This window comes from Adiantum capillus-veneris, chromosome 6 (genome assembly GCF_014529385.1).
Source record: "Adiantum capillus-veneris isolate H3 chromosome 6, ASM1452938v2, whole genome shotgun sequence".
Classification (NCBI taxonomy): Eukaryota; Viridiplantae; Streptophyta; class Polypodiopsida; order Polypodiales; family Pteridaceae; genus Adiantum; species Adiantum capillus-veneris.
In genome coordinates this window covers 103,204,218-103,276,306 of record NC_140936.1, presented here as the reverse complement: position 1 = coordinate 103,276,306, position 72,089 = coordinate 103,204,218, and the positions used below count along the sequence as shown (strand labels likewise).

At 43.5% G+C, this 72,089-nt stretch overlaps 1 protein-coding gene and 3 pseudogenes across 1 annotated transcript; 2 read left to right on the top strand and 2 right to left on the bottom strand.

The window, feature by feature from the left end:
- Positions 1 to 46,150: 46,150 nt before the first annotated feature.
- LOC147456005 (uncharacterized) lies at positions 46,151 to 47,710 on the bottom strand (annotated as a pseudogene).
- A 3,680-nt stretch (positions 47,711 to 51,390) lies between these two features.
- LOC147456004 (uncharacterized) lies at positions 51,391 to 51,633 on the top strand. Its single transcript, XM_086515376.1, has one exon. The coding sequence runs from the start codon at positions 51,391 to 51,393 to the stop codon at positions 51,631 to 51,633; it is 243 nt and encodes an 80-aa protein (XP_086371502.1).
- Positions 51,634 to 53,435: 1,802 nt separating this feature from the next.
- On the bottom strand, positions 53,436 to 68,369 carry LOC147456003 (uncharacterized; annotated as a pseudogene).
- Positions 68,370 to 70,583: 2,214 nt separating this feature from the next.
- Positions 70,584 to 72,089, top strand: part of LOC147456002 (subtilisin-like protease SBT1.8 pseudogene) — a 2,596-nt pseudogene continuing 1,090 nt past the window's right edge.

Genomic DNA, 72,089 nt, shown 5'->3' with positions numbered 1-72,089 from the left:
CATGGTGGACTCTAGTGTGCATCACACAGGGAGGTATGACAATTTAGTTTTACCGCGCAATTGTGAGCAGGTGAGTGACATGTACCTTTTTTCTTCTTATTTACTTGTTGTAGCGTTAGTTATACCAATGTTACTCACTTTGAGCTTCTATTTTATAGGTCATCTATATCCCAGCAATCCATCAACCAAAACTTTGGTTCGTAATTTCCGTAACACCTCGGGGGAGAACCATTTTTTCCACTAATGAAGTGGAGACTATGTTTGACCCTCTTCCACCTCTAAGTTTGGATGACGTGGAAACAGAGGAGAGGGAGCTCGATGAATCAAGTCCGGCGGCAACAAGTCTTAGCGAGGATGATTGTCATGATGATGAAGATGATGAGATGGAGGATGACGAACTCGAAGATGATGAAGTTGGCAATGCATCCACAAATGACAATTCCGTTTCTCTCTATATTGATTTAGGAGCCATGGGCTTAGAATTGGATGATGCTTCATGTAGAGATCTTTTGGAAGATGATTCATAAACATTTTGGAGTTATGAAGTTTTTTGATCATGTAATCCATTCACCTCTCTGTCCCTCCTCTTCCTCTCTTTAGATTTGAGAATATGCTCAATTATGTCAATCAATTGACAATGATTATTTTAGTTGTAAACAAGGGTAATCTTAGGCTGGGTGCAGACGAGGCTGGAGGAAGAAAGGCTTTCTGGAGGTCTAACGCCGCCTCGTCTAAACGGTGTTGGAGGAAGAAGAGTTATAAACAGAGAGAGGTGGAGAGAGACCAGCAGCTCTTCCGAGGGGGGGTGCCGGAAGAAAAATGGTGGGCCCGGAGGAAGATGATATCTATTGCAGCAAATAGGATTTTGCCATGCAACTTAGACACCCCTGTGGGAAGCAATTCCGCCGTAGCATCTGAACCGGGCCTTATATCCCCTGCCTGCTTCTCCCCCCTCTTTCTCTTTCTCTCTCTCTCTCTTTCTTTCTCTTCTTTTTTATATTTGAAAATTAAATACAATACTCTTTAATTTTTATTGAGAGGAGAAAAACACCAAAATTTGAATTGGTTGGGGGAGGGGGAGTTAATCCAAAATTTGAAAGTTTAGGTGCTAAATTTGGGCAGCGGATATAACGACGATAATAAGCATGGTAATAATAGCAGTAATAACAGAAGATAAATTCATGGTAATACTTTAAACACAACCCCCCCCCCCCCCCCCCCCCCCCCCCCCCCTCCCTCCTCTCTCTTGTTTCTCTCATTGAATTTACACCTCTCTACAACATGCGGTAAAACAGTGCGGTAAACACTTGGAGATTTTCATAGTGCTTGACATGTGTCCTACTTGCCTCTTGGGCAAGGGGTGCCCTTTGTGAGAGAGAGAGAGTGGTCAAGAAACCACCCCCCCTTCTTGCATGGCTCGCCCCCTCCTTGTAGGGATTCAATTTGACTTTTGTGACACCTCAAGCCCCTAAACCTTGGGCCTAGTTCTCATCACCAACTTGGCCCTTAAGCCCCTCAAGCTTGGGCTAGGTTACCACTTCAAATACATCCCTAACATCTCAAGCATGACAAGCACCTCAAGCATCTCAATCATCAAGCACTTCAAGCATCTCAGTCATCAGGGATGACAAGCACCTCAAGCTTGGGCCGGCGGGTTCCCACCTCAAGCACAGCTCTAGCTTACCTAGGGTCAAAGGACTTTTAGCCCTAACTATTGGAATTCTTCAATGAAGCTAACCCTAAGGTCTTTAAGCTCCATTGGTTAGCCTTGATCTTTGATAGAACATCACTCATTTGGGCCCTTTAAAATTGGCTCCGTGTTGAGATAGATCTATAAGCACATGTCTATATCCTAACCCTTGTTCCCATTTATTCTCCCACATTAAATGATCAGTTGAACATGAGAAAATCATTTGGGTTGGTTAGATGTTAGATTTTATGACAGTACCTCTCTCTTGAAATCATAGTCGTCCTCGACTAATGAGGTAGAAGAGATAAATCCTTAGTCATTAGTCAATCTTGCTTAGCGGGTAGAGGATCCCTTTTTTCCCTACGACATCTTTCCAAGATGGATGACTAGTCCTTTTTGTGCTTAGGAGACATAGCTGTCGCAAGCATGTTTGCTCTTTAGTCCATTTTATTCTCCCAAGTAGAGTTACAAATTCTGCTTGGTGTTTGAGAGACGTCGTCATCACAAACATGATTCTAAGCATGCCTACTATTTAAATTTTTGCACAATGGAAATAAAGAACTAGTCTTATAAGACAAAAACATTGGTCATAAAAAAGGTATTTGTATATTTTCTTACTCTGATGTAGCATTGTAAGCATTGACAAGGTTCATACTATCCTTAACATTTATCCCTTGCATCCATCTAGCATCTTCAAAAGGATAATTTCTGAACTTCATAAGATATCATCGGATAATCTTACCATGTCATAGTACCTTGTCTTCATGCCGAAGGATAGCTTCGGGTTGTAGCATCTCTTCTTGGTCTTCAAATTCGGGAGGGTCTTCAATAATTGGTTCACTTGGTGGCTCTCCTTTGTAGGGCTTAAGCAGGCTCACATAACAAGCATTGTGTATGAGCCAATGGTTGGGAAACTTGAGTTGATAAGCCATCTCAGTGATGCGCTTCAAGATTTGGAAAGGACCATAGCATCTTTTGCTAGCTTAGCATAATACTTTTGATGGCCCGTAGGATTTTTTTTCGTCGTTTGCCTCAATCGAGCCTTAGGAAACTTAAGCAGGACCCAATCATTTTCTTTGAATGTTAAGGCCCTCTGTGCTTGTCAGCAGCAGCTTTTTGCCTTTGTTGAGAGATGGATATAGCCTCATAAATCTTTTGAAAATATTCTTGTAGGTCACGGCTATACTCATCGACAACAAAGATCTTCCCATGTACTTTGAGTAGCAAGGGACTTTTAGGTCTTCCCTCAATGATTTCAAAAGGTGCTTTTTTCATAGAAGTATGTACAATATTATTGTAGGCATACTCTACAAGAGGTAAGTACTTTTCCCATTGTGAGCGTTGATCTACTTCGATAACATAAGTCTTTAGTACATCGAGTATCGTAAGATTGGCTATTTCACTTTGGCCATCCGTTTGTGGGTCATAGGCCAAAGATAAATTCAATCCCGTTCCTCGATTTTCAAAGAGATCTGTCCAAAATTATTGGTCATTCTAGGATCTCTATCTGACACAATGGATGTTGGCAATCCATGGTGTTTGAAAATCTATGATATAAAGACAGCTTCCATTTGGTATGCCTTACTAGTCTTTTTGACAGGAATGAAGTGTGCTTGCGTGCTAAACCTGTCGACTATTGTCCATATCCCCGTATTCCCATGGATAGACTTGGGTAATCCAAAGATGAAATCCATGGATATACTCTCCCATGGTGAATTTGGGATATGCAATGGCTAGAGTAATCCAAGTTGCTTCCCTCTATCATACTTGGTCTTTTGGCATACTACAAATTTGAAACTTACTCTTGTATGTCCACTTTCATTGTAGGCCCATAGAAGTACATTTCTACTCCTTGGAGAGTAGGTTGAATGACTCTATGCCCTGCATAGGGAGGAGCATGGGATTCATACATGACTTTCTCACGAAGGGCGTGGGAAACACATAGACTATTTTCATGGATAATATAACCATAGTGTAAGGTGAATGGTTCCTTTTTCTTTCCCAAAGCAAGGGCTGACATTATGTCTCTAAAGTCAGGGTCATTAGCATACTCATCTATCATAGAAGATAGATCATTGTGAGTTGCTATAGACATCGCATTAACTTTTCGTTGTTGTGAAAGTGAATCGGCCACTTGATTATACTTACCAGCAACGTGAGCAATATGAAAATTAAATTTCAAAAGAAAATTTTCCCACCTCATTTGTTTGTCGGAAAGCTTGGTTTGCATCATGAAGTACTTGAGATTTTGGTGGTCGGTTTGTAGAATAAATGGAGTCCCCAATAAATAGTGCTTTCATGTGTCTAGAGCATGTAGAGCAACTAAGTGCTCTTTCTCATAAATGCCTAAGATACGTTCATCTACATTGAGCCTTCAGCTCTCATATGCTATGGCATGCCCTTCTTGAAGCAAGACTGATCCAAGGCAATCACCACAAACATCACATTGGACCTCAAATGGATCTGGAAGCATGATGATAATTTGGATGGGAGGTAAGCTTCTCTTTGAGCTTGTCAAAAGAATTTTGCTCCTTAGCAATCCATAAATACTTAACATTCTTCTTAGTTAAGTCATGTACTGGTCCTACTATTTGAGAAAATTTTGCTATGAAGCGCTATAGTATGCACACATACCAATAAATATTCTTATCTCATGTAGATTCCTTGGATTAGGCCATGCTTTTATTACCTCTAACTTTGATGGATCCATCTGGATACCATCTTGAGAGATAATATGACCTATGTATTGAATCTCTTGGAGGAAAATTTCACTTTTCTTTTGGTTGCGAAAAAGCTTGTTCTCCCTTAATGTTTGAAAAAACACTTGGAGATGTTGCTTATATTCCTCCAAAGACTTGGAGTAGATAATGATATCATCAAAGAACACTCCAGCGAATTTGTGTTAGGGTCTAAATATTTTCTCCATTAGACGATTGAATGTAGCTGGTGCATTAGTTAAGCCAAAAGGCATGACTAGATATTCATAAAGACCAAACGTTGTGTGAAACACGGTCTTAAGGATATATTCATCTACTATCCTTATTTGATGATATCCACTTTTAAGGTAAAATCCTATTGAAGTAGGTGGAACCTTGTAGCTTATCAAACAGATTTTCTACACAAGGCATGGGAAATCTATTTTTGATGGTGATATGGTTTAGTGCTAGATAGTCCACACCCATATGGTATGTATCATCTATCATTTGCACTAAAAGGACTGGAGAACAAAAGGGAGAGGAGCTAGGCCTCACCATCCCTTTGTCTACTAATTCTTGTACTTGCCTCATGATCTCCTCTTGTTGAGCTTGGGAAACTCAATAAGGAGGCATGTTAGGTGGTGATCTTTCTGGTAGGAGTTCAATTCGATGGTCATCATCCCCTCATTTTGGAGGTAAGTCTATAGGGATATCATCGATGAACACATCTTGGAATCCTTTTAGAAAATAAAACAAGTCTAACTCTTCTTGATTTTATACCACTTACATTTGATGAAACATTAGGATCTTTTAGGGACTCTTTAACAAAAATAATGTACACACAAACTAAGCTCTTCATTGATTTATCAAAATCAAGAGGATTTACAAGTGGTATAGTACGACCACACTCACTAGAATCTATATACATGTTCTTTCCCCTATAGGTGAAGTAGATTCTCCTTTCAAGGAACTTCATGTTGGCAGCCATGCGATTGAACCATGGTGCTGCTAGGATATCATCCTCGTGTTAGAGATGAGAGATGAAAAAGTCTTATTTAACGACATAGATTTGGACATGGAGCCTCAACTTCCCAATCAAGGGATTAATGGAGGCTCGTTGTCCCTTGAGAGAAGTGTCAGCCGTTACAGCATCTCCCATCACGAAAGCTTGAATGCCCAACCTTGTGGCCAACTCCATTGATATGAAGTTGTGAGTAGAGCTAGGGTCAAACAAGATGAAGGCATCATGCTCCCTTACCTTTCCCCAAGCATAGGAGAGAGGTGCACCTTTGCCATGAGCATCCTCTTTTGGAGCTTCGATGGTGGAAGCCCTAGGAGTCTCATTGAGAGATTTTTTCTGAGGTCAAGAAAGATAGCCATGTCCTTGCTCGCCACACTTAAAAAACTTATGGTCCTTGAAAAAAGCTTCAAGCTCTTCAGGAGAGAGTTTTTATTTGCCTTTGTAAACTCCCTTCTCCTTGAACTGATTGTTGTTGTTGTTGTTGTTTGCCTTGGGAAGAATTTTGGGCATTGGTTTTCCCCTTTGCATCATTTTGTCTTTATTTTTCATGGGCTTGACATTCCGTCTAGCCCCTTGTTGGAAAATGATGCACGAGGAAACCATGGTGTGGTGGATTACTTCAGTAATAGAACCATTTTGTTGGGAGTTGACATACTAGGGGATCTCTTTAGGTAATCTCGCACAAAAATATTGCTTTTGCTTGACAAATTCTATCTTTTGGAAGACAATACCCTTGAGATGTAGGTCCCAAAACTTGTCCACATATTTGTGAATAGACTCATGGGAGAAAAGCTTCAAACTGCACCATTCGGTGAGCACTTTGTCCTTTGCATCTCTTTCAAGGAATTGCTTCACGATGAAAAATCGTAGAGTTTTCCATGTCTTTGGGGCTTTATCATTTCCATGAAGGCTAGCCCACAATTGACGAGCCAATTTTTGGAAGTGAATAGCTACATGATCTAGCTTGGAGGACTCCGTGAAGCCCTCATCTCCAAAGGCCGCATCAAATTTCTGGATGAAGGCCAATACTTTGTCGATGGAACCAAAGGTGCCATCATAGGTGACAAAAGAGATACTCTTTCCTCCCTCTTTGATCTTCTTGAGCTTTTGTGACCTTTGCCATGCATGGTATGTTTTGCGATGTCCTCCCCTCTTGTATTCTCTAGGAGAATAGCCATAGCTTTTTTCAAAAGAGGAGGAAGGTGAAGAAGAAGGAGAAGAGGGTGACCTCTTTCTTGCCCTTTTCTTCCTTTTTTTCTCCTCTTCCCTTTCAAAGTGACGAGAAGAAGGACTATGTGTTGATATTTTTCTCTTAGAAGGAATGGGCAATCGTCTAGACCACCATCTTTGTGGAGCCACATCTTCAGAGGAACTTAAAGTTTCATGGCTTTTTTGTTCTTTGGATTCCTCTTCTTGTATGGGAGAGAGTCTTCTTTTGGGGGTCCCTTCAAGAGACCTCCTAAGCTCTCTCTCTCCTCTCTTGAAGAGGAAGGGTAATCCCATAAGCGCAAAGTTGTTGAGTAACTTTGACTTGCAAAGCAGGGTTGCCCATAGCTTGCTACAACCTAGTAACAAGATAATTTACAAACATGCAGGCATCATCATTAGCACCTTCATGTGCAAAATCAAAGTTATCAATGCTCATTCTACTCTCTTGGTTATTGTCATCCATGTTAACAAAATTTGTGTAGTTACGTAGTGTATGCTTTGGCAATTCAAACCTTAGTTGCTACTCCTCTTATCCTTTGAAAATGGGCACTTAAGTATCTACATCCACAGCTCGAAGTGGTTAATTATAGAGAGTAGTGGAGTGGGTCTAATATTGCAGAATTTCCGAGGGCTAGCTCCTTTTGGACTTCCTATGGCTCAATAATGGTAAATCCATAGCAAGTCTAAAAAGACCAAAGCTCCCAAGGTGTGCATCATATCCCACATAGTGGGCTCAACAAAACCGATAATATATCCCAGTCACACTTACCCTTATATAACTAGCAGAATCAACCATTTATAGGCTACTTAAGGACCTCTCTTCTTAAGCAATAAAAGAGAAACCAAATGCTCTGATACCAATGTAATGGAAATGGCCTATTAACTTTGAGAGTAGCGGAAATTAGAGAAAGTACTTTTGGGAAATTACTTTGAGAGCATAGCGGGTTAACTTAATTGATGGTAGCAACATAAACATAGCATTTATTTAACTTGGCATGAAAAATACTTTTTCAAGAGAGAGAGTTTAGAGAACATGACAATAGTTGAGGACTGGATTTATGTGGAGCCAGTCCCTCCCTCCAATAGGCATTTGTATTATAGTTTCTCCCATCAAGAGAAACTTGTTACAATACAATCTTTGTGTTCCTTGATGCAATGAAGATGGACAGCTTCATGCATTACGAGCATAAAATAAACTTTGTGGAAAGCATTAAATATCCTAAACCTCAGTCCTAAGACCTCGAACACCTTCAAAGGTGGAGAGAGCTAGCAGGGAATGTGGGTAGGGAAGAGGAAGAAGAAACATTTCATAGGAGAAAGAACTAGTTCCTCACTTATCATCACTCTTCTTGCTAGCATACCTAATAGCATAGTAATGAAGATTGAGAAGATGGCAAGCTTAAGCATTGAAGCATGGCTCTTGGTTGGATTTTCATTCCATATTCAAGAGTGTGGTGTAGGCTCTCAACCTCTCTACTTTCTTGGAGAAGGAGATGGAGCTCTTACACTTTGAACTTCACACAACGAGAGTGTGTGTGAGTGTGTGTGGGAGAGTATACCCCTCAAGCAACCCCCTAGCTTGCTTTGGTTGACCCCCCCTTGTAGCTCATGCATGAAGCTCATTGGACCCCTTCTGGCCTAGCCAATCACAAGCAAGGGCATATCAAGCAACAAGGATAGCCTTGGGACAAGTGTCCTCCTTTCCCCTTCGAGAGACAAGACTTGATAAATTCTAAAAAGATTAATTAAATCCACTAAATTATCATTGGACCCCTTGGAAGGCCAACCAATACACTTAGGCACACGATGCCGATAATCTAGCTAGGGGCTTGACGTCTGTCCTACTTGCCTCTTGGGAAATGGGTGACCTTTGGGAGAGAGAGTGGTTAAGAAACCACCCCCCCTTCTTGCATGGCTCTCCCCCTCCTTGTAGGGATTTGGTGTTACTTTTGTGACACCTCAAGCCCCTTAACCTTGGCCCATTTCTCACCACCAGCTTGTCCCTTAAGCCCCTCAAGCTTCGGTTGGGTTCCCACTTCAAGTACAGCCCTAGCATCTCAAGCATGACAAGAAACTCAAGCATCTCAATCATTAAGCACTTCAAGAATCTCAAGCATCTCAATCATCAGGCATGACAAGCACCTCAAGCTTGGGATGGCGGGTTCCCACCTCAAGCACAGCTCTAGGTTACCTAGGGTCAAAGGACTTTTAACACTAACTATTGGACATCTTCAATGAAGCTAACCCTAAAGTCTTTAAGCTCCATTGGTTAGCCTTGCTCTTTGACTGACCATCTCTCATTTTTGCCCCTTTACCATTGGCCCCGTGTTGAGATAGATATGTCTATATCCTAACCCTTGTTCTCGTTTATTCTCCCACATTAAATGATTAGTTTAATATGATGAAATCATTTGGGTTGGCTAGATATTAGATTTTATGACAATGTAGGTTCAAACAAATATGTGGAGTTTGAAATTTCCAAGTTGGTGGTGAACGGAGATGCAAACTTGGTCATCGAGAAATCGCTAGGGCAACGACAAGTAAAGTGGGATTCCTTAAAACATCTTTTGTCATTACAAAGCTTCTAAAGTTATTTGGAGAATTTTAGTTCATGAATTTCAAGAGAGAACATAACCAAAGATGTGGACCAACTAGCTAGTAGCAGTGTGCATGTACATGCTGCAGGATTATACGTGGCCTATCCACTTACCTATGTACGAAATCATTAAAGGAGATAGAAGATTTTTTAGTAAAAGACAGCTTTTTGAGGGTCTAGCCAAGCTGCAAAGGAGAAGGATAGTGCAAAAGGCTCACAAGTTTACATTAGTAATTGATGACCTATGGTCGGGATGGAGTTCCAAGGAGAGTGCTCTACAAAGAGGAGCTTTGGTTGGTGGTCAATAAATGCAATGAGGAAAGAAAACACCAAGGTAAGACCAAGTGCTATTTTGAGTGCTAATAGCAGGTTTTTGGTGGCCATCCATAGTAAGGGATGTGCATTATTAGTGCAAAACCTTCCATACCAATGCCAAACCATGGGTGGAAAATGACTGGTAGTCAAGCCGCAGGGGACCATTATTGCTCAAAGTGCTTTTGAAAAGTGGGGTTTGGATACCATCGGTCCACTCCCTAAGTCTACAAATGGTAAGAAGTACATTGTGGTAGCCATTGACTACCTCACTAGGTGGGTTGAGGCCAAGGCAGATAAGGAGGTAAATGCACAAATCGTGTCTCAGTTTGTCTTTGATTGAATTTGTTTCCATTTTGGAGTTCCTTGGGTTCCCATTTATGATAGAGGCCAAGGATTTAGAAGCAAGCTTATGTGCTCATTGGTAAAAAAGCTAGGCATTCAGCATCATTTTTCTTTGCCCTATCATCCCTAATGCATTGGTCTAGTAGAGGGTGCCAATTAGCACATCATCAAAATTCTGACAAAGTATGTATATAAGCAAGAAGCAGAGTGGAAGGCCAATCTACAGAAGTAATTATGGGTCTACAAGACATCTTACAAAGTGGTGACCAATTTTACTCCTTTTGAGCTAGTCTATGGTAAGAAGGTTGTGCTACGAGTGAATGCATAACTAGGTGATCTGAAGGGTATGTGGCACATCAATGACACTTTGTAGGAGAATTATAGGATTGAATTTTCATCCTATCTTAAAGCATTGCAAATGGACAGAGATACAGCAGTGGACTACTATGTAAGGCAATGAGAGAAACAGGTTGCAAAAGACAATCAAAGTCTGCCATAGAAGAAGATACAGGAAGGAGACTTGGCAATGAACTATGAGATCTACTTGCACCTCACCTTTTAAAATAAGTTCAAGAGAAGTGGACGTCTCCAAATAAGGTGCAGAAGGCCTTTTCAAATGGGACCTATCAACTGGTGAGAGGTAATGGTAAGCTACTTAGACACAGGGTGAATGGTGTGCGGCTCAAGTTGTACTTTGACAAAGGTTTGGTGCCCAATGTGCATCAAATTATAGCCAAGGGTGATGGGAGACCCACCTAAAAGAGACAATGTGCAGATGAAGTGAATCTTTGTATATATCATATACATATTCTTGTGGTTTGTGAGTGTTTTTGGTTATCAATGTGTTCTGGCCATTTTAAAATTCAATCAATATGCTTTTGGTCAAACCTGGATTTTCAATGAAGGGGTGGGGCAATGATGGTGCAACTAAAGTTGTTCGAGCATAGAAGTGGTGCCAAGCAATGCTAAGGCTATAGACAGGTGCATGGCAAAGTGCTCAGGCATAGACAATGGCCCTGAGTAGGCAAGTGGTGATTGAAATGTGTATGGTTGATGTGATTCTTTAAGTTATAAAGGCAGCATAAATAGAAAACTAAGGCGGTAGGTCTAGGTGTCCAGAGTGTGGAGATTATGCCTTGGAGTGTGGTATTCAAGATACTCTATGACATGGTCTAGGCGGTTCCTCAAACAGAGCCATGGTGTGAAAGTTAGAGAAAATATGGAATGCATAGCAGATTCTCGATGGACATGTCAAGTGGGGACAGGTGGCCAAAAGTGAGTGGATAGGGTTGAACTCAAGTTGTGGAGCATTCCGGTATTTTTGGATTGTCCATCAAAGCTCAAAAAGGAAAGATCTAGCTGGTTGAAAATTTGTCGGGGGCCAATTGTGTGGCACTTTGACCCTTTTGGTAGGCATGCCATATGGTGTGTTTTGGCATTTAACATGGTCTTGGAAGGTAGAGTACAACATGCAGAGTCTGCAAGATCTTATGGATTGTCAAACACGGCACAAGGGCATAGTGATCGAGATATGCTAGGTGAAGTTCAGTGTAAGATGTCGGTAGTGTGTTAGCGGGTCGCCCCCCAAATGGACATTTGTAGCATAGCTATCTAGCACTAACATAATGTCAATACTCAGGATAGCTACTTAGATGGGCAAAACTTCAATGAGGAAAGCATTCAGTCATAAGAGCAATAACAGCTGGAAAGCATTCAGTCATAAGAGCAATAACAACTGGAAGAGGAAAGCATTCATTCTCATAAGAGCAATAACAGCTGGAAGAGGAGCTCAATAAAGAGCAGCAAAAGATTGTCAAGTTAGGGGAATCATACGTGGTAGTCAAGAGCACACTCACTCAGCTTTTGTAAATGCAAGACACCCTAGTCCCCCACTTCTACTTCATCACCTCCTACCTCAACATTGTAAGAACTAGAAGATCTCAAGGAAGCTCTAGCTCAAGAAAAAATATGACCGATAGATCATGACTGTAGGCCATAAAGCAATTCATAGCCAAAAGGATGACGAGATCAAGCTACTAAAAGTGCAATTGGCTAAAGCAAAAGAAGAATTGGCAGCACATTCCCTTGAGCTACAACAAAAATATGTAGCCATTAGTGCCATGAGGGCTCAGTCAGCAATAGTGGAAGTCCCAGCACTGACAATTGGAAAATAGCAAGTGAGCATGGATCTTCCCCCTTAAGATCTTCCAAGCACGTCTACAAAGGTAGGGTTTCATGACTTTGACGACACAGAAGACATGAGAGATGCCAGGGCGGAGATTCAAAGATGGGTCTCAAAAGTGCACGACCCGTTACATAAAGAATATATGCAATATGAACTCAAGTTACTTGAGTCAGTGACACTTTTGATGATCACCCCTAATGAAGTCGTCAAAAACCATGGGCATGAAATGATATCTCTTCCACTGATGAAGTAAAAATCCCTTTTATGGAAGAGAAAGATGTTGCTGACATTAGAGCCAAATCACCAAGGGGATTAATGGGGTGCCCATGTAATAGTAGAACTAGCACTAACTATTGCTGAAAATCAACCCCTATATGGAGGAAAAGGTGGTTTGAGAAGCGCCCAATTGATGAAACATACTACGGAAACGTGCCACAACATCTCATGATCGACCCGACTTTTTTCCATATCAATAGATGGCGATCTTGGGATAATTTCTATGCATGGCAGAGCAAAAGACTCGAGGTGCTCCACTACCCAGTTCTCACAAAGCCAATGAATAATGTCCCTCCATCAAAAAAGTACATGGTCCGCAATTTGCAAGGATTCATCAACCAAATGAAGAATGTTCCAGATTTGACATGCCAAATGCTTGTGAAAATTGCCAAAATGGTCATCACATGCATCACTGCATTTGAAGACATAAAAGTAGCGGAACATCCTTGGTAGGTCTTCCTCAAAGGCACCTGAGGCTTGTGATGGGATCTAGAGACAAAGATTCCAAGCCAAAATGTAATCATGGGATTGTATGCCTATGTCATGTTCTTGCCCTCTCACTACATGAAAACATTTGAAGAGGCATTCACGACAGGGTTCTTTGAACTTGATTCATCCATCTTCAACTCCATGACAAAGAATCTTCTGCCCACCATATAGCTTATTAGAGCACATTAATTATACTTTCAGAGAGTTAACAGCAAAGTTCGGGATTGAACCAAGAGTGAAAAACTCAAGTTACTCACTTGCACACTCACAAAGCACACACTAGATTAATAAAGAAGGATACAATCAGATCATTTGAGTAGTTTCCCAAGAAAAGCAAAGACACCATGAAGGCACTACAGAGGAGACCAAGACAATGTACACGAGGACGTGAAAATACTAGGAAGGGGGGAATTTTGGCAACCAAAACAACCAAACTAGCCAAACGGGAGCCCTTCAAGTCAACCCCTTCATTTTTGAGCCCAAATTTTGATATCTATTATTTTTTGCAAAGCTCTTGTAATCAAAGTCTCTGATTTTATTCAGATCATCTTGACTCTATTTTTGCTACACTTGAGATGTAAAGTTTGTAATTGAGTTTGAGCCTAGTAAAATTGACCACCGGCCAAGAGAGCCCTAGGTATAAAACTCATTTTGTAATGTGGGAAAAGGACCCTTATCATTATCAAATTTTTGAGTTTGACGCGTATGACTGAGAGCGGCTACTCTCATGTGTCTTGTAATCCTCATATCTTGAAATATGGTAATCACATTTTGATTTCAAAACTTGCATTGTGTTCCTTTTCCATTACTCTTTCATTCAAGTATATTCTTTGTTGATTCTGTTCTGATTTATGGCTACGTGTTACTATGCTAAATCTGATGTTTGAGTGCGTTAATGACTATTTTTTGACATGCGTACCATAGGAGAGTGTTCCTAGCCATAGGGCAACCTTTCAAGTGTGTTCTATTGTAGTTTCCAAGACCTTGATCATGATGGATCGTGATTTTTGTGCTTCCTCATATTGCAACCAAACTTGGTAGGTTAGTGGCCCTAAGTGTCTTAGACCTCCTCTTAAACTTTTGTAGCATGTGGGATTTGTTTGAGTGTCGAAATGAATTGATAACTGAGTGTGGAGACATAGGAAATAGGCAGGTTGCCAAATTTGCGAGTGATAGATTTGCATGTGCTAGAGATGTTGTTGTTCCATAAGTTCATTTCTTGAGGTTGACACCCTTAATGAGTCTTCATTCCCCATCCGACTCGCTTCCCTGAGTATTGACATTATGTTAGTGCCAGAAAGCTATGCTATAGACGTTCGTCGCGGCGACCCGCTAACAGTTGTGAGTTGAGAGAAATTATATTAACTTGAAAAGGATACAATTTCCCTTAAGCACTACATGTGCCTTGGGAGGGCTATGGTTCCAATAGGAGCTTGGACACAAACACATAGGATACAAAACCAATGGTGAAAAACCTACGCTCTTTAGTGTTTTAAGAAACTCAATGCATGAATCCATTCTACATCCTTGTCCAAACATGCTCTTCTTGCTCCAACACCATGGATGATCTCAGTGCTCATGTGCAAAATATCATCAAAATGGGCTATAGGTAGTTTGGCCTCAAATACCCGAAGGTTCCTAGACTTCCAGACCTTGTTCAGGTAGAAAAATCTAGTAATTTGGGTGCACACCAAAATGGCTTGGCTTAGGAATCCACGCCCTCCCAAGATTGAGTCATCAATAAAGAATATGATCTTCCATGTCCTCTGTACCCATTTGCAACCCTTGGAAGCCAGCCCCCGTGAGGTAGGGCACTTGAAGAAAAGATGAAGGGGGTCTTTAGAGGCTAACTACAATCAGAGTAGGTGTCAAATCCGAGCGCCCTAGCATGCACCTTGATCCTAGTAGGCAAGCCTCCCCATAGCACCTTCCATATGCATACCTTCATGTATTTTGGACCTTTAGTCTCCCAAATGGTCTTAACCCTCTTTTCCCAACACTCTTCTTACAAGAGGATTTTTTAATGTATCTAGAGTGTGCGTAGCATTTTGTTTTGGAATTGGGCACTTATATTTCCTATTTTGATACCAAACTAATCTTAACTGGTATTTCTCTTTAAGATCTCTCTTAAAAGAGACTATCTTTACAGATTCTCAAATATTGAACCAATATTTAAGTTGTATTTCTATTTACAACCTCTCTCAAAGTAGAAACATTTTTAATAGTACTTCATTATTTTCTTAAAGACTATATCAATCTTTAAGATTTTTCTTGAATTATTCGATTCTTTTTGAGATGTATCTCAAAAGCTAAGCTAATCTTTAAGATTTTCCTTAAAGATAAATCGGTCTATTATATTTCTTTGTTTTTTATTGTAGCTCACCTTTTACTTCCCAAGTAGGTGTAGTGGTGTATGCTAACAATAAAACTTCAAGCCATATGGTCCCCTAAGTTTATAGTAGTCACAAAAGATAACTTTTTTCATCAAACTATTTTTTGTTATATATATTTTTTGATTAAAAAAATAGTTCAATTGAACTCTATTTTATACGGATATATTTCTTTATTTTTTATTGTAGCTCACTTTTTACTTCCCAAGTAGGTGTAGTGGTGTATGCTAACAATGAAACTTCAAGCCATATGGTCCCTTATTTTATAGTAGTTACAAAAGATTACTTTTTTCGATCGATCAATTTATATATATATATATATAAATATTTTGATCAAAAAGTATTTCAATTGAACTCTATTTTATACGGATATATGGGTATAATACAGTTATAGAATGTATAAAAGCGTATTATATGTATATTGTTTCATATAAGGGTGTATAAATGCAACAGAGAAAGATCATAAGGGACAAAATATAATTATGTGCTCAAATTATGATCATTCTCATATGTTAGGATGCGATCAAATTTCTTGGTATGAAGTTGATTTACCAAAGAATTGGATTGTAGATATATAGCCTACTTCAATTTTGAACTTGTAAATAGAGCCTTATACATAGGTTTCTTCCAAAATGCTAGTAGAATCCTCTTTTGTGCACAAAACTCCTGCTAAACCTAGAGCCCTATGCATCCGTGATTGTTAGCATCTAGAAAAGGCTCATGGGAAAAAACATTGTATCACCTTCTACCTACTCTATTCAATTTGGTATGATCAAAGGAAAAATTCACCATCTCAAATAAAGAAACAAACTTTATTGCTCCTCATGCTAAAGGCTAATCATGAATCCCTTCAATGTAATTATCAAGACATGAAACACAATAAGCTTGAAGAACAAATTGGTGAGTTATTTAAACTAGTAACTAGTGTGTAGCTACACATTCGAGTCATGGTTGATAATAAGGACTTGTCTACCCAAAAGCGGCTACACATGGGCGCATGGGAGAGTCCTACTTGGACTTGGCTATCTAAGGGCAGCATAACATGGGCGTTTAGGAGCCGAAATATAAGGCATAATGATACTGAACCTCAATATGCTTTGTGCGTGCATGGAAGATGGGGTTCTTGGCAGCTACATCTATATAAGGAGGCATTCTCATGAGTAATTTGGTAGAATGGTGTGCACATTTGACGCACACAACACATCCTTGTGTAAGGATTGTTAGTCCCTTGTATTCCTACTTGCTCCATTTGTTTAAAGCGCCATCTAAGCTCTACCTTGAGAGCGTATGGGTGGATGATGCCATCACTTTGTAATAGTGTGCTAATCTAAAGTTTTTGATTTTTCACTAATCTACTTTGCATCGTATCTCTCTCTACTCTCCCTGCTACTAGATGCTTATTTTATTCCGCATTTCTTACAAGTATTTGCCACCAAACTTTTAGAATACTTGTGAATCTATTTATTACAGCTTCTATTGTAGTTTTTTGACTCATTCTTCCAAATAGAATTTTCTAATATAAGTCCAATTGTGCATGTATTCTAGCAGTAAATAATTTCATCTTGGTTCATATTATCTATATTGTAGAAGGTAATATCTCCAAACTTTCTTATACCTTGCATGAACTAGGGAACATGTGGTGCTTTGGAAAAGCTAGTTGTTGCTTCTTTCATCGGAACATAGGCGTTTATTCTACAAATCATCAATTTCTGATTTTGGGTCATAGTCAATTTCATATTCATAAGGAGGGGGTTAAAGGCATTTATAGGCACGGGAAGATAGATCATATGCAATGTGTTCTCTTTGGGGACAATAGTAGAGTACTTCTTCATACAAGTTGTAAATAACTGTTTGATTATTGACCTGGTGTTTGCATTGGTTGCATCCTAGATAGGCTTCGTCAATTTTTTTTTATCCAATCGTAGTCAATTGATTCTATGTCTACTCCTTCATGAATGAATTTGGGATGTATTTTGATTAGTTGAATGTGGTCGTAACGAACATGCCATGTTTTATAGATCTCATGCTACTTCAGGAGGGAGAAATCTACATGCTTGTTCATCAATAGTGAGAAATTCAAACTTCATGACATTTAAAAGTACCTACTTATCATAGTGACCTGGACTCTAATGTATAGGGGGTTTGATGAATGAGAAGTAAGGAAGATTTGCAGATAATGAGGAAGGAACAATCAAGCAAGTATGCAACGAATAAAGGAGAGATTTTATCCATGGACCACCGGCCACTGGATGGCCATTTTCCGATTGTCTTCCGGCTGTCGTCCGGCCAAGATATTCCGGTTGTCTTTCGGCTGTCGTCAGGCCAAGATATTTCGGCGAAAAGGAATATTTTGGCGAAGGGTAAAAAAAGTCCGGCCCCTAAAGTTGCCCCTGAATTTGCTCAGTACCATCCACGATCACAAATAGAGATCTCATCAGCGTGCAAAGTTGGAATCCACCAAATATATGTACACCATTGGCTTCTCCTCATATGGGGGCCTTACAAACTGTGCAACATATATTGTGGTGGAAAAACTAAGAGAGGTGGGCATTGCAAGTATACCAACACCCCCCCTCAATGAACACCCGAAGATGCTCTATGTTGGCCGTGTGTCAACTCCAAGTTGATGAAGATGTCAAAGTAGTTGGTCTTTCCCTAGAGCTTTGGTGAAGATATCAGCACAATTATCTTCAGTAGGCCAATACTCTAGCTCCACAATTTCATCCTCAATTAGCTCTCGAACATAATGATACTGAACCTCAATATGCTTTGTGAGTGCAGGGAAGACGGGGTTCTTGGAAATCGCCATGCAACTCTGGTTGTCGCATTGAAGTGTTGTTGCTGAATGAAGAGAAACACCTAAGTACATGAGGACTCGCCTTAGCCAAACTGCTTCACAAGCTGCAAAACAAGTAGCTTTATATTCTTCTTCCTTTGAAGAAAGAGCGACGGTTGGCTGCTTCTTGCTGATCCAAGAAAACACTCCAGAACCAAGTTAGAAACAAACTCCAAAAACTGACTTTCTAGAGTCACAATCTCTTGCCCAATCGGAGTCCCAATACCCACTAAGAGTATTTGTGCCAATGCCATAGGCAATGCCATGGCCCAAAGTACCTTTGATGTACTTAAGAACTAGCATACCTGCCTTCCAATGAGATTCTCTTGGTTGGTTGGAAAACCTGCTTAAAACACCTACTGCAAAAGAAGTATCCGGCCTAGTGTTGCATAAGAAAATTAAGCTTCCCACAAGTTTTCTCTACTTTTTAATGTCGATTAAGGGAGAAGAATCTTCCATGGAGAGTTTTGCATTTACCTCCATTGGAGTGCTCACACAGGTTTGCAATCCATCATGCCAAAAGCTTTTAGGATCTCTGTTGCATACTTTTGTTGAGAGATGAAGATGCCTTTTGAGGATTGCCAAACCTCAATCCCCAAAAAATAATGCAACAAACCTAAGTCTGACATTTCGAATTTAGAACTCAAACTCTCACGAGTTTGTTGGATGAGCTCTTTGTGGTCATCTGTGATTATCAAGTCATCAACATACAAGATAATAATGACTTGTTTTCCATTCTCTCTAAGCACATATAGATTCGCTTCAGAAGCACTTCTTCTAAAGCCAAGTTTCTTTAAAAACTTGTCAATTCTGACATACCATGCTCTTGGAGACTGTTACAAGCCACAAGATAATAATGACTTGTTTTCCATTCTCTCTAAGCACATATAGATTCGCTTCAGAAGCACTTCTTCTAAAGCCAAGTTTCTTTAAAAACTTGTCAATTATGACATACCATGCTCTTGGAGACTGTTACAAGCCATATAAAGCCTTCTTCAATCTGCAAACCTTCTGTTTTGAATGGGTCATCTCAAACCCTGGTGGTTGCTCAATATACACCTCCTCCTTGAGAATTCCATTCAAAAATGTAGACACAACATCCATTTGGTAAACAACCCATAAATAGATAGCAGCAAGAGCAAGCACAAGACGAATAGTGGTCATTCGAGCTGTGGGAGCGAAGGTGTAACTAATATCAAACCCTTCGACTTGAGAGAATCCTTGTGCTACTAACCTAGATTTGTACTTTTTCAAAGAGCCATCATCTTTTTGCTTGAGCTTGTACACCCGTTTTGTGCCGATGACTTTCTTCTTTGGAGGCGATCCACTAACTCCCAAGTGTCATTCTTGGTGATGCTGTCATATTCAGACTGCATTGCTACCTTCCACTTTGAATCAGCCATGGCCTCGTCGATGAAGGCTCTCTCCTTCATAGAGCCCACAATTTCTATCATGAGAGCCATGTTGATGATATGTTCGGAGGCTCTCTTTTGCTCCTCTATTCTTTTTTACCGTCGCAAACCCCCCTCCTCTTCATGAGGGTTGTGAACTTGAGGGTTTTGAGCATCAAAAAGCTGTTGAGCCTACTTTGGTAGTGGATTTTCTTGTTATGTTGCAACATGTTGGTTAGATTTATTTGAGTCATCATCAAACAACTCCTCCTCTTGAGTTTTTACCTGAATTTGGTATGGCACATGGTGAGTTATTTCTTCATTTAATGAGAAAGTGGACGAACCTGGTTTCTCCACCGTATGTGGACCTTCTTCAAATACCACATCCCGACTGGTGAGTATTTTGTTTGCCTCTGGATCATAGAGTCTATAAGCCTTAGACTCTTCATTGTATCCAAGAAATACGAACTTCTTGCTTTTGGCTTCTAACTTTGTTCTTTGTGAATCAGGAATATATGCATAACAAAAACACACAAATGTTTTGAAATGCAAGACTGAAGGTTTCTTACTTGAATAGGCTTCTTGAGGTGTTTTCCCTTTCAAAGCCTTTGTGTAGCTCGATTGAGAATGTACACTACTGTACTTACTGCTTCGGCCCAAAAGGAATCTGGCATACCCTTGGCTTTGAGCATACACCTTGCCATTTCTACCACCATCCAATTGAGACGCTCCACAACGCCATTTTGTTGTGGTGTGTAAGCTGTAGTAAGGTGTCGTTTTATGCCATGCTCGTTGCAGTAATTGTTGAATTTATTTGAGATGAATTATCCTCCTCGATCTGTGCGAAGCTTCTTCACCTTCTTTCATGTTTCATTTTCTACAAGCTTTTGCCACATTTTAAACTTTCCAAAAGCTTCAGACTTCTCACGAATGAAATACACCCACATCTTTCTACTAAAGTCGTCGACTAATAGCAAAAAGTAGAAAGATCCACCCAAAGCGTATGTAGACATTTTTCCACAGAGATCTGTGTGTACCAACTCTAGAGGAGACTGAGCTCGATTAATACTCTCTTGTGGAAATTCATTTCTTTTTTGCTTGCCCAATCACAAACTTCATTCATATATGAGATTTGAGGCATGTGTGCCACCATCCCAGATTTTTGCATCTCTTCTAGCACAGCAATGCTTAAGTGACCAAATCTCTCATGCCATAATTGAGTTGTACCTTTTTCTGTAGTGACCATAAGTGCAAAAAGTCGTAGAGGTTGTTGCGCCTTACGCCCTTTCCCACTGTGTTGCCTTTAGAATCCAAGATTTTTGCTCCATTTTTCTTGAAACGGACTTCAAGATCATGACCAATGATTGCAGCAATGGACAATAAATTCTTCTTGACTTGAGGCACATATGACACATCAGAGAGCTCTTTAGTTTCACCTGTAGCTGCTAAAAAAGAAAGTGTCCCAGACCCTTCGGCTGGACATTTGGCATTATTCCCAACAATTACACTTATGGGTTCCTGTAGAGGCTTCCAGGAACTATACCAGTCTTTCTTGCTAGTCATATGTCGGGAAGCACCACTATCTAGAATCCAAGAAACATCAACAAGTGGAGTTTGTGCTGATGAGCATACCTCTTCTATGACGGCCCATAGTTCAAGGTCTGTTTCACCATTGTTGAAGGATTTTCTTTCCTTCCAAGAAGCTTTCATGGTGCCATTCTTCTCGTTTTCTTTCTTCTTTCTGCAGTCTTTAACAGCATGACCCTTCTTGTCACAGTAAAAACAACTACCTGAAATCTTCCTCTCCTTGGGCTTCTTCTTAGAAGCATTTGACCTAGTTCCCTTGCCTTTTGCATTGGCTGTGAAGGCAGCATTACCTCCACCATCCCTGGTTTTGAGTCATAGCTCCTCTTCAAGCAACATTGCACTCAGTTCTTCAAGCATAAGAGGGGTTGGACGAACTTGAGTGTTGAGTGCCGTAACAAGACCATCATATCTCGCTGGAAGTATGCAAATGCAGCGCCGAGCTAAATCTTTTGGATAAATAGCCACATCAACAACAGCTAATTGATCTTGGAGGTCCTTAATCCACTTGATAAAGGCCTCCTCCACTTTCTCTCCATCAACAAGTTTCTCAGTAGCAAGTTGATTTGCCAGATTTTGAATTTTGGTGTGATTGTGCACCTCATATTGGCAAGCCAATATGTTCCAAGCTTCATGTGCTTTAGTGGTATGCTGAATCAAAGTGAGGACAGAATCACTTACACACATGAAAATGGCGCATAATGCATCTGCATTCCTTCTTTTCTAGGCACGTAGAAGAGTAGCATATGGGGAAATTACAACGCTTGGATTTGCCGGATCATTTGTTGCAGTGGGCTCTAGGTCTGCACTATTTGGCCTAAAACAGTATCCAGCAATTCATATGAATCCAGAATTGCGAAAATTTGAATTTCCACAATGTGTAGTTGGTGCCATCAAGCTTTCCTTCGGTGAATGCTGGTGGACGAATGAGAAGCGGAGTAGCACCGACAACAACACTTGAAGAGGCCGACATAATCGATTTTACAAAGTAATACAAGTACTTCTCGTACTTTCTTAGCTACAAGCACCTAGTGCTCTGATACCATGTAAGAAATGCGGAATACAATAAGGATCTTGCAGCAAGGAGAGTAGAGAGAGATACGATGCAAAGTAGATTAGTGGAAAATCAAAAACTTTAGATTAGCACACTATTACAAAGTGATGGCATCATCCACCCATGCGCTCTCAAGGTAGAGCTTAGATGGCGATTTAGACAACTAGAGAAAGTAGGAATAAAAGGGACTAACGATCCTTACACAAGGATGTGTTGTGTGCGTCAAGTGTGCACATCATTCTACCAAATTACTCATGAGAAGGCTTCCTTATATAGATGTAAGGGAGCCTCTAAACGCCCATGTGTAGCTGCCCTTAGATAGCCAAGTTCAAGTAGGACTCTCCCATGCGTCCATGAGTAGCCGCTTTTGGGTAGACAAGTCCTCCTAGAAATCAGCCACCGACCAAGGAAATCCGGCCACCGGCACAGGACGACCATTTTTCGATTGTCTTCCGGCCAAAATATTTCGGCGAAAAGGAATATTTCAGCGAAGGGTAAAAATTTGCCCCTAAATTTTCTCCGTACCATCCACGATCACAAATAGAGATCTCATCAGCGTGCAAAGCTGAAATCCACCAATTATATGTGCACCATTGGCTTCTCCTCATATGGGACCCTTACAAATTGTGCAACATATATTGTGGTGGCAAAACTGAGACAGGTGAGCATTGCAAGTATACCAACAATACTTCTTATCCAAGTTAAAAATTCATATTCTAAGGTCTCTTGATGATAAATATCCACTCCTTTTCCCGATTGAAATTATTTGCAAAGAGTTCATTGGTCACCAAGAAGATCAAGAGAATTTAGCACTCCAAACTTTTTGTGAAACACATATGTGTAACTTGTCCTCTATAATAAGGATTTTTGCATCTAGTGAAAAAATCTAATTGAGACGGCAAGTAACTATCATTCTCTAGGGAAATAAAAGTAGATTTTTTTCCACAAGATACCAAAAACTACAACCAAGCTACTCGTAGAAAATTTGGACAACCAAAATTTGGATCTCTAATCGCAGCAACACTTGGACAAGATTTGCAGGTTGTAATACAAGAACCCAACATTAAAAAATAGGCACAAAAGGAACTAAAATTTTTGAAACTTGCAATAAAGTTCTACAAGCAAAACTACTATAGGAAAGATTTTGGCCTTGTAGAATAAAAATAGAAATGCTCCTGCAAACCTCCAAAGAAGGAAAAACAGGAGAAGTTCATAAAAAGACCCAATTATTAATTTTGTAGAAAGCGTAAGTCCACTTCCTCAAAAAATGATAACACGTGTTTTATATGTGGAAAAAAAGTTGGACATTGGGCTTCTGAATATCCTGAAAATAAAACATCAATGGGGTTTAAAAATATCATTTTAGAAAATAGATATAGATCCTCAGGGATATTGTTCTCTAATGTAGCTGATTTCTAGTTCAATAGTCCTCAATTTGGAGAAGAAGGTCCTTCCTCAAAAATCAACACCTTTGAGTCAAATTTTGCAAATTGCCCATATCTCTTTATGTCATGAGCCTTGAAGACTTCAGGCCAACTCTCTTTAATCCACAAAGAGGAAAATATTCCTACAGCAAGCAAAGTCATCCTTAGAAACACCCAGATTGGTGTATCTAATTCAAATGACTTGTACTCTATTTAAGGATTTAAAAAAACAAATCACAAGAATGAGGTATCAACTTATCATCAAAAGTAGCTTAAAAAGGCCAAAAAAGAAGCCAACAAATCTAAGATGCGTGCTTTAGAAAAAATAGTGATATTTGATATGGGTAATAAAATAAAAATGAAGGTGTAGGGAATGGTCGCCTACTGACCATTCCCGTTAATCATGGGCGACCGACGGAGGTCGGGAGCCCTGATTACAGGAATGGTCAGTAGGCGACCATTCCCGGCCGTCAATGGTCTTGGGGGAGGGGGGCCGACAGTGGAGCTCTGACAGCAACAACATCCGACAATAGGCCTGCTTTACATGCGCTGACCAGTCAGCAATACCTGAGTTTGAGGGTTTGGATTATGAGTGCTGAGGTGTCAGCACCTGAGCCCTTTCTCACCGCTGACATGCCAGCAAGCGATTGGAGCCTCAGGCTGCGTATTCTGGATGCTTACGTGGTGTGCATCTGACGGCTGCAGTAAAAATTCCGGACGAGAAAGGACAGCAGATGCAGGGCTCACAAGTCCTGCCCCCCGACCCAAGACCTTGACGGAGCTCGAAGTCTATAGTGAACCTCTCTTTGATGCCAGTTTCGTCAAGGTCTTGGGTCGGGGGGCAGCACTTGTGAGCCCTGCATCTGTTGTCCTTTCTCGTCCGGAATTTTCACTGCAGCCGTCAGATGCACACCACGTCAGCATCCAGAATACGCAGCCTGAGGCTCCAATCGCTTGCTGGCATGTCAACGGTGAGAAAGGGCTCAGGTGCTGACACCTTAGCACTCATAATCCAAACCCTCAAACTCAGGTATTGCTGACTGGTCAGCGCATGTAAAGCAGGCCTACTGTCGGATGTTGTTGCTGTCAGAGCTCCACTATCGGCCCCCCTCCCCCAAGACCATTGACGGCCGGGAATGGTCGCCTACTGACCATTCCCGTAATCAGGGCTCCCGGCCTCCGCCGATCGCCCATGATTAACGGGAATGGTCAGTAGGCGACCATTCCCTACACCATCAATAACTTTGTTAGTGGAAAAATCAATGCCAGATCAATATATGAACTACCATAAAAAAGATACCCTTCCCCTCTTCTAGTTCTAATTTTGAAACCTTGAAAATATCATCAAGATCTTCCCTCTACATCAACAAAACCTTCTATTTTTTCCTATGAAGAATCTCTTCACAAAGAGAATGAGCTTAAACACTGTGAAGAAATTGTACAATAGCAAAAAACAATACTTCTATGGGAAACTCAAATAAAAAATTGAGAAAAATCTATTTTCTCTATTCCAGGGAGTGAAATATTCTAGCACATCTCAACAACAAAAGCACCTCTCCCTGACATGTAATCAACGAGAGAGAGAGAGAGAGAGAGAGAGAGAGAGAGAGAGAGTGTGTGTTTATGAGAAATATTTTCAAACAACTGGCAATGACAAGGAGTCTAGATATGTGCAAGCCAGTGTTAGAAAAAAACCGAGGTCCATTGTATTTTAATAGACTAAGATTGTAAAATCTCAGTTAGATTTTTAGCTTGTCTTTAAGAAAACTAGGAAATTTACACAAGTTTTAGCGTAATTACCAGAAAAAGCTTCAATTTGTGACCTAACAACTGGGAGAATTTCAACTTTGCCCTTATTTTCACCACTAAGGAAAAATGTGTTTTTCTAACCCTGGTGCAAGCATCCAATATCAGTCTAACAGCCTTACAAGCCTCATAAAATTATCACTTTTTTTCTAGCTTTAAGCCATTGACAACCCTTTAAGTGTATTTCATGACCTAAGCTATTAATTGGGACCATACAACCTTAGGACTAATTCCTAGGGAGTATTAATGGAACTGGAAGTGAGAGCAGTGGGGTTTATAAGGCTGCAATTTTGACACAAATAAAGAGAGGTGCACATTCGTCAAATGCATCAAAAAGATAAGCTCGAAATATCCAAAAAGCAATCAAGAGCTCAGGCTATCTCGTGAAGAAGGCACGAGAAGAGCACTTGAAGCAGATTGAAGACGAGGTTACTAGTCTGACGTTCAAAAAAGCTTCTAGGCTAGCCTCTGAAGAAAAACACAAAATGTGGCTGGAGGCGAAAGACAATCTAGATGAGCTACAACTCCAGGAGGTCAAGAGGGTGAGATTGATATCCAGGGAGACCTTCCTCTATCCAGAGGCCGCAAATCAAGCACATTTTTTAGGGCCTAAAGATGAAGAAGAGTTGCGGCTCCATCCACTCGCTCACAGATGAGAATGGGAATGCTACGCAAGACCAAGACGTTATGGCTAAGATGATGCTGGATCACCTCAGCCAAACCATTGGCCAACCGGAGACCCGCTCTCAAGAAGTGGATGAAGCCAGAGCGACCTTGATCGAGAGTGTCAACAGGAAAATCGCCCAATCATCTTGAGATGGCCTTTTCTAAAGAAAAATGCTCGCGGGCATTGCAAGATCTTGGCAAGGAGAAATCCCCTAGTTGGGATGGGCTGATGACTGAATTCTTCAGGGAGTTCTGGGAGGACCTTAAGGTCCCGGTCACGTGGATGGCTAACCAGGCGTTGGTCAAGGGGTCCTTGGATGCCAATGTGAAAAGAGGGCTTATCAAGCCTATCCCAAAACAAGTCTGATGCCCGCAGCCTAAGCATTGGCATCCCATAACTATGATGTTTGTGGCATACAAGATCATTGCCAAGGCAGTTGCTCTTAGAATGGCCCCCCTCCTTGATAGTGTCATCTCCCTTCATCATCAGCGCAAGTTTATCAAAGGAAGGTCAATATGTGACAACATCCTGACAACAATGGTTGGCACTGAGTATGCAACCTTCACAAACAAAGAGTGCATTCTGCTTGAGCTAGATCTAAACAAGGCTTATGATAGGATTGTGTGGTCCTTCATTGAAGATGTTATGAAAGCATTGGGCTATGGACCACGCCTCTGTCAGCTTATACACACACTGAGTACGAGTAGCCAATTTGAGCTCTTGTTTAATGATAGAATTCTGGGCTCCTTTGAAGCCAAAAGATCGATCAAGCAAGGATGTCCCCCTGGCCCCTCTTCTCTTTGCTCAATATTGGTTCACATTCTCTAGTAACAATGCTCGAAGTTTCTGCTGAGCGCGGGAAAATTCATGGGTTACATTTTCCGATAACGAATAGCTACTGGCCAAGATGCTCGCAGACGACTCCCTCCTTTTCTTGAAAGCCTACCCTAAGGTGCTCAGGAAGGCCCTTGAGATTGTGCAAACATTTGATGTGGCTTCTGGGTCGAAGGGTAGTATTGAGAAGTCTATAATGATCTCTCTGACGAAAAATGACTTATTTGACCCATCAGTCTGATCTCGGGAGATTGTGTCTAAAGGTAGGATTTTCAGGCATTCGGGGGCCCCCTTAGGGGTGGACATCACTCACAACCAAAGGTTCCAGTGGGTCCTTGAGAAGATTCAAAGAAAAATGAGAAGGTGGGAGTATGTGTTGCTTCCCTTCCAGAGTCTGGTCAAAGTAATCAATTCATTTATGTATATGCCTTGAACAACCCGCTCCTTAAAATAGCCAAATGTAGTTGGAAGGAGTTTTTGAAACCAATAAAAAGATTCTTATGGAGGAATAACTCTAAAGCCTCATCGTCGTGGCAATGGGAGGTGTTGCTCGTCCGTTGGCTCCAGGTGACCTTGGAATTCTAAACCTTCTTGTGCATGTTGAGGCCTTGTGTGCCAAGTTTGTGGTGTCGATCACAAATCAAGACCATGCTTGGGCTATCATGACCAAGGATATGATTGATAAGACAAAACTGTTCTCAGAAGGTGGTCAGTGGAAAGGGATCAAAGTACACAACAAACTTTTAGCCCCAGGATGGGGTAGCGTAAGACTGAGTGGAATCACAGGAGAGCTGGTGCGAAAATGCAATAGAGCTAAAGGGGAACTGGAATGGGGTGAATTAACCAAATACTCCATCTCTCACTTGTCCCCCTTGCTGTCTAAAGCCTCTAGGGTTGTATTGAATCCTTATTGGAGAGATTAAATTGCAAGAAGGATGAACAATAAAGGACTTCAACGACTGAGCCACTTCTGGGATAGAAATAGAAAGTGTTGGAAATCCTCAGATCAGGTGGCTACCCAGTTTCCCTCAATGACATTGAGAGGTTACTTGTCAACAAGGTTGTTTGTAGGCATGGACAATGTTCCGATGTCGATCTATTCCAATGGCCCATGAGTAGCCAATTCTCCAAACCCCATACCAAGGGCATTTACTTGGTGATAATCCATGAGGTTGATTGGTTTGCCCAAGCAGTGGAAGATGCAATGGTTGGAGGCTCGGTGGATAGAGGTCACAACAAACATTTGGAATCCACAATGGCCTCACTTTATGAAGATATTTATGTGGAAGGTGCTTTGGGGGACATAACCGACGGGCGTCAAGATTCAAGCACGTGGTATTGGGCTCGATAGATGTTCAGGGTGCAGGGTGGCTAGTGAAAACCTCGGCCACCTTTTCATGGAATGCCCAAGTATTAGAGGCCTTGCAGGAAAGTTGTGCAAATGGATATAAAGGCCATGGAAGATTGGGTTCATAGGGATTTATACATGGGTGGCAAACAGTTTCGAGGTTCTGCGCTTCTAATTTGTACTCAAATTGTCAGATATTATTTTTTCAGTAATATTTGAAAGGCCAGGAACTGTCGAGTCTTTGATAGCGACGTCTTGGTGGCTAGCTTCTCAGAGATTATACAAGAAAGCAAGGTGACAATATATGTAGTAAATAAAAGGCATAACTCGGATTATTGGGTTAGGTCTACCCTCACCATCCGATCGACCCCTTCGTTGTAAATGATGTTCGCAATATTAGGTACTTGTAACAACGCTCAGATGTAACCCTCTGTCTTTCAAGGTTCTGCATGAGCTTGAGGCTGATTTGTAATCTATTGGTGGCTTTTCAATCACTAGCAATTGTGAGTTTTACACACACACACAAAATAAAAGATGAGCTGATTTGTAATCTATTGGTGGCTTTTCAATCACTAACAATTGTGAGTTTTACAGACACAAAAATAAAAGATAAGCTCCAAGTTGGAAAAGTAAACGAGAGGAGAGGGGCTTAAGTTTACCATAGCATTTGAGGTGGCAAGCTTCGCAGAAATTATACAGGAAAGCAAAGTGCTAATATGGGCACTCATGCGCAAGCATCACTCGGAGGATTGGTCTAGGATTACTTGTGCCTTATTGTCAGCAGATGGAATGCCTGGGAGGGGGGCAAATCTTGGCCATCGATAATTAAAGATCTCAGATTGAAAGAGTATGGACCTTGGGTATCAAGGACGTGGAGGCAGGGTGGTAGGACTGGCTGCCCTAATAGCCATTGTAATTATGATCCTTGGATGATGTCATGGCTTAACATGAGCATGACAAAACCTTGTAATTTTTTGGGCTGCTCAATATAATTCACTCACAATTGTGAGTTTTGCAAAAAAGAAAAAAATAGTTTACCATAGCATTAATACATTTTCCCACTTTAGCAACGTACATGCATAGCATAGTTTGGTAGACTCATCGCCTTACACATACAGGACTAGAGTCGATTGGAACGCCCCTAGATGGCAATCACCCTCAGCCGTCGATCCACCATCCTTGGGCATTTGATGCCATGTGGAACTTAGTGTCAAGGACCACACATTTTGACATATTCAAAACGCGGGAGCTTTTATATCGTTAGAGCCTCCCATGGTCCACCATGCATGTGCTAGGGTATGCCCACACGGAAGGGGGTTTGACAATCCCCCCCCCCCCAAAAAAAAAAAAAAAAAAAACTAGTTGCACCTCAAAAGTGTGCACCTAGAGTTTGGGTATCTTAACTCCTCCCTTACTCATCAGTGTAATGCTTGAAGAGAGATCCCATCAAGTTTCCTTTCTAACAATTACCCCCTCCCTATGGGACCGGGAGTATCTTAGGACTCAGGAGGTCCCCCTATTTGTGTGCCGAATGGTCAATATGGGTTAAGTCATTTTGAGAAGTGGCTATGAGCGCTCCCTCATAGCTCCCATCTAGAGGCTTTTCCAGCAGGCATCCGTTTTTTCTTGGAGGGCCCTCCAACTGGTAAACGGCGCCCCATACAAGGAGTCAACGGCATCAACAACTACAGGCACCGCCAGTAAATAAAATATATAGCCTGCCAACCTGTGGCGTGACAATTACCAACCTCATCCGCACTGAGTGTATTGCAACCTCCCTACACAAATTCTTGTGCTTCGTGCTCATGTGCCTGCAGTGTTGCTCCATTTAGCCACATTCTCTCTCTCTCTCTCTCTCTCTCTCTCTCTCTCTCTCTCTCTCTCTCTCTCTCTCTCTCTCTCTCTCTCTCTCTCTCTCTCTCTCTCTCTCTCTCTCTCTCTCTCTCACACACACACACACACACACACACACACACACACACACACACACACACACACACGCACACACACACAAGCACGCACGCACTCGTTGAAGCTCCTTCTCTCTCTCTCTCTCTCTCTCTCTCTCTCTCTCTCTCTCTCTCTCTCTCTCTCTCTCTCTCTCTCTCTCTCTCTCTCTCTCTCCTACACACATACACATCTGTGATAAGTTACTTGAAGAACCTACAATCACTATCTCTCTGTCCTTATCTCTCAGATCACTATCGCTCGACCACAGCCCAGGGGAACGCTTCTTGTTTGTCACAATACCTCCTCTCTTTCATGCTTGCCTTCACCTTAGATTTTGTGCACACAGAATTAGGACCCCCCCACTTCGTAAGTTGTGGTCCGATGTGTGATATGGACACCTTGCATGAAGTCCTTGGCGCAGCGATAATGGTGATTTCTTTAGCGCTGCACTTTTGGGTGTCAAGCATCGCCACACATGGTCTTCCCCCAATCGATAGCGGGTCCGATCTATGGTATGACAATGAGCCGGTCATCGAAGCTGCAATTTCAACAACCACTTGCATCATCGCCTTTGCGGTATCCTACCGACAACGAAAGAGTTCTGCTATTGGTGTATGGTACGTCAAACCTAGAAGCAGACATTTTTAGGATACTTTCTTCGACTACATAGAGGGTGAGGACATTCACTTCGAAGAAAAATGAAAATTCCACGACACTACTTCGACTTCTTTTGCACTCTGGTACAAGACGACCTTTTAAAAAAAACAAATTCCTCGACAGATAGCAGCTGCGGTGCCCACAAGGGTGCTTACTGTGCAGAGGAAGGTTGCTTTGTCTCTACACATGTTCGGCATTGGAGGGCCGGTCCATAACATTGCTAATGCGTATAGTCTTGGGTGATCCACTATTAGTCGAGTTCTTAGGCAATTCATTGAGTCCATGATGCGACATAGGAGCACATTCATTCACTGGCCAACCACACCACAAGAAAAGCAACTGGTGAAAGATGGCTTTGAAGCAAAGCAAGGCTTCCCCAATTGTTGCGGTGCAATAGACGCAACACACATTAACATGGAATTTCCAGTTGGTGAGCTACATGCAAATTGGTTCAATAGGAACCGTAATTACTCTATTATATTGCAGGCGGTGGTCGACAGGAACTTGTGTTTCCTCAATGTCAGTGTGGTATGCCCGATGTCTGCAATGACATTCGTGTGCTACGAAATTCATCATTGTACAAGAAAGCACAAACCAATGTGATTCTCGATGGCCCAACAATTACGGGGAATGACATCGAATTCCAGAATACGTTCTAGGAGATGGCGGTTACCTGAACCTGCCATGGTTTGTCATACCGTTTCCTGTTGTGGACCGTGATGATATCTTGCAAACAAGTCAACTACAAACTTTCTAGTACACGAATTGTTGTGCAGCAAGCATTTGGTAGGTTGAAACAGATGTGGGGCTATCTGCAACAATGGGTAAGACAACCTAACATGGAGCTCTTGCCAAAAGTCATTGCCACCAAGCTCCACAACCTTTAGGAGTTGCAGTCAATGGATTGACAACCAGAGACGTCCTGCTCGCTTACATGCGAGATGGTCACATGGTCTAGTTTGCAGTACTCTGTAATCTACAATTTGATGTGGACATTGTTTTGTTGACTATGCATTGTTTTACTGTCTATAATTTGATCAATATATTGTTTTTTTGTCTATACGTTGTGAGATATTTCACGTAAGTGTCTCCATATTTGTCCATGTTGGACCTTTATCTACCTGGGTGGGTGGGTGGAGGGGGGGGGGGGGGGGGGGGGGGGGGGGGGGGGGGGGGGGAGAGAGAGAGAGAGAGAGAGAGAGAGAAACAATGCACGGTGCATAGTGTGTATCCATATTTGTCCATGCTGCATGGTGCACGGTTACAGTAGGCTTGATGATGCAAAAGCACACTATGAAGCATTTAAAGAAATTAACCAAATAAGAAACTAAAAGCTTGGCCTATCCTATATGGTCTTGGTAAGTAGGGGGGCTAGTCTAAGGGCTACTGCTTTAGCAATAATTTTGTAGGCCACCGACATCATCGTTATAGGGCGCCAATGTTTGAGTTGAGAACAACAAATCTATTTAGGGATGGTTTTGATAAGCCCTCTCTTAACACTTATCTCCAACGACCCTTCGACAATGACTTTATTGGCCAACCTTGTGACTAGGACCTTGAGATCATCCCAGAATTCTCTAAAGAATTCCACCGTCATCTCATCCCAACCAGGGGACTTTTCCTTGCCAAGGGCTTGCAATGCTAGTGAACATTCGAAAATGCCCTTTCCAAGCTATTAGCTTCTGAGTGGGGAATCTTCTTCTTGACACTCTGAAGTAAGGTCCCTCTGGCTTCTTCCACTTCCTGGGACTGGATCTCTGGCCATCCAATGATTTAACTAAGATAGCTCAACATCAAACCAACCATCTCATCTTGGTCATGAACTTCTATCCCTTTCTCATCATAGATCGAGTGGACGTGGCCACTGCTCTTCTTGATTTTTAAGGCCCTAAAGAACTGAGCTTGATTATAGGCTTCACGTTGTAGGAAAGTCTCCCTGGAGAGAAGCCTTTCCTTTCTGATATCTTCTAGCTGCTCTTTTGCACGGTTAGATTTGGCTTCGAGCCATCGTTTGTGCTCCTCCTCAGTAGCAAGCCCCTTGGCTTTTACAAAGGTAAGCAATTGTACCTCCGTTATAAGATGCAAAAGGTGCACCTCCCTAGCTTTTTTTAGTCGGAGGCCCGAGGTTTTGATTGCTTTTTGAATTCTCCGAGAAAATAGGTTCCACACGTTGTGTTTGTTAAGGTCGACATCTTTTTTGAGCCCAGTGCCTTCTTGGTTAGATTCCTGAAAAGAGGGTCTTTGAATAGGTGTGCCCGTGTTACTAATAGTTTTTTTCCACCTCTTGGGGTCTGCTCCTCCCCTTTATTCTTCTTGAAATGTATGTGAAGGGGTATGTGATCCGAAAGGCTTTTTGTTGGGACTACCTTCATCTCCATCCAATCAACTTGGTGTGAGCAAAAACATATGTCCAGCCTGGAGGCAGTGCGGGCATACTGGAGACTTGTGAAGGTGAAACCAGGCATGCTGTTCTACGGGCCGACTTCCCATAAGTTGATCATCGCCCATTTTTCGCACAAACTTTGACATTTAGACCTTTCCGAGCCAGCCATCATACTGGAGGATCCTGTTTTATCCCCGGTCCTTTCTACCATATTGAAGTCGCCAATCAACAACCACTCACCTTCAATAGGAGTATCTCTAAGATGCATCCATAATTTAGCTCTTTCTTTTGCGTTTCAAGGGCCGTACACATTCACAATGGTGAAGGGATACCCTTCCCATCTGATTCTAATCCCCGTGATTCTAGCGGATGGGTGGTTTAGAACCAACTTCGGCTCCAATCCCCTGCATGCAATGCTGAGGACGCCACTGAAACCGTTATTTCCTTCTCCATAGAATACGAGTTTCTTTCCTAGCGCCTTCTTTCTCTTGCTATGAGCATCTAAGTGGTGTTCCTGGATGGCCAGCAGTTGACTGCCTTCTCCTTTTTTATTTCCTCCCAGAATAGGGTACTCTTGTTACGGGTTTTCAACCCCTTTACGTTCCAAGATTGAATAGTGAGAGACTCCATCATTAAAGAGGGACTCATTGGTATAGAGTAACGAATTCTTTAGCATCCTAATCATGCCCACCCCCCCCCCCCCCCCCCCCCCCCCCCCCCCCCCCCCTCCTTGGTCTGAGGGGAATCTGGGGATTCCAAGGCAGGGGATTTCTTTTCTTGCAGTGTTGCAAATGGATTGTGCAGTGGGACCGTGAACCCTTTTCCTTTCAAAGGGGTGGAGGATGGAGAAAATCCTTTGTTCTCACAACTTCAAGCACTTTGGAGTCTCTTGCCACTGCCTTCACCCTTTTGGATCTTTTCAGACCAGGGACATGAACAGCCATCATCGTTGTCACTGTCATAAATTTTGGGGTAGCAGTGGGAGTAATGCTCCTATTATTATTGCATGCACCTTCGGCGATTCATTGTATGGGCATCGATTCCTCCAAAGTATTTTTGTGCATCTTTAAATCCATTTTGTCACATACCATATCTTCTTTATCCTTCCCTGCATTTGCCCCTTCGTTACTCCTTCCTTGCTTCTCCAACCCTTCCATCGGGGATTCCTTTTCACTGGGGATCGGTGCTGCCAGAGCTGTAGTACCATTAGTCTTCAAGGGGAAATCCTTGGCAAAGTGTCCAAAGTTATTGCATTCAAAACATGCTCCAAAGTATGTCCCAAAGTTTAGTGGAATAGTAACAAGCCCAGCTCAAACATTGATTACCATGCTCTTAGGTGGCGTTTTAGACACATCCCTCTCTTGCTAGGTATAAATAAGGGAGTGCCCAGTTGACTAGCAAGCATCCTGAGATTTTTCCACATCCAGCTAGGCAATCCCACAAACTCAACCCAGACCGTATGAAACCCCTGTAGAGATTCAGTTGAATCGAACACTGGCTCCCAAGGCACCACACAAACCGTAGTCCTATTAAAAACAAGGGGCCCTTTGTCAAGGATCTTTTCCACATCGGAGGCCTCTTTGAATCTCATTGAAACCTTTAGCTAGGTAAAAAGTACTTTCAACTGCTCCTCCATGACCAAGAATTTGTGGGCCGTGAAGCCATTGAATCATCTCAAACTTGTTCGGGATTCTTCCACTGAACCCAAATATAAGCGTTAGCTTAGCTTTCCTGGCTAACTATTTTTTGATAAGTGTTGGTGGAATCGCTACGATAATAGCCTCAGCAACCTCCACCTACTGTGGCAAAGACTTTTTTAAAGCAGAGAAGGCCCGATCTGCCAACCCGTCTTCCACTAGCCCACTGTAGTCTGCTTGGGAGCAAGTTCTTTTGTTGTTGATAGGGCCGGACTCGATCATTTTGTTGACTTCCTTAAGCTCTCGCTCAAGTCTAGCTCTTGCATTCTTCAATTTTTCGATATCTCCTTCACTCGACAACCCTTCTGATGTGCCTTTTCCAACGTCCTTAGAGATAGTCCCCTTGAGTATGCTAGCAAACGAAATGCATGGCTTGCAAGTTGTAGATGAACTTGACGCCTTATTTACGTTCGTACAGATGGGACACTGAGGAACCCCATATTTGAGGGTTTTTACCTCAAATTGAAACCCTTGAGCTGAGCCCATTTTCTCTCTTGATTCCTTAGAGGGAGCTTTTCCAACCGAGACAATTTTGTCCTCTTTCGTGATTGTAGCCCTCGGGGAATTGGGGCTCGACATTTTCGCATCATGCAACGGTCGCAAGACGGAGCCATCTCCTTCATCCATCGGCACGGTGAACTCCTTTCCGTATATTTTTCCAGCCGCTAATATGTGTGAGAATATAACGATATCTTCACTTACGACCATAGCGACGAGTTCCATTTCCCAATAACGCAGACTTATAAAAGGGGCAAAAGGCTTCAAGAAGATAATAATCGCTCTTAGATAATAATCGCAAGAAGATAACCCCTCTAGATAATAATTGCAAGCCAACACCGAACACGGAGATGCTGCTGCAAGCAAGTGTGGAATTCAACACAAAATGAAGCTCCTAACTGCAAACCTACCCTCCCTACCTACGCAGGCAACCACCTTAAATAGGTGTCGTGAAGGCTAGCACTATATAGCACAAGCGATTATTTACTAGATACTAATGGCGATTGCAACAAAGACAATAGTCGCTTTCTGAAAACTGTAGTACGTGCAAGCAAGGACACTGTCGATGGCAGAGAGCGCACCTGATGAGAACTGGATGTGCAAGAAAAATGAGAGCGCAAAGGGGCCTACTTAATAACTGCAGCTTGACAGTGCTACAAACACCCGCTAGATGCGAATCACTTGATCTTGACAGGAAGAGATCCCAGCACGACAGAGTCTCACCTTGTGATGCCCTAGCTTCAGTGACACCGCCCCTTGTAGTTCACGATCCTTGAATGTAAAGAATGAGGATGCAAGAGAGCTACACAAGACAAGCACAAAGCACACAGAGATGGAAAGCTTCTTCTTCTTCTTCTCAGAAAAGAGAGTACAAAATGACTAAGTGCTAAAGCTGAAAAGTAGCACATATGTACATGCGGTCACTAAGTGTGAACTTGCTAGAAGCGTACTAGGCTGGCACTATAAGTGTAGTCCAGCTGTAGAATCACTGGCAGAGATCCTTCGTGTCGGTCACCTAACGCGCCAGTGAGTAAATGCCGTAAGCGGCCAAGACCCGTAGTGGATGCCAGCTCAAGGTGTAGAGCTCGACATCTCAACACTCCCCCTTGAGCTCTGCATGTCGCAGAGTCCAAGCATAGTCCGAAAACGTCGAAGCTTCTCAGCTCCGAGGGCCTTGGTAAAGATATCCGCTATCTGCTCCTCTGTGCTGACGTAGACCAAGTCGATGTCGCCCGCCAACACTCGCTCTCGAACGTAGTGGTAATGGACCTCTATGTGTTTGGTCCTGGCATGGAACACTGGATTCCTAGCCAACTGCATGCTGCTGAGGTTGTCACAATGGATGAAAATCTGCTGGTCCACCTGCACTCCCAAGTTCTCAAGTAATGTGCGTAGCCAAGCTACCTCGCACGCCGCAACTGCTGCACCTCTGTACTCGGCCTCTGTGCTCGATAAAGCAACCGTAGGCTGCTTTTTGTTGCTCCAAGTAACAGCAGCACTCCCAAAAGAGAACATGAAGCCACTCGTAGATCTCCTATCAACAATGCTACCTGCCCAATCTGCATCTGTATACCCATACAATGCTAATGGTGCATCTGCTGCATAGAACAATGCGTAGTCAAGAGTACCTTGCACATACTTAAGTGTGCGTCGTACGCCATCCAAATGTGGCTTCCTCGGAAGTTGCATGAACTGACTCTCCAAGCCTACTGTGTAGCTCAAGTCTGGCCTCGTGATAGTCAAGTAGATTAGACTACCCACAATCTTCCTGTACATGTTGACATCCTCAACAACATCACCCTTCTCTGCACTCAGCTTTGCATTCACATCCAAGGGAATAGAAATTGGCTTACAATCAGCCATACCATACTTTGACAACATGTCCAAAGCATACTGTCTCTGTGATAGCCATACACCCTCTGGAGTCCTGATCACCTCAATGCCAAGAAAGTAGCGCAACTTGCCTAAATCTTTCATTTCAAACTCCTGTTTGAGAAGACCCTTCACATGGTCAATCTCCATAGCATTGTCACCAACAATAATAAGGTCATCTACATATATGGTAATAACCACAATCCCCACATCACTCTCACGTACATAGAGTGAATGATCAGCATGAGCTCTCCTAAAACCAATACTGACAAGATACTTGGCAATCCTGTCATACCATGCTATAGAGCCCTGCTTCAAACCATACAAAGCTTTGAGAAGTCTGCATACATAATCTGGGTAACCTGGATCGACATAACCAGGTGGCTGATCCATATACACTTCCTCTTGCAACTCACCATTCAAGAAGGCATTCTTTACATCCATTTGATGCATAATCCATCCTCTAGATGCAGCCACTGCTATGACAGCTCTCACTGTCGTCATCTTTGCCACTGGAGCAAAGGTCTCCTCATAGTCTATGCCATACGTCTGTGCATAACCCTTTGCGACCAGCCTTGCCTTGTGACGCTCAATGTTACCATCAGCCTTATGCTTGGTTTTATACACCCATTTACAGCCAATAGTTTTCTTGTCACTTGGCAATGGCACCAACTCCCATGTGTCATTTTCTTCCAATGCAGCCATCTCTTCATTCATTGCATCATCCCAATGCACATTTCCAACTGCATCCTCAAAACATGTGGGCTCCACATCCTGTATCACCTTAGCCATGTAGGCTTGGTGATGCGCTAGATACCCATCATAAGTCAATTTCTGAACTGGATTTCTGACTCTATTAGATCTGCACGGTCCTGGGTCACTCCTTTGCCCTCTAGCATCTTCTTGTACTTTCCTTACACCAGGTGTCCTGACAGCCGGAATTCCAAATTCCTCATCAAGACTTTGTTCAGAACCATCTGAATCCATGTCTACATGTAAAAAACCTGATGATGCATCAACCATAAAGGGAGGTTCATCAACCTTTTCCTTTCCTTTTCGTGATACATTCCATGTACCTGTTGGTGGAGTAACCTGCGTACGTAGTCTACCATTCCATGGTTTCTCAACAGAGCCACGAGAAGAGGACTCTTGTGGTCCACTCAAAACCTGTGACTGTGGCCTCACATTTTGTACAACCACATCATCTTTTACATCAGCCCCAATAGTGCCATGTGCATTACTGTACCAGCTGCTCATCTCATCAAAGACTACATATCTGCTCACTCGTAATTCTCGTGTAGTAGGATTGTAGCACCTGTACCCCTTTTGTTCAAGGGAATATCCCACAAGAATACATTTCTCTGCTTTAGGATCCAATTTCCTACGCAACTCATCTGGTACATGCACGTAAGCTATGCAACCAAACACTTTCAAGTGTGCCAAATCAGGCTTTGTACCTGTAAACTTTTCCTCAGGTGTTACATCATGCACCGCAGCTGTAGGTGTCCTGTTCATAATGTACACAGATGTATTTACAGCTTCAGCCCAGAAATGATGAGGCATGTTCTTCTCATTCATCAATGCACGTGCAACCTCTGCAATGTGCCTGTTTTTCCTTTCTGCGACCCCATTCTGTTGTGGAGTATATCTGCATGTAAACTGCATGTGTATACCATGCATTCGCAGAAAATCTGAAAAATCATTGGAGAAGTACTCTCCCCCTCCATCTGACCTCAATGTCTTGATTTGCATATTTGTCTCCTTCTCAATCATGACTTTGAAGTCTTGAAAGTGACCAAACACTTCACTTTTGTTACGCATGAAGTAACCCATACTTTCCTTGTATGGTCATCAATGAAAGAGACATAATACCTGCAACCATGTATACTTGCAGTATCGGTTGGACCCCAAACATCTGTGTGCACCACCTCAAGTGGCTTTTTACATACATTGCGCTCATGTGGAAATGAGCCCTTTGACTGTTTTCCAAACTGGCATGCTGCACACACTTTATGCATACCATCCACCTTGAATTTGGGCAAACCTTTTACAATCTGTTTTGATTGCATGCTGCGCAATCTCTGCTCATTGACATGGCCAATGCGTTTGTGCCAAATGTCAACATCAGCCACAACACCTGTGCCCTGTGCAAATAATGCAGCTTTTACCTCAGGCATGTCTACATTTAGCGTAAACATTCTGCCCACACATTTGCCCTCTGTGATCAGCTTACAGCCATTCTAGAAATCTTCTACATAACAGCCATTTGGATTGAAGCGAACCTGCAAACCCTGCTCAACCATTTGTCCAACAGAAACAAGATTCTTTGTAATGTTTGGGACATGAAGTACATCTGCTAAGTACTTTGATTTCCCACTCTTCGTATTTAGAGGTATGTCCCCTACATGAGCAATGGGGTGAGCTGTGTCATCTCCTGTCTGCACATAGCCTGACACATCTGGTTTGCGCATATCTCTAAACCACTCTCCACGAGACGTCATGTGATTAGAGGCACCTGAATCCACATACCAAACATCATCTTGGGTGGAATTCTCTGCAGTCATTGTATTCATTACATGTTGCATAACAAACATGCGCTCGTTTTTGCTGTCATCTGCATCTCTGCTAGTAGATGCATAGTTGCCCTGTTCTCTCTTTCTACTTGCTTTTCCCTTTGGACAGTCACGTGACATGTGACCTCTTTCACCACAAGTCCAACATTCTCTACTATCTGGAGTATGTTGCTGCATGCTTGATCCTGCACCACGACCTCTTTGACTCCCCCTGCCTTGAGACTGGTTTCCCCTGCCACCTGTATTGTTTTGATTTGATTGACCTTCCAAAAATTGGCCCCTGCAACCCCTTGGTCCTCGACCACGACCTCTACCTCTACCTCTGTTGGAGTTAGAATAGAAGGCCTGTTCAGAATTATTTCTGCCATGAGAAGAAGATGTGTCAAGGTTCTTCTCCTCAAGAATAAGCATAGAAATCAAATCTTGGAACACGGGGATGTCGTCTCTTGTATTCATGGAAGACCTAAAATGTACATACTCATCTCCTAGACCATCCAAGCATGCACGGACAATGTCATCGTCTTCCATTGAGACTTTAATAGATCCAAGAGCCTCAATGATACTCTTGATCTTCAAAGCATAATCATTGATGGAGAGGTTGTTCCTCTTAACCTGATTTAGCTCCGACTTTAGTTGAAGCTTCCTGGCCTTGGTGTTCACCTCGAACACTCTGCCTAAGTTTTTCCATGCAATGGCGGGGGTTTCAGCATCCTGTAGATAGCCCATCATGCCATCTGTGATGCTCATAGAAAGCCAATACATCACTTTGCTCTGGCCTTGTTGCCAGTCCCTCAAAGCTTTCCTTTGTTTTGCTGTAGCATTTGCCTCGGGAATCTCTAGTTCCTTTTCATTGTCTCCTTCTACATAGTCCCAATAACCTTTTCCTTTTAGGAAATTTGTTATTCTGAACTTCCATGCAGGGTAGTTATTTTTCTCAAGCTTCTCAGTAACAATATGACTGAAACCGTCAGACATCTTGAAGCACTAAGACAAAATAGCTGCAATCTGCAAAAACCTGCAAATCTGCTAAACCTGCTATCGTGGTTCTTGTAACGCTTTCTACACTCAACGAGTGTCCACAATCAAGCGTACATACAACCACTGTACTTGTACAGTAAATCTCTGTATACTGCACTTTGGAGACCTGTTCAGAAACTTGTGCGAAAAACATCTGGTTGTGGATTGCGAACGACGGGATTGTGATGCTCTTGCTCTCTTAGCCTCTCTTGCCTGCACCAGGCTCTGATACCATGTAAAGAATGAGGATGCAAGAGAGCTACACAAGACAAGCACAAAGCACACAGAGATGGAAAGCTTCTTCTTCTTCTTCTCAGAAAAGAGAGTACAAAATGACTAAGTGCTAAAGCTGAAAAGTAGCACATATGTACATGCGGTCACTAAGTGTGAACTCGCTAGAAGCGTACTAGGCTGGCACTATAAGTGTAGTCCAGCTGTAGAATCACTGGCAGAGATCCTTCGTGTCGGTCACCTAACGCGCCAGTGAGTAAATGCCGTAAGCGGCCAAGACCCGTAGTGGATGCCAGCTCAAGGTGTAGAGCTCGACATCTCAACATTGAAGACAAAGTTGCATCATGACATGCTTTTCTTTGCTTGTATCCCTTCATCTAAGATCCGTTCCCCCGGGGTTAAGCTTGGCCTATCCTATTTAAAGTAGTGCTCCCAATGCTTCATTGAGTGGGGGGGGGGGGGGGGGGGGGGGGGGGGGGGGGGAGAGAGAGAGAGAGAGAGAGAGAGAGAGAGATTGGCACAATGCGCGCGCACACACACACACACACACACACACACACACATAGAATTCACAATGCATAATATTTGTCCATGCTGCACGGTGCACGATTTCAGTAGGCTTGATGATTCAAAAGCACACTATGAAACATTTAAAGAAATTAACCAAATAACACTATGAGGGGTTTTTTTTTGGAGGGGGGGTGTGGGGAAGAGAGAGAGAGAGAGAGGGATAGTGAGAGCAATAAATTTCATTTTTCTGACTAACACAGTGCCCCTACATTTTAAGTATTGCTCGCAATCCTCCTTTAAGTCATTTGGGTTGGGGTGGGGGGGGGGGGGGGGGGGGGGGGGGGGGGGGGGGGGAAGGAGAGAGAGAGAGAGAGAGAGAGAGAGAGAGAGAGAGAGAGAGAGAGAGAGAGAGAGAGAGAGAGAGAGAGAGAGCCACTGCACAGTGTGAGAATTAAGTTAGACACAACAAATTAATTGGCCTTTGATAGTCACACAAAATATGGAATTCAGTAGGCGTGTTTCAAAAGCACACTATGAAGTCTTTAAACACCTCAGCCAAATAACAAACTGAAATCTTTATTGTCCAATAGTGAACATCACATCCACAGTCATGCAACACAAAAGACGTTTACCTTGTAACAACTACTCAATGCAGGCAATGATTAAAAACAAGGTGAGAACTCACAATGGCCTGCAAAAAGCAAGGGAAGGTCGGTTTTTGGCGATGAGGAGGTATGTAGTGGAGTGGTCAGACCAGTAGTTATAGTTAGTGCCGGACATGGTTTGTGACAGGTCATTGCTAACCCATACGTGGTCCAGCATAGAGTTGTGTACTGTGGTTGGATGGTGTATCAATTGATGGAGACCATGCTGGAGAATGAGGTTGGAAAGGGTTCTATATGTGCTGGTTTCCTCAAGTGTGTTAATGTTGAAATCTCCCATTATGATTAGTGGTCGCATGGTGCGGGTTGAATCAAGAAGATTGGAGATGCTATGCAGGAACCGTGGGAGCGATGATGTCGGTGCCCTGTAGAGTGCAATGACTGTCGCTAGGCACTTGTTGGCGCACTGGAAAGTTGCATGGATCGTTTCAAGTGTTTGATTGATGCAGATGTGTATTTGTGTAGGTATTAGGTTGTTTTTATGCAGAATGGAGATGCCGTGTAGTTGTGTTGAGGATATCCTACGAAAGCCTGGAATGGTTGTCGCATGTTGTCGAGTCTCTTGTAGGTAGAGGACATCGGAGGCCATTAGGCTTTTGTCGTGGATGATATCGTTTGCATGCTCTCCAAGGGAGACGACGTTCAATGATTGGACAATGTAATGTGTATCTTGGTGGAGATGTAGTTGCTTTTGGACGGGGGAATAAGTTGCTTCTGTTCTCAACCTGTGGAGCTCTTTGAGGACAGATGCGTCGGTGTGAATGTTGCAGGGTATCAAGCTCTCCATCAAATATAGATTTGTAGTGTCACGAATCCGTGTGAGAGCAGTGTATGCGAGGCCGTGAGACCTAATCCCTTTGGGGTTGAAAGCTAGTGTGTTGAGTGTAAGCCCTTGCGATCGGTGAATCGTGCGGGCCGCAACAGGCTGGACTGGGAATTGCTTGCGTGTGAGGGTGTTGAAGTAGTTCTTGCCAATTTGGAATTCGCGTGTGATGCGGAGAATTGGCGTCCAACTAGGCAATGTGAGTGGTTGCGAAGATGACGGTGGTTGTACCTTTGTTTTTGCCCTATGCTAGGGTTGGTGAAATGAATCTAGAGGCATATCATGTTGGAGAATGTAGTGCAGAGCTTGTAGACGCCTTCTGCACCGTTGACGAGGCCGTCGGGAATGTCCAGATTTCCAGCGCATAGCTCGACCACTAGGCCCGGCTTCAGAAACAATGTTTCTTGGAGACCCGCAGTTTTTTTGGCATCCAATGGAGTTGCTATTGTTTTGTTGCAAGAGGCGGCACGCTTGTTAATTGCTTTGAATATGTGTGGCTCACCGGGCAATTGTGCGAAGACCTTTTCATTGTGTTCATCCTTTGCCTTGTTAGAGTAGAATAGGTGTGATATGGTTATGTCAGCAGGCAGCTCTCTGTGGAAGGAGTTGTTAATGTATGCAAGGTTGTTGCTGGTGTGTGAGCCATTTCTCATTCGGTTGAGCACCTCTATAAACTGTCCATCGGTTTGTCTCATTGTCATCGTTAGTTCGTAGCACTTAGGAATTCATGCTAGTACGAAGGTGCAACCGCCTTGAGAAGAGGCTGCTTGGTTGTGAATATCCAAGAGTCTTTGACTAGGCTAGCTTGGCAGAGGTCACCACAAAGTATGGCATCTAGGTCACCAAAAGGTTGGTCGTGTTTTCTCTTGATGGCACGAAGATGTGAGTTAGCCAATAAGAAGACACTTGATCCTATCAAGGAGACTTCATCAAACACTACATGCTCCAAATCTTGATAAAGTAAGGACAATGCATCTAGCTTTTCTTCTCTGAGGCTTGTGTGTGTCGTAGTTATCAAAGGCAAATGTAAAGCTGAGTGTATAGTTGTACCGCCAATGTTGAATGTTGCCTTGCATGTATATGCCATCAGGAGTGCCTTAGGAAAGTCAGGATTGTGGCCCGACTTATGCGTGTAGAAACGAATGAGGGCTTCGACGAGCAAGAGCAACGTGAATGTTTTTCCCGTGCCTGCTCCACCTGTGAGGAAGAGATGTATCTTTTCCGATGGCGCTATGCATTTTTTAAGCATGACATCATCGAGGATGAGTCACTGTTGTGGGTTTAGTTTCTTTATTGATGTGTGGAAATCCTCATTGGTCATGCCAATATGTTTGGAAAATGCAAAGCAAATGGTTTCTTCGTCGGTTGGTTTGATGGGGTGTTGATCATCACGCTGGCATTGTTGGAATCGTTCAAGGAACTTACACTTCTCGTGTTGCGTGAGGTTGTGATAGCTATTGCGAGCATATCAAGTGGAGCTGGTTCGACAATGAACTGTGATTCATTGTTTTTCACTGTCTCAATGTTCGAAGTGTAGACACCGATCCAAGATGAACCTTCGGGTAGGTGCTCATTCTCATGCCTTGACCACGGCAAGAAGAGAAGGCATTGTTCTCTATAGTGGTTGTCAGGGTCTTTGGCTTTATTGTATCTAACGTACCGTACGATGCGTGCCCTCTGCAGCAACTTGTCAGGCCTAGAGGGATTTTTGGTTGTGAAAGCGAACTTGGCCAAGCACATGGCAAAGAACGAGTGTGGTCTGGAGTCATATTTGTCAATGATGGAGGCAGAGAAGATTTTTGTTGTGTGGGGGTGCATTTTTTGCAGGGCGTTCTTCTTTTTGAGAATGAGAGCACGCTCTTCAGGTGGGTTAGTATTTATGTATATGAATTCTCTAGAGGAGCTATGCAATGGAAGCGAGAGACATATGTAAGCAGCTTGCTGTGAACTAATTTGCTGTGTGTTGAGGATTGTGCTACCAACTTTTCGTAGTCTCTCCAACGTTGTTGCATTGTTTGCGACATAGCGATCAACTTGTGACTTGATTGCTCCTATTAATGTATTGTCCATTTTTGTCATGTATGAGGTGCAATAGCTCGCAGCTCGATGTGCATTTAGCACGAGTTGTATATCTGTATTTGCATTCCAAAGTGAAGCTATTGATTTGTTGAAGTTGTTTGTGAATATATCGCTTGGTTTGCGCTTGAGGAAAATAGTGGGTGTTGAGATAGTTGCTTGCAATGCAAGCAAGTACTGTTCCATGGAGAGTTGTACTTGTTCTAGCCATTCTTCAAATGTAGGGGCATTTTGTAAATCAATTTGGCTCAGTTGTTTTTCGATTTGTTGCAAGTAAAGCTTTCCTTGTCTAGCTATGTTTTCCTCAAGTATTCCTTGTCGGATAATAGTTGTGAATGGCATGGGAAAACGTGGAAATCCAAAACGGCAACTTTTGCTCTTCTTTTGGCAAGTCTTATGATGCTTGTGCTTGTAAGCTTCAGAAAGGTCATTGGGAAAGATGGATCTATCTGTGCTAATGTGGGTATCTAGAAATAATACAATATCTTGATCTGAGTGTGTTGTGAGTGATGGAGCATTTTCTAGCCACAATAAACCATGATCATGTTGGCTACCGCAACTTTGGAACTCCGTGATGAAAAAGAAGTCTCGTATTTTGCCACATATGGAGGAATCAGTGCGCAACAACCGTTTCATTGCGTTGAACCTATTGATGTAGAAACGAGCAGTTGTAATGGGATCGGCACGAATGAGGCGATGTTGCAGCAAGAAGCTCTTTCCATCTTCGTTCTGTGGAGGAGAACGTGACAAAAAATGTAGGCGGTCCAAGTTGCCGGATCATTGCGAAGACATTTTTTTTCATCTTTTCCTTGTAGTCGGGGGATGTTCGTAGCGCCTCGAAGTCTCTAAAGCCTAATCTTGAGTTGAGAAGCCTATCTATGTTTGTGTCTTCTACAACTTGCCTTGCAGTTAGCACTGCACCTCCTAGCTTTCCCTTGTGCATTTGCACCCAAACAGAGGAAGCAACTTGTTGCGACATGATTTTGATAGACTTGAAAAATAAATTATCGATGTCCAGGGAGAATCTTCTATCGACGTTTAGGAGCTCCTACTTTGCGATCGTTTGATAATCTTTGGTTGCGGCCTCCCTATATCTTCTAGGGGACCCGAAGAAAAGATTTGGGAAGCTCAACTCCTCGCAATACTCGTCTGTGAAGATGCTCAACGGTGAATTGCCCTCGCAAGGAGCAACATGAAGAATCTTGCCACTATAGTCGACAACCTCTGCCGCACTTGTGACCCCATGAAGCATGACATCAGTCTGATCATCCTCAAGCTCAACATCGTGCGTATTGTCGTTAAGGGTATTTGCAGGAGCCATACTTAGACTGGAAAGGTGTGCAAGCCACCTGTCATTGATGGTGACACCTTCTCGTGTGTAGAGTGGTGTGGACAACAACGTAGTGGTTGCACGCATTGTGAGCAGGGGTTGCACAACACCGCTTAGGTAACATCTATCGTACTTGAGTTTCCGTTTGATGCCCACAAGGACAGAAGCCTCATCCTCAATGAAGCGAGGCACCACAGCCTGTCTCTTCTCCAAGTTGGCAAACACATTGACAACACTACCTCTAAGCCCATACTGACCATCATACGTCAGTTCACGTATCTTGGCGAAGGGAATACGAATGGAGACCAATCGTGCCTCTACGGGGTTTAGATCTGACACAAAGGGAAGTGTTGGATTGAACCCTGTCTCTTGCAAGCTCCACAGGTGGTTGTTATCGCTTGTCAAGTGTTTCTTGCACTAGTTGCAGACGTACACATCTACATAGCGTCTTTGCTTCCTTGAAGTGGATTCCGCAACTGAAGGTAGAAGCTGACGTGTTAGCTGGAGGCCGAACAACAAGCGTCCACATTTTTCGCAGGGTGTAATGGGCTTGTCCTTGATGCTTTTGTTGTATCTCTTAATTGCCTTGCTCAACTTGGCATGGGTGCGTCGTATCTAAGCACCGGTGACCAGGCCCTTCTTGTTCTTCAGGCGTGAAAGCTTGCATTTCACGGCCTGGGTTGTGTGCAACGTGTGTGGGTGTTTGGCTTGGAACATGCGGACGACCTCAATATCTGGCAAAGCCTCATGCAACAAGGATAGCTGATGCAAAGTGGCCACCTCATCTTCTTTCCATCGAACACGTGCACGGCTTGAGCATGTTGTGAAGGTGGGAAGGTATGTGATGCCATTGCTTGTTTCGGAGAGTAGAATGCCCTTTGCAAGAAATGGTTTCGATGGAATCCCCAAGATGATTGTTCTCACGCTTCCATTTCTTTTCAAATACACTTTTAACCTACAAGTCACAAAGCGAGCGAAGGCCGTTAATATGTCGAGGCTAAGGGCAAGTGAGTTGGTGGATGTTGAATACAAAGATGAGAATTTTGTGACTGTCATTGCGCTAGTGGCCCCATCAGTACGGAAGAAGAGGCATGCACCCGGGATAGCATGTCTATCATGCAAGAAGCTCTCAAACAAGTCGTTGAGCAAATTTGATCTAAGGTCATGCGGTGCACCTGTTGAGTTTGGGAGATGGTGTAGCACGAGGAAGATGTCTGAATTGTTCGGAAACTGTGCCGCGAAAATGGTATCGACATCGTGTTCGGCCAAGTGAGTCATTGGAAAGACACGCAAAGATTGTAAACATTAAGTCAGCTTGTGTGTTAGTTTGCGTACGTGTGTTAGAGAGAGAGAGAGAGAGAGAGAGAGAGAGAGAGAGAGAGAGAGAGAGAGAGAGAGAGAGAGAGAGAGAGAGACAGACAGAGAGAAAGTATGTGCTTTGGAAGGTTGAAAAGATGGAGAGGAAGGAAGACTAGAGAGCGAGTTATGGAGAGACACCACGGACTTTCTTCTAAAACGTGATATACAATGGACAAGCCAAAATTTAGTTCATCGATTGCAGAGGGGTCTAGGTAAGGAAGGATAGTTATTCGTGGTGAAAGGCCAAAAGCTATTCAAATACATGCTCTCAAAGCATCTAGGTTTCCAATAGAGGAGTGAAAGATATCATAGACCCATTTGTGACAGTTTTGAACACACCCTCGACAACAGATGTTGATAAAATACCCCTCGCCTCTGGAATGCTCTCCATGTACACCTCCTTGAAGCTCCTTGGCAAACCCAGAAGACGATCCACCATAGATCCTAACACTTGAACCGCCACAACACGTCTGTCAATGTTGCTTCGAATCTGTGCCTCCAATCTGAGCGTCATATTGATGACGTGATCTTTATTGCAAAGAGAACAACACATTGGCCTTCAACCTTCTTCACCTTCGGCGAGTCACAAACTAAGCACTGGGAATGCAAGAGAGATCTATTGAAGTTCACAAAGCGCAAAGTCCCCACAACCTACAAAAAAAACAAACGAGTAAAGACCACTAAAGATGTCTTCATCCGGTTGAGTGCAAACCATGCAAAGTCACCTCTCTATTGTAGCCGAGAGTCTCACACTGTATATGAAATGCTATGGTCAATTCTTCCTTCAAACGTGATCCTCGCATGGGGGCCAAAGTTGTGACATCCAGAACAGACAATGTGCGCACCTTGCCAACAAAGAGGCCAATATTCCTAGCCACAAACATAACAATGTCCTCCCTAGCCATCCGGGCCATGACCCGATCGTAGTCTTGCTTTCGAGAGTTGACAAAGCTCACCTACATATGACAAAAGGTTTGTCAATATCGAAAGAAAGAAACGTTGAAGACAATGCTTCTAATATGTACAACTGCTTTGTCGTATGGGGTCGGGCCATCAGCAACAACCAAATCCCCAAATGTACTACCAATGCTTTGATGGAAATTATGACTTTGCAAGACAACAAACGCCAGTGTTGCTAAGGGCGGACGTGGGCTAGTAGTCTCTGAAATTGCAGCGTCAGCAAGAAATGTGCTTATCTTGGTCTTAGGATAGAAAGCTAAAGTAACGGGGAATGGGTCACAAGGTCTAATGGTTGTCGACGCATCGACATGCAAGGAGAACAAATCTTACTCAGCATCATTATGGTTTTTAGCCCTCACAAGAGGAAAGTCAAGCCTGACGAACAAGCCGATCTTGAGCTCCCTGGTGTAGGTCTCAATGAAGGGATCCACAACGACGACCGTGATCGTGTCGATGCACTCGGCATCGACGATGTTGAACTTGAAGTAATGTGCATTTTTCTTTTGCCTAGACGAGATGGAACGGTATGTGCCATACCAATTCAAGATTTTCCCCTCTATGGAAATAGGTTTACTATCCTCATCTATATCCCTGATCATGAATAGTGGCAAGGTTTCCTTGACTAACAAGCTTTTCCCTTTGTCTAGTAGCTTGCCACTGTCCAAGACATTCTGAGCAGCTAAAGATTTGCCAACTTCAGAAAAGGAGGCTGCAGCTTTCCCTAATTCACGAGATGGGCAAGGAAGTTGTTGTTGAGATGAAGACGGAGCTTGTGCGCTCTCCTCTCCTAGTGGAGAGTATCCTTTGCCTGCAAAAAAAAGCAGAGCACCATCTTAACGCAACTCGACACTAAATAATGCACTATAGCAAAGAACACCGTAGACACGTTAAGGCTGTTCCACAAAGAATGATTGTGCACATCGGCCATACCTGCACTGCCAACGAGATCGGTAGAAGGGCTTCCTTGAAGCAACGCACGCCTACACCTCTTCCCACTTGCGATTTCCGCAAAGGCCGGATCTGGCGGCGACTCGGCAGAGCTTGACACCACCCGCTGCGATGAACGTTTGCCTACAGGACATGGAGGAGACTCAACGAACCTACGCAGCTCTGCAAGAGGAAAAGAAAATCAAGAATCCAATTAACCATAGCATTGACTAGTTGAGGAATGCAAAGAGAGCGTAAAAAACATCCTACAAGCAGCACACTCGCAAAAGCAAAGGAAGAACGAGGCGCGGAAACGAACTTATTAAAAGGATGCGAACAACCTTGCACGGAATATGATTTCTTTTTGGGTGAGCAAGCAAACAAGCTATTTAATCTTGGAAAATGTCACGTTTCAAATCCCTCGCCAGGTTGCATACACAAGAAGATTTAGAAATTTTCTCATCCAGGAAAACAGAGTCTCTCAATGTTTTTCATACAATGCATAACATCATGAGCCTCTGCTCGAGAGACAACGTATATGGAGGCCTCCGAGCCAGGAAGCAACATTGCAAGTTACTCAAGCGAGCATGAACATAAAGAGCGTCAGGTGGAGCATCTTGATTCACTCCCCTCAGGTGAGCGAGAAATGCGAGCATGTGTAGACATGCATAAGTCAAAAGCTAATGAAGGACTGATGCCCGAGCCTGGCCTTGCTAAGGCTTGTGAGCTGTTGCATGTAGAGACAGCTCGGAAAAGGTATAACCAGAGGATAAGAAGAGTGGGCCTGTGGGATACGAGACAGCCGTTGCGTGTGCATGATGCTACTGCTAAGCCCCTTGCCGCGAATCATACCTAGCCAGGTATAAGGTGCCCCCCTCACAGAAGCTCATGATGTTGAGGTAAGTCACGCTGTGAGAATTCTCGTGCTTCTTGTGATACGCTACACATGACATGTATGGTATGGCAACAAGGAGTTAGGTGTGTGAATGATTATGGCCTTGCAATGGTCTCCATGCTGACAAGGAGTCTACATTGCTTGCACCCATCCCATCCCAACAGAAATACGCAAAGTATGAAGGCCATCCTTTACCGTCCGAGCCCCATTACTCAAGTTAATCAATGCTCACATATCCCAGTTTGAAGCGTAGATTTCCCAGTTTCAATTTAATTCAACCTTTGATTTCCAAGGTCAAAATTTGGGCAATATAGTTCTAAACACCTTATTTTGGACATTGATTCTGATTATCTATTTGAATGGACCCTAAAAAACAAGATCTAGCAATGTTTTAGACGTAAGACACACACACACACTATCTCACTCTCACTCTCTTACTCACTGTGACACACAATGACAATGTCGGAGCGTGCTGTCCTGGAACAGGATGCATCGGTGGCATTTGCTGATCCATGCAATACTTACAGAACACATGATATGTTCTCAATTTTCAGTAGCTTCAGATCAAGCAGGGAGGAGAAAGCAAAGCAATCGCTAGCAAGAAGCAGGGTTCTAGTTTTGGAACTGCAACATCCATGTGTGTGTCATGCAAAAGGTCTGCACATGGAAACGATGACTGATCCTTTAGTCGAGGAGTTGACGCGGCTGAGTAGTGGGAGGAAAAGTCGATGTACATGTGACAAGTTCACTCCTCATGCTACTCACAACTTTACTTGCCGATGTCCCCTATAGTGTAATTGCACCGCCCTTGCGTAGAATGATGGTTATAAATGCCACCGGGTTCGAATTCATCGTCAATGTCAAGCTTCAGGCTCCCGAATCCGATGTTGATTCTGAGATTGAATGTGTAATTGCAGTGGTAGATGAGCTGGGCATCATTGTTGAAATGGCGGGAACAATAATGCAACGTGTCTTGCCAGTTGTCGTTGCCAGCCGCCACTTGGTCATTGTCGAAGCGCTGGAAATCCTGATGTCCCTTGCTGCCGTAGTAAAGGACTAAAGGAACTTCACATAATCTCGAAACAATTTTAGTGGGCATGACAAAGAGCAGCAACAGATGCTGTGCCAGATGATTATTAGTCCAGCTCTCTCTCTCTCTCGCTCGCTCGTTGCAAGATTCCATATAACCAAGAGCCGGCCAAGACTGAGATTGACAGTATACTGCAGGGCTTAGGGAACAAGGGTAGCAGACTACTTTTATTAATGACAACTATAGGCAAGTAATATATTTTGGTCTATTGAGGACTTGAAACTCGCAGTGCAGCTAAGGCCGAGAAATAGGCTCATCATGTCATGCTCAGTTGCCTCATCAGGTGCACCAAGCCGAAAGAAAGCAGGACCAGCAAGAACACCAACGCAAGAAACATTTTGAGTGCATCGCTCGAAGCGAAAAGAAACCAAGACCGACAGTCAAAATCAACACCAGCATAGCACAAGTAAATCAACAATTATCGGCATACATAAGCGTACACGAAACCGCTGAGCAGGCAGGGAAACAAACCTCCAGAGAAGTCCATGCTCTCACCACCGCTAGGCGAGGCATTGCTTGCACTCCCTTCACCACTACCAGCAATACCAGCATCCGATGCCATGATAATAGAGGATCCGGCTACTTTAAGCAAAACACACAAACCCTCAAACCAATCCGCAGCAGATGCTCGGAAAATTTCAACTCCTCACAACCAACAGCAAACTCTTCAATAGAATTTGGCAAAAGAAAACGTTTGTTCACATATGGTGACTCAAGTGAACTTAAATTTGGAATTCCAGCATATCAGCACATAGAAATTGTATAGCAAAGAGATAATTTTCCACCAAATAGTGATAGCTCAAGGCTTAAGCATCGAAGCAAAGATCGGCACTTCCTGGCATATTTACAAAAGCAGGACAGACAGAATCTTCCAGTAGATAGATACATCAAAAGCTGAAGCAATAAAAAAAACTTGAGACTTGCGGCTACATGTACAAAAGACTTGCTGGCATATTTAGAAAAGACTTCCTGGTATACTTACAGAAGCAGGACAGAGAGAATCTTCCACTAGATAGATAGCTCAAAAGCTCAAACAGTAAAAGAAACTTGAGAATTTCTGCTACATGTACAAAAGCACGACACATCATAATGACGATCGGCTTAGACAAGGGCTTCTGATGACACTGCGTTTTTCTGATCTTTTATACAAGCTACAATGAGCATCTAGATTAATATATTCTAAGCATTGCATCCCAACACGTGCTCTCAAGAACAGAGAATGAAGACGAACACCATTCAGCACCTGAGGCCACACTTGCTGACGCTATTCAATGCAGTCGCCCCTAAAATCACACGAATCAACAACCTCGAAAAGCATCCAGACAGCGCCCGTCTTCAGTATTGAACAAACAGCACTGCCGTGTGAAAGACCTGCACCACTGCACACGTCCTCTGGCAGGAGCATCACGAAAACACATGTACCTGCTGCGCGCCACCTTCATGAAAGGACGAGACCTCCTACATGCGTCGCCTTCTGTGCTAGGAGCGGGGCAAAAACCGACGGGACCTGCCAGGCCATAGCAGGAAAACACATTCCAGGTTGTCTCAAACAACCTTTAGTGAACCTAGGGCCATGTGGCATTCATCCAGTAAATATATCGAACGGCCAAAAAATTGCAACAACTTTGCAGCCCAAACCCTATGGCCTTCCGCATGCCAACAAACACCTAGAAATGCAACCCCAAGTACTACTCTCTCCGTATAGCCACTCTCTTTGTGTAACCAGAGAGGCAATGGAGTTGGCTACTCGGTTTAAGGAGCCACATATTGCATTAGCACCGTCCCGAGTGGCTTGGTTTCTCGCCTCCTCGATTTCCAACAATCTCTTTCCCCTTCAAATTTGTGTCTTCACGTGCATCCTTCCGGTCCTCTGAACTTTGCAGCACCATCGTCAAGTTCTTTGTCGAGTCCACGAGCTCCTTGATGTTGTTGCCATTCACCCCGCGACTGCCGCTTTCGCTTGATCCCTCCTGAGCTTCCTTCTGTTGATGCGTCGATGAACCCACAAGTATCGTTTGCGGCAAGAGGCGGTCTTTGCTCCTCACCTATGCTGTCACCGTCGGTAGGCATGGTGTGGTTGTCTTCTTCGTGGCCTACTGTGCGCTCCTTGCCGCACTGTCGAAGCAAAGGACTTGCTGATACACCGTGTGCGAGCCACAAATGGCTCCAAGCACACAACAAGCCTAAACTAGCAATCTCAAGAGAGCAAAGGGTGTGTCACTCACCGCTCTACGCTCGCCTTCGTAGTGGATTCCTCGCCGCGATGAAGAAGAAGCTGCAGTCGTGCCGCACTCAACCGCCTCGCCGCCGTCGTGCCACCGCAACGCTCAATCGCACACACACTCTCACTCTCTCTCTCTCTCTCTCTCTCTCTCTCTCTCTCTCTCTCTCTCTCTCTCTCTCTCTCTCTCTCTCACGCACACACACACAAGGAGATGGTGAAGGAGAAGGTGGAGATGGAGCAAGAGCAGCTTCTATTGCACAATGAGAGAATGAATCAATTTTAGGTTTAATTGGATTTTATGTGAGCTCACCCCATTCACACTTGGGCGCCCATGCTTATCCAACTAACCCTAGCATGTTCGTGTTAGAGTGCGCCTCTCATAGGCGATCACTCTTCCTTTCCCTATTGGACCGACAAGCCCGGTGGCTGACTCTACTTAAATAAATAATACGGTTACGGTGTCCGTCGTAGGCAATAGGGTGTCCGTGAGCCACGAGGGTTAACATTGCCCCCCTTCCTAATGTAGACTCCGTCCTCAGAATCTATTGAGTTGAAGCTTGGTATGTCCATGTTGTAGAGCATCTAGATTTGAATCTGCAAGGCAAAGTCACTATTTTAGCAAGCGGAATTATATTGCCATAAATCATGAGGGGAATGTAAAGTACATGTGGAAATGACTAAATGCAAGATTTATGAAATGTTAGACTGCCATTAAGGACAAATAAATTGCACTTTGAGTAAATTAATTAATCAAGAGTTTTGAGCTTATGGGTGAGTCTATCAATTAGTTAGCTATGACTAAGGTTAAAACAACTACTCTAGTACTAGCTAAGCTAAGAAGATTATCTAAATGCAAGATTCCCTAATTATGCTTTTCAACTTTGATTAGCCAATTGTTCTCACAACTGCAAACAAAAGCTTGAAATGTTAACTGTAAGCTCAATGGAAGTCTTTTAATTTTTCTTTATTTTTTTATTTTTCTTTTTTACTTTGGGTCACAAGCATGTGACGTGTGTGCTTATTTTGTATGTCCGGGGATTTTTGCTTCTTAAGGAAAAGCGCCCACACTGGGAACCTCTAGGGCTCTAGTACCATAGACAATACATGTGAGTGAAGTACCAATTCAAGCCAAGATTTCTCTTCCAGCATAAGATTTTTCATTTGTGGCACTTATGTTTTTTTTTTTTTTTTTTGCTTCCATTTCCTTGGTATTCGCACTTGTGTTTTTTGTTGTTTAAGTGAGCAAGCCTTTCTCTGCCTAAAACATTCCTAAGGTCTCAAATACTCGGATAATTTTATTAGCTAGGCCTAGTGGTCAAGTAAATGAGTTAACCTAAAGTCACGGTCTCCTAATCTCCAGGCTCATCCATAAGATTAAACTGGAGTTCAATCAACTTAAGCAAAGACAAATTTATACATCTATAATGTCAGATAACAATCATAACTATTGCACTCAAACAAAGCATGAAAAATCATTATTAGCAATTACACATATTTACCAACATGAATCATGGAAAGTAGTACACCTGGAGGTATGGAGTGGCTCATTTCATTGAAGCAGATGTCCTCAGCCATGTGGATGGAGATCCATATAAGTCCTACCTAACACATCCAAAAACAGGCACTATACCTCTAGGAGGCATGTCAGTGTGAAAAATTAAAACTCCTAAAAAGCAAACTCAAAACACAATCTAGACCCCTAACCTACCTATCTGTCACCCCTTTTAGAATCAAGAAAAGAGGATATTATATAAACCGGGTGGCCACCCTAAGGCTAGGCCTCTATCCTCATCATCTAGATAAATAAAATCGTTGTCCGTGAGGCCATAGTCTTCCTCGGTCTCTATTAGTTCCTCTTCATCATCCTCTTGTGCAAGCATGCTAATCAAGAACCTCGTGATGCGTGGATACTCATCTTGTGCAAAAGAATAAGCATGTGCCACTGGAGACACATTCGCTACTGGGTAGGGATCACTAGTTAGCCATAGACGTATCAGCCATTCTAACTCCTCAAAATTCCTCTCACATGCAAGGCTCTCTATCAGATCCCATTCGCAAGAAAGTGTAGGGTAGCATACGTAGAACACTTGAGGAAAAGACAAAGGGTACCTTTCATCAAAAATAGAAGTGCATGCCTCTGGTGAAGTAGCCATTTCTGACAATACAGATAGATTTGGTTAGGCCTTTAAAACATAAGAGTTGTTTTTTTGTGTTGCTCGAATTGACACGGTGAATTTGGACTTATATGTAAGATCTGATAGGGTGCTCTCTCGTTGCTAGTCGCTCTTGCTCTTTACTATTTTTGTTTTTTGTGAGTATAAGGCTATATATATACATTCCCTAAGATTGGAATTGAGAGGTCAGGGAGGAAGGTTGAGAGGGGAGCGAGTGAATGATTGATGTTAGCAAACACTCCCCCCTTTCTTGGGTAGATCATACCTTTTGGAATGAGGTCGTCACCTTTTGAAACCAATTGTTCCAAGTTGTTATGGGTGAAGGCTTTAACCAATAGTTTTCGACCGCCCTATGCATTTCATCTAGTTGCAAGGGTGGTAAGGTACTCTCCCATGATTTTATTTGCAACATTGTTGTAGGTGGTGAACTTACCCCGGGAGGTGCAAACTCTTTCGTGCTTGTATGGATATGTACAGTGGTAGGTGGAGGTTGTGTCGAAGCTTCTATTTGACTACATGAAGAGCAAGAAGCTTCATTTGATTTCCCTGTACCTGAGCTAGGTGGAACAAATCGTTCTTTCTTTGGTACCCAAACTAGCTCTAGAGCGGGTGTGTAACATTCCATGATTTTTTCCTTTCCGCGATTTTCAATTTGTTTTGGAGCCACAGGATTGGGTTTACATGGGCCAGGTGACAGGTAAGAGTACACTTTACGTTTGGGCACCCAAATTTGGTCATTTCCTTCATAGTATCCTTGGGCTTCCAATAGTCGTTTAGGAATCCAACGCAACGTTTCTTTACATTTCTTGGAGTGAGTGGGACGGTTCTTACGAGGTTTCCGTTTTTTTGCATCAACCATGCTCACTACAGAAGCTTTAGGGACCCACTTGTATGTTTTCTCTGTTATATTAGGATGGTTCTTGTGTGTCTCAAGCTTTCTTTCAACTACATCAGTTGAAGCTCTAGAGAGTTGGGCTATGGGGACGTATGGTTCAACCTCCTGGACATGCAATGTCTTGGGTTTTATTTCCTTAGGCAATATCTCAGGGACTATGGCTTGAGTGGTAGGGCTAAGAGTTGTTTTTTGCGTTGTAACACCCCCAGTCCCCCAATCAATAGTGCATTTGGTGGCTATCATCCACGTGCGGCCTAGGTTTATATTACCCTCCATAGTTCCAGTAGGCATGACCAAAAAGTCTTGAGCTACAATTCCATTGTCATAACTGACAGAAGTGTGCCAGATTCCAAAAACCGTAGTTTTTTTCTTGTTGACATCCTTGACTTGGATAATACTCTCAGATAGAGGTGGCTTCCCTAACTGACACCACACCCCATAGGATAGCAGATTATATTTAGCACCCGTGTCCAATAAGGCGTTATATAGCACTTTTCCATAGGCACTATTTAACTCAATAGGGTATCGTAGAGGTGTGTCAGAGTCCAACCCATCCTCTTCGATTTCCACGTGGAATGCATTTGTGACTCCAAGGTTAGCCTCTCGTTTTTGTCTTATACGTTGTTGTCGCTCCTTAGCCTCAGCTTGAGCTTGTATCTTGTTTAACTCGGTTTGTGCTTTGGCGGCCTTCTTTTGATGAATGGCCCGTAGTTCTTCTTGGCTTAAAGGATCATAATATCTTTTGAATTTACTCCCATTGAGGAATCCAATGGTTTCAACTCCATCAAGAGTTTCCACACGAAGGGTACCTTGTGGGGTAATTTCACATACTCTATATGGTCCTTTACCAACATATTTCAACTTTTTCTTCTCTTTACGTACTCCATACAGAAGGACTTTATCACCAACTTTGATGTCCTTATCCTTCACATGGCGATCAAACCACTTCTTTCTCCTATCCTTTTCCACAAGAGCATTTTGCACAGCCAACTGTCTCTCTTCGTCTAGTTTTTCTAAGATATACAAACGCTCGGTTAAGGGGTTACCATTCCATCCTTCGTGTGAAGCTACCCTAAGACTAGGAATGACAAACTCCCAAGGCATAACCGCTTCTTGTCCGTATACCATTTTGAATGGCGTACAATTAATAGCCACTTTATAAACAGTACGATAAGCCCATAGAGCAGATGTCAACTTCAAATCCCAATCAGTGCGATGAGCTTCTACCGTCTTGGTTAAAATAGAGATTAGAGTCTTGTTGGTGCTCTAGGCTTGTCCATTAGCTTGCGGGTAATAAGGTGTAGACTTATGGTGGGATATCATAACGGTCGTGGTAAGCTCTCTTATTACCTCATTTATAAAATGGGTACCATTATCACTAACAATTTCAAAAGGGCAACCAAATCTTGTGATAATGTTCTCAAAAAGAAACTTAGCTGTTGTCCTCGCGTCAGCTTTTTGTGAAGCCTTAGCTTCAGCCCACTTTGTTACATAGTTCGTAGCAACTAGAATATATCGAGATTGAGTGTTGCGAGCTGCGGGACTAATTGGACCTACAAATTCTAAGGCCCATTTTTCAAATGGTTGGGTTACTTTAATAGGATGTAAGGGCATTCTGTCTTTGCGCTATGTGGTCTTGTAACGTTGGCACTCATCACACCCTTTTGTAAAAAGTGATGCATCCTTAAATAAAGTTGGCCACCAATAGCCTGATTGCAACACCTTTCTAGCAGTCAGGTCTCCTGAAAAATGTCCTCCTGCTATGCCCATATGTGCTTCTTGCAAGATATACAAATATTCATCCTCGCGGGCACAACGCCTAAGAATATTGTCCTTGCCTAGTCTATACAGAGTTCCGGCAATCAAACAATAGGGTTCACATTCTTTTACTAGCCTTCGAGCGATATCCTTACGAAGCTCCTTGGGTGGAAAACCATTAACTAAAAAGTTAACAATGTTCTCACTCCATTCAGGCATAGTCTCAACTATGAATAGGGAAGAATCGGGTAATTCATCATCAACTCCTGTAGGGGCTTCACCATTGGGTATGCGAGACAAATGATCAACCATGACGTGCCTTTTACCGGGTCTCACTACAATCGTGAAATCAAACTCCAGAAGAATTAACAACCATCGTGTGATTCTTCCTGTGGAGCATGTCTTGTTTACCAGATACAGCAACGCTTGATGATCCACATAAAATACAAACTTGTTTGCCAGAAGGTAGTAGCGAAATTTCTTTACTGCATAAACCATTGCTAAACCTTCTCGCTCTGTAGTGGTGTAGTTCCTTTCAGCATCGTTCAATTGACGGCTTGCAAAGCTAATGGGATAGTCCAATTTATGTTCTCCTGGTTGAGTGAGAACACACCCAATAGCAAAGTTTGATGCATCAATATGCACATGGAAAATGACATCCCAGTTAGGTGTCCTTAAAATCGGAGCACTTGCTAGTGTTTTCTTCAATTGTTCATAGGCCTGGTCACACTCTTCAGTCCATTTAAATTCAATGAGAAGCTTGTACAAAGGACGTGCTATCTCAACAAAAAATAAAATAAACCGTCGATAATAACCCACGTGTCCCATGAACCTTTGAACTCCCTTGTAATTGGTTGGTGGTGGTAACTCTAGAATCACTTTAATTTTGCTCTCATCGGTTGAGATACCATTCTTAGATACTATATGCCCTAAAATAACTCCATGCTTGACCCAAAATTTGCATTTGAACGGGTTCAATGAGATACGATATAACCTACACTTTTCAAACACCTTCCGCAAACATGATAGATGTTCTTTCCAAGAAGAGTAAACACAAAGGTCGTCTAAGAAAGCTTCACAAAACTCTCTCAAATATTCTCTAAAAGCAATGTTTGTTAATCGTTGGAATGTAGCAGGGGCATTTGTTAAGCCAAAAGCCATCACACGAAATGCAAACACGCCAAATTCTGTGATGAAGGCAGTTTTAGCTTGGTCCTCTAGCGCTATCGTGATTTGGTTGTAGCCTGAGTACCCATCTAGAAAGCTATAAGATTCCTTGCCTGCAACTATTTCGAGTACATGTTCGGAATATGGTAGGGGGTAATGGTCTCTTCTAGTAGCTGCATTAACTTTTTTGAGGTCCACGCACACCCTGAGTTTCCCATTCTTTTTTGGCACGATAACTATTGGAGACACCCATTCTGAGTGTTCAATAGGATATATGAACCCACATTTGATAAGCTTTTCTAGTTCTTCTTGAATGATCTTTGCGTACTTAGGATTCATTGGGTAGGGTCTTTGTTGTACGGGCTTCGCAGTGCTAATCATAGGGATTGTATGTTGGACCACAGAAGGTGGAACACCTTTCATATCATGGTATGTCCAAGCGAATACGTCCTTGAATTCCTTGAGAAGCTCTTTGAGGACCGCCTCTTCAACTTCTGTGAGGTCTTGGGCAATAAAAACAGGTTTTGATTCTTCACCGGGGTCGGCTAATTCTATTTCTTTAACTATTGCTGGACCATCATAGATTCCATTATTCCCATCGATAGGTATTCTTTGGGCTTTTGTGTACACAACCTTTGCTTCCCCCGTAGTGTAAGATTTGAAATGTTCTGGTGCAGGATGCAAGTCTGTGGACTCTGGTTGTGCTTTGGTCTGTGCTTCCATTTCTGCTTTCTTGTGTTGTCGAGCTAACTGTTGGTTTTGACGCCTCCTTGCAGTGCGGCTCAACTTTGGCTTGTCTATGATCTCTAATTGGGCTATGTCATGGGGTCTTGGTCTACACCACATAACATTTTAGATATTCACCCCAATCGTCTACCAATTTTCGATGAGCATCACATGCTCCTATATAACTGAGCCATTCTGCTGAGGATCTCTTCTTTTTTATCCTAGCATGTACATTGGCTCGATATCGACGCCTCTTAAAGTTTTTCTTTTTCTTATTTGAGACCTGCTTTTGATTTGCATTTAGATCTGGCTCACTAAAGGAGTCCTCGTTGGTGTCCTCTTCACTCTCGGAGGAGCTATCATCGGTTGATGTGCTCGGTCCTTCCGAATGTTTTGACTCTGAACTTGCTCCACTCTCTAATTCATGAGATTCAGAATCCGTTTCACTCTGGGAGTCAGTGTCTGAGTCGTGTTGGTCAAAGTCTTCTATTGAGCTATCGGTGTCACTGTCAGATTGGTCTACAATTGCCTTGCCCTTAGAAGATGCATGTATGGCACTTATCATGTTCAGAGGTGCAATTTGTGGTACCTCTTCCCCCTCTGGTGTGACCCAAGTGGTTCCTCTATTTCCCCAGGTATCTATGGTTGCAGCTAGGTGTACCCAGTCTACGTTGTCTGATTCTGTCATACCCGGTAACACATCCATGTAAGGAGAATCTTGGCCAATGTCTGTATCCTTCTTACAAGTGTAACAATATTGTAGTGGGGCCGAGTGAACTGTGGTGTCAGAGCGATGATCTATAATGGTTTTACTCCCTAAGGGGTGTACCTTACCAGTCACCAAATCCACTCTAAGGACAAAGTCTTGGAATTGCAAATAGACATGATTTTTAGACCAATCGTGAACCATTTGTGCTTCCCTCATGAATGGTCGTCCTAAAATCATTTCATATGACATAAGGTGTTTAGAGAAATCCATTACAATGAACGTATGTCGTACCTTGTGTCCTAGAACTTTGATCTTAAGATCCTTGAGCATCCCCATAGGTTTGGCTATGGTACCATTTGCCATCTTTACCACAATGTTAGTAACACTGAGGCGGGGTTTTCCCATGGATTCCCAACAATATTTTGTAACGATGCTAACTCCCGCGCCACCATCAAGAATTCCCTTTATAGTTAATCCCTTGTTAGTGATGGGTAGGGTCGCATTAGACTCGTTGCCTTCAAAATACTGCCCTAATTCGTTAATGGGTACCTCGATCACAGACTCGTGTCCATCTAAGTCAAGTGATTGCACATGATTTTCCTCATCAATCATAATCGAGTCAGGCCTATTTGGTTGCACAAACTGCGGTAATCCCGTTCGTAGCTCTCCGTTAAGGAATGCTCGAAGTGCAAGGAATAACTCAGGATCTCCATACAGCTTTGCTATGATCGTGGTTCGGACCTCAGAAGACATGAAGTCCACTAGTTTGGCAACATTCATTGGCATTTTGCAAGGTGTAGGTCCTTGACTAGGAACTGGTGAGGATGGAATCTCATATTCCTCAATGGGATCAGGTATTCCTTCGTTAAACATCCTTTCCAACAAGAAGGGTGTATGCTCACTTTCTGATGTCCTGTCCTCACTCCCTTCTTGGATGATACTAGATATGGCTAACGGTCTATGGTTCATGTGGGGTGGATGAACTTGCGTGGGAAACACTGTGTCATGAATTTTGACATGCATGGGTTCTGGTTCTAGTTCTCCTTGAGTCTCCTCCACTAAACCTCTTAGATGTTTCACCTGCTCAATCTCGTCTACTGGGTTTGGGTACGTCCCAATCTTCTTTTTACGATTCTTCCCTTTTTGCCCCTGCGGTTTATCTTGGGGTCCTTGGATTGGATTTGGAAACACTTGTGGTGTTTTCAGAGGCTCTTTATGGTTTTCTCTTATTCGGTTTTCATTTGGTTCCATGTTACGGTTTTCTTTGTCGTTCTTTCCCTTTGTGGTATTGGTTCTAGTCTCCATTGTCTCGATTGAATCTGAATCATCCTCGAGGTCATTCATATACACGGGGTCATCTCCTGTTCCTATGTTTGTTTTGGAACTTGGCTTTGAATTTCCTGTATTTTGCGATCTCTTCCTTCGTGTCTTCTTTTTCTTTGCTTGGATAACTGACGTGGTATCTCTCTCTTCGAGGATATGGCCTGGCCCTTGAAGCATGGACCGTGTAATCACATAAGCGGGTGCGACGGGTGGTATTGGCGATGTCACACTAGCAATTTCGACCAAATTTAGGGGTGTGATTTTAGGCGCATTTGGGTTATAGGGGCATTGGGCAATCAAGTGATCTATGCCACAATGATTACATGTGAGTATTGGCATTGCAGACGTGCTCCCTTGATTCATCTGCATCTGTGCAGCATTCTTTTGCAGCCTAATAGGGCACTCCGCTGCTCGATGTGGTCCACCACACTCGTAGCATTGAAGAGGTGGCCTCCTAGCCTGGGTGTTGATATTTTGACCTCTAGATGCGAGAGCAGTAGCTTGATAAACCGGCTTGACTTGCCCCCAACAATCTTCCATGTAGTATATAGGACACTCTTCCAATGTATCAAGTGCGTAGGCAATACTAGTGTCTATTTCCTCCTCACATCCATCTGCATAAGCATTAGATGGCTCGCAACCCACTTGGTTCATAGGGGCGACTCTTGGATGCGGGGGCTGCGGCCCTAGCACCGGAGGTGGTAGTGGTGTAGCTTGTACAACATTTTGAGATCTAGGAACCATGTGTTGCGGTAGTTGCTCAACATGTGGATCAGGCATCAATACAGGAGCTCGAGGCGCATCCGTCCAGGCTACAGGTTGTCTATTTGCCATCATACGTTTGATCATTAAACAATACTTAGCTTGGTGACCATACCTACCACATGCGTTGCAAGTTCCATTAAATTTTACTCTAAACGTAGGGCACTCACTAGTGCTATGTGGACCTAAGCAAATGGAACACCATTGTTGCTCCCTTCTTGGATACATGTGACTATTTTGAGGGGGTCGATTATCCTTAAGAGACTCTTGGATTGCCTTGGTGAGGTCTGTCAAGAATGTCTCAAATACCTTTGGCTCATTGGCAATGGGCTTTGCAGTCATGGGTTCATACTCAATGGCTTCTGAGCTAGTGGATCTCGTGTCAGTAGACACCCTCATGCCTGCTATCATCAAGTTGTCCTCTAATTGGATTGCATTGGCAGTGACATCTTCCCAGGTTGTGATACCTCTAATCACTAGTCCATTATAGATTCCTTCATTCCTCAACCCTCGAATGAATCGATCAAGCAGTTGGTTATTGTTGAAGCGCTCATTTACAGGGCAGCGAGAGTTTAAGTGCTTTAGACGACTAATGAAGTCCCTTACTGACTCTCCTTCCTTACGTTCGGCCTTCTGTAGCTGAGATGCTACACCCCAAAGCACACCTTCTCGTATGTACTCCTTTAGAAACAACCTTCGAAGGGTAGGGTAGATTGTTTTCTCGTCCACCCTTAGGGTTCTATACCAATCTCCAGCCTTCCCACTTAATGTCAAGCTTAAGGCATTGCACTTATGTAGTTCGTTGCATTCCCCTAAGGAATCACATACTTGTTCAAACACTTCAATGTGTTTTCTAGCATCTTCGTCCCCATTGAATTTTTGCGTGAGTTTGGCAATTTTACTGCCTTACTTCTAGGCTCTCTATCAGATGCATGGCGCATATTTTCCGCGATAGATCGACCTATGGTTTGAGCAAACGCTGCCAAGTCACCTATGTGAGGAGGCAGGGCCGGTGGAGGTACTCTTGGAATCATATGTGGGAGAGGGACGGGTACCGGTCTTGGCATATGTGTGGATGATGCAGGATATGGAACATAACCGGGCATAGGTCCACTCGGATAAGGGCTAGGGAGCGGCACTCGAGGAGCATGAACAAGTGGTACAATTGGAGGTGTGGGGGCCATGTGTGCATAAGGGGCTAGAGGCACATACGGTCGAGGCCCCATATTAGGTACTACGACACTAGGTAGTGGCACTGCGCTAACTGTAGATGTCATCGGTACATTCTCTGTCAGGCTTATCCCTGGAGTGAGCACTGTGTTTTCCTTAATAGAGGGTTGAGCCAAGTTAGGGAAGCTAAAGTTGTCGCTCGGAGGCTCAGATTGCATAGAGACCCCAGGTGAAATGACGTAAGATGGGTCCATGGGGCTCATTAGAGGAGTCTCCATTTGTGATAGAGTAGGCTGTTGAGCCTTGCTCGTATCCAGAAATCTCATGGGGCCAGTTGAGAGTATATTTACCCCTCGGTTTTGCCTTTCTGATTGAATAATGCCATGGATAACATTACATATCATTTTCTGTTGATCTTCGAGGCTCGTGGCACTAGAGGTGGATCGTACAATCTCTATCCATCCTACATGGTAGGCGTGGCCAGAGTGTAGATCCGTCAACACCTCAGTGTGGAGGTCGTATGTCCAATGATCATTAATGAACAATCCTTCTAGAGTCGACGTGTTAACGGTTTCTTGTGAGGTAGAAGCAATGTTGCTCCCCGTGGTTTTACTTGTCAGCAACGGTACTCTAGAGGGAACTTCTGAAGGAGGTAGCTCAACAGGGCCTTCTTGGTAAGAAGTTGGCAGGATATCCACATGGACACTCTTTGGGGGTGTGGGGTCCACGTGCGATGTGAAAGGAGAGTCCACTTCCCCACCCCCTTCGTGTGCGTCATTTGCATCAGGTTCCGAGCGTGTAGCTCTACCTAATGTTTCCATGAAACGGCTAAACATACTAGTACTAGGCTGTGGAGCTTCGGGAGGTGCATGGCCTTCTCTCTCAGTGTTTTGGGTAGGGTATGCTTCCATGATTTCTGAGTCAGAGGAGGAATCACTAGCGGCTATTTTAGGGTCTTGGGTGGTGCTACCTTGTGTCCCCGCTGAGGGTCTAGAGCCTATCGTGGATGGGTAATGGGTGCCGGTATGAACAGAGGCACCCTCAATATGCTCGTGTTCTAGCACCCGCCCAGAGCGTAAGTGCATGTGCTTTTGATACCCTAAGGTGTCCAAAAGCTACTCTAGGAGGCCTTGTGACTAGTTTTTTGCGTGTTTTTTGTTTGTTTTTTTGCTAGATTTTTTAGAGCGTGTCGTGGAATGGGCCGTGTGATAGCTCAAAACGAGCGTATCGCTAGGAGGGACGCGCTGTGCTTTACAACCCACCGTTTGGTTCTATTTTGCTCCAGAAAAGCCCGAAACAGTCTTTTCCTAGCTGGGGAACTAGGCTCCAAATAGCAAGTCTAAGGGTGCAAGTGGGAAGAGAAGGGAGGAGAGTGGAGGACTTGTCCCACATGCTCTCATTCCCTCTTGAGGAGGTAGGGTATATATATAAGAGTGAGTCTATTATAAATCACAAGACTGAGGACTAAAGCTTGGGCTTGGGCTTGGGGAAATGTTCCCGATCTAACTTTTATACAAACCAACCTGTCCGTTTTTATAACTCACGTTTTTTATTTTCGAAAAATCTAACCGCCCCCTCACTCATGTTTTTATTTTTCGGATTTTTTTAAAATTTATTTATTATATATACATATTTATTTATTTATTTATTTATTTATATTTATTTTATTTTATTTTTTATTTAATTAATTTTTTTTCGTCGCGGCCGCGCCGCTGCGCGCGCGCACACACACACACTTAACCAACACCTACCTTATCTACTTACAGCTAATGGAGATACTGCCACACACACTCTAACACTGTTTACACAGTACTACAGTAGCTAACAGATCTACAAAACTAACCTTACAGAACTAACATTGAACCTTACAAAACTAACATTCCATAGCTAATACCTTAATTCTAACAATACATTGCAAAAAAATGTAACTCTTTCTTTAACAGAAAACAAAAAAGACAGTACAGTGTAACAAAAAACCTTCTCCACACAACCACACACCTTCCTTCTTCACAAAACCTTCTCCACACAACTACATACACTCATTCCCTACCTTTCCTATGATAGAAATTGCACCACAAGAAAGCGTAAAGTGCTTAACCGAGCTTAATGTAGGGCATTTCCCCGGCAGCGGCGCCAAAAATGTGCGCTCCTTGCCGCACTGTCGAAGCAAAGGACTTGCCGATACACCGTGTGCGAGCCACAAATGGCTCCAAGCACACAACAAGCCTAAACTAGCAAGCTCAAGAGAGCAAAGGGTGTGTCACTCACCGCTCTACGCTCGCCTTCGTAGTGGATTCCTCGCCGCGATGAAGAAGAAGCTGCAGTCGTGCCGCGCTCAACCGCCTCGCCGCCGTCGTGCCGCCGCAACGCTCGATCGCACACACACTCTCACACTCTCTCTCTCTCACACACGCACACACACACAAGGAGATGTTGAAGGAGAAGGTGGAGATGGAGCAAGAGCAGCTTCTATTGCACAATGAGAGAATGACTCAATTTTAGGTTTAATTGGCTTTTATGTGAGCTCACCCCATTCACACTTGGGTGCCCATGCTTAGCCAACTAACCCTAGCATGTTCGTGTTAGAATGCGCCTCTCATCGGCGATCACTCTTCCTTTCCCTATTGGACCGACAAGCCCGGTGGCTGACTCTACTTAAATAAATAATACGGTTACGGTGTCCGTCGTAGGCGATAGGGTGTCCGTGAGCCACGAGGGTTAACACCTACATGCGAAGAAGTTAAGAAATTAGGATGAAGGCAACGATGCAAAATAAAAATTGTATCGAAAATAAAAACAATGATCAATTTCCACTGGGCTAGGGTGGGCGTCTTGTCATCCTCCATAGAGTCAACCAGCAAACCCCCGATGTCGGCATTGTGGTCCCCGCCGAAAAGCATCTGCATTTTGTTGTAGAGTTTGAATGGAAAGTCTTCTACAGGCAACCCTTTTGTGCACCGCTCGATTTGACTCATTTGCGAGTAGCTAGACCACCCTGAGGAATCTTTCTCTCATAGTCATTCAGCCTATTGAATACTGAGTGTACTTTCTCTCACTTCGTTTTTCATTGTGCCTTATTACGCATGACTCCTCGTGCCTGACATGTCTCAGAAATCACTTGCCAACGGTTGCGACGAGTGCGCTCATAAACCCCTCCTTCATTTTGGCGAACCTTTACTTCTTTCTTGACCCCGACAAAGTGATGATCTCGCGGAGCCGCCAATTCGTTCGTGCAGTCGTTTGTGGCGTTTGGATCAATGAAGGGGCCGATGCTCCCTCTACCGAGGTGTTGCTATTACTAGGGATAGCGATAGGAGCCAACCTGCTGCGTGGTAGTAGGCCCTGATGGGAGGCATGCTTGATTGGTGATGGTAGAGTCGATGCGGGACGTGCAGACAACGGTAGTGACATTCTGGACCACAGAGGACGCGGTATTGACTACAAGGATGGCCTTATTGGAATTGGCCGCACCCTAGGTAAGATGATTGGTGGATTAGGGCATAGTCCAATATCTACGAAGGCTGATCGAGGAGGTGTTGCTGAAGGCTCCCAAACACATGAGCCGCCTAGGCCTCGGATTGGCAATCCAGCTTGCTCTGGCTGCAAGCTATACCTCATTATCGAGGAGTTTTGTCGAGGTGATCCCTTTTGTGGCGCCATTGGACGGATTGCCGCAGCCAGCTCTTCGATCGTCGACTCAAGTAGGGACTCCGTTGGCAGGATGGAAGAAGGCACCTCCTCACCATCATTGCTCGATTTGTTGTTGAGATCCATCGGCAAATTCTCTCGAGATGACATGGCTGTAGGCAAACGTAGAGAATCATTGTAGAAAAACAGAGGATCGTTATTGACATCATTATACAACAACCCTCCACGGCATTGTATAGACAACCATACATAACTATCTCCCATGCACCAAACGAAAAGAGTGTACACTCTCATGTGAATGGATTACAACAACCCTCCACGGCATTGTATAGACAACCATACATAACTATCTCCCATGCACCAAACGAAAAGAGTGTACACTCTCATGTGAACGGATTACAATAGTTACTTTAGTTTGATCAATTTATCGAAATCATGGAAATGATTAACCACTGAGCGTAGCAAAATAATTGCAGTAAAGCACAAGGTCATTTACACAAATGATTAACCACTGAGCGTAGCAAAATAATTGCAGTAAAGCACAAGGTCATTTACACAAATGATTAACCACTCAACACAGCCAAATAATGGTGTTATAGAATTGATATTTTACTATTTATTGCAGCTGACATGTGGAAAAGGCCTGACCGAGCTAGGCTATTGCAAAATGATATTACATTTTATGAATATTTATTCAAGTGCTCTTTTATGAGCTTTGGCCATTTATGACTGGCCGGCTAGTTTGTACTCAATTTGACCATTCAAGAAATCTATAAATCAAATACATGCAAGAGGGAAATGGTCACTCTTGCACGGGGGGAGATTGCACCCAGTGCTCATGTCTCCTCTTTTCTCCTCTTCTTTCTTCTCTCTCGCCGTGTCCGGCGTACCACTCTGCTCTAGGAGGTGTGCCTACACGTGCTCTTTCCCTCTCTTCCGCTCTACGTCTCTCGTTGTTCGCATATAGCTTCGATTACGAGTTCGTGGATGTGCTAGGTATACAGTTTTGTTGATTTATGGATTGCTATGTGCTATTTCGAGTATTTTGCAGGGCTTTCCGCGCTCCCGTCTGTAGCAAATGGCATCCAATTATAATAATAAAAACACCAACTCTTTTGAAGCTACCTGCATGGAGGTTGTGCCGTAAAAGCCTTCGTCAGAAAGGAGGAGAGGAAGGCGAGGCATGCTGCACAGAGAGAGAGAGAGAGAGAGAGAGAGAGAGAGAGAGAGAGAGAGAGAGAGAGAGAGAGGGGGGGGGGGAGAGAGCAGTGGCTAGCTGACGGGATGAATCGGCAGCACGTTCGTGTGTTCTGGGCGGAGGTAAGGAGCAGACATGGAGCGCGGTTTGGAGATGTAGAATTATGCTACAGGTTGCACAATATAGCAGAGAGAGAGAGAGAGAGAGAGAGAGAGAGAGAGAGAGAGAGAGAGAGTTACCTTGTTGGCTTGCGTTCGTGCAACTGTAGCAAATGTTATCGTGCGTGCACTTCCACCACAATGCCGCGGGATGGATGAATTCAAGGGCGCAGTGGGAAGAGGTAGCATAGTGCACAATTTAACAAGGAGCTACATGATTTCTAATATTGTTATCGGTGACAATGCAATCACAACTGCCACGTGGCAATTTGGAGGGTGATAGAGTGGTGTGGAGGGTGGGTGAGGCACCCCCCTGCGAAACTCCAGGTAGCTCCATCAATCTAGGTGGCATGCCCTCCACAATTGATATGGGACTCCCACACCATACGGAGATGTCCCTCCACAACTGCCTCCAAGACCCCTATGGGGGAGAGATCCTATCAAGTTTCTTTTGTAACAATTACCCCCTCCCTATGGGACTGGGAGAATCTTAGGACTCAGGAGGTCCCCCTATTTGTGTGCCGAAGCGTCAATATGGGTTAAGTCATGTCGAGAAGTGGCTATGTAAACTTTGACTAGTAGGGTCTCCAGCTCAATCTTCCCATTCATGATCTCAAGTCAAACAATTCAATATAAGAAGGAAAGCTTTTTAAGGTGGCAAGTTGTGAATGCCTACATTGCCTAGCATCATAAGGATCTTGTGATTGCGACATGCAAAATCCCCACTTTAAAAATTTCCACTACTTAGTATACTCTTATGCACAATTGAAAAGAATTTTGCTAATGTGCTCTCAAGACTCGATCATGCAATGCACGATTGTGTATGTGAAGATTCCCAAAAGGGGCTACATCCTTCTAACGATATAGAGCTTGAAACATATGCAACCTCGTTAGGCTAGGCGTCTTCGACGTGGCAAGATGTTGACTTGTTGTATGGGCCTACATGGAGGAGCTTATTGGAGGATAGGGTCAAAGGGGTGTATGGTACTTTATAACCGAAAGCCAAAGGATAGAAGCATGAGGCCTAGGGGGGCCAAAATGGGCATGGGACTGTGGGTTTATATTTATATTGTAGTGGTGCTACTCAACGTTGGTCGCAACAACATTGTATGTGGGATAATTGAAGAAGTCCCAGTACCAGCTAAGCCTGCAGAGGGAGCTCCTTCGCCAGCCTCTAATCGCTCCTCTCTCCAAACGTACCTTGTGCATGTGCCCGCCAACAAGAAGCCCTCTCGCTTCGCCTCTCTCCACCAATGGCACCTCTCTCTCCTGGCCTCTGCTCTCGGCCTCTCCATCCCCTCCAGTGCCGAAGAGCGCTTGCTCTACTCTTACCAGATCGCCATGCAAGGTTTCGCTGCCCTTCTCACCGCCACCGAAGTCCGCAAGCTCCGCCAGATCGCCTCCATCGAGGTCGCCTTCGAAGACAGCAATGTCGAGATCCTCACCACTCGCACTCCTGCTTTCCTCAGCCTTGCAACTTCTCCCATCGGATCCGCTGCCGGTATCTGGCCTGCCAGTAAGCATGGTGCCGATGTCATCATTGGCCTCCTCGACACCGGCATCTGGCCGGAGCGCAGCAGCTTCCGTGACAATGCCGGTTTTTCCCCTGTGCCTCCCCGGTGGAAAGGCTTCTGTGAATCATCCCCCTCCTTCAATTCCTCCCGATGCAATCGCAAGCTCATCGGTGCACGCACTTTCGTTCGTGGCTTTAAGGTTGCGGCTTCCGGCTCGCTTGTCGGATTCCCATCCCCCCGAGACAGTCATGGGCATGGTACGCACACATCCTCCATTGCCGCTGGCATGTTTGTACCTGATGCTAGCCTCTCTGGTGCTGCGATTGGCACCGCTTCTGGCATGGCACCACATTCACGCATTGCAATGTACAAAGTCTGTTGGAATTCCTCTTGCTTTAACTCTGATATTCTTGCGGGGTTCGATGCTGCCATTCTTGATGGTGTGGATGTTATCTCTGTATCTATCGGTGGCACAATAGCACACCCATTCTACAAAGATGCGATTGCGATAGGTGCATTCTCAGCAATGGCAAAGGGGATTATTACATCGTGCTCGGCAGGTAATGCTGGACCAACACTTGGAAGCACTACAAGTGTTGCTCCATGGATATTCAGTATCGCTGCAAGCTCAGTTGACAGAGAATTCCCCGCCCCAGTCATCTTGGGGAATGGGAAGCAGTATAAGGGCATGTCCTTTTGGCATACCAAAGTAAAAGATGACCCACATGAGCAGCTACGACTGGTCTATGCAGGCGATGTGGTGGTACCGGGTGGCAATGCATCCCTTGCCCGGGAGTGTATGTCTTCAGATGTGCTCTCATCTGATGCCATCAAGGGGAAGATAGTGCTATGTGTTGATCATGATGGAAAAAATGAGGAAGCAAAGGGGTTTGCTGTCTTTAAAGCTGGTGGCATCGGCATGATTCTCGGCAATGGTGTTTCCAAAGGTGAGGACCTCACCTCTTTAAGTCACCACATTCTCCCTGCTACCTTGGTTGGG

Excerpts from the sequence above, each read along its gene's own strand:
- LOC147456004 (XM_086515376.1), top strand. The coding sequence starts at position 51,391 with ATGATGGTTATAAATGCCACCGGGTTCGAATTCATCGTCAATGTCAAG.